At 43.1% G+C, this 63,311-nt stretch overlaps 13 protein-coding genes and 1 long non-coding RNA gene across 18 annotated transcripts; 9 read left to right on the plus strand and 5 right to left on the minus strand.

The window, feature by feature from the left end:
* Nucleotides 1-7,490: 7,490 nt before the first annotated feature.
* On the minus strand, nt 7,491-7,813 carry LOC120449261. Its single transcript, XM_039631644.2, has one exon. It carries the CDS (start codon nt 7,811-7,813, stop codon nt 7,589-7,591), a length of 225 nt encoding a protein of 74 aa, XP_039487578.1. The 3' UTR covers nt 7,491-7,588.
* A 115-nt stretch (nt 7,814-7,928) lies between these two features.
* Nucleotides 7,929-25,921, plus strand: LOC120449259 (beta-1-syntrophin). 2 transcript variants are annotated; one of them, XM_039631641.2, is made up of 8 exons: nt 7,929-8,057; nt 15,055-15,353; nt 15,765-16,246; nt 23,289-23,498; nt 23,611-23,909; nt 24,016-24,210; nt 24,276-24,644; nt 24,698-25,921. In XM_039631641.2, the coding sequence occupies exons 2-8, from the start codon at nt 15,112-15,114 to the stop codon at nt 24,779-24,781; spliced, it is 1,881 nt and encodes a 626-aa protein (XP_039487575.1). In that variant the 5' UTR covers nt 7,929-8,057; nt 15,055-15,111; the 3' UTR covers nt 24,782-25,921. The 2 variants fall into 2 exon arrangements, with proteins under 2 accessions (XP_039487575.1, XP_039487576.1); XM_039631642.2 differs by having other exon boundaries at nt 23,611-23,903.
* LOC120449260 lies at nt 18,465-19,436 on the minus strand. Its single transcript, XM_039631643.2, has one exon. The coding sequence runs from the start codon at nt 19,281-19,283 to the stop codon at nt 18,465-18,467; it is 819 nt and encodes a 272-aa protein (XP_039487577.2). The 5' UTR covers nt 19,284-19,436.
* Nucleotides 25,922-26,720: 799 nt separating the features above from the next.
* On the plus strand, nt 26,721-28,068 carry LOC120448562. Its single transcript, XM_039630618.1, has one exon. It carries the CDS (start codon nt 27,060-27,062, stop codon nt 27,879-27,881), a length of 822 nt encoding a protein of 273 aa, XP_039486552.1. The 5' UTR covers nt 26,721-27,059; the 3' UTR covers nt 27,882-28,068.
* Nucleotides 28,069-28,708: 640 nt separating this feature from the next.
* Nucleotides 28,709-29,802, minus strand: LOC120448776. The gene has a single exon (XM_039630963.2). It carries the CDS (start codon nt 29,510-29,512, stop codon nt 28,745-28,747), a length of 768 nt encoding a protein of 255 aa, XP_039486897.1. The 5' UTR covers nt 29,513-29,802; the 3' UTR covers nt 28,709-28,744.
* Nucleotides 29,803-31,559: 1,757 nt separating this feature from the next.
* LOC120448839 lies at nt 31,560-32,622 on the plus strand. The gene is made up of 2 exons (XM_039631041.2): nt 31,560-32,301; nt 32,472-32,622. Exon 1 carries the CDS (start codon nt 31,789-31,791, stop codon nt 32,287-32,289), a length of 501 nt encoding a protein of 166 aa, XP_039486975.1. The 5' UTR covers nt 31,560-31,788; the 3' UTR covers nt 32,290-32,301; nt 32,472-32,622.
* Nucleotides 32,623-33,957: 1,335 nt separating this feature from the next.
* On the plus strand, nt 33,958-35,564 carry LOC120448316. The gene has a single exon (XM_039630264.2). It carries the CDS (start codon nt 34,027-34,029, stop codon nt 34,606-34,608), a length of 582 nt encoding a protein of 193 aa, XP_039486198.1. The 5' UTR covers nt 33,958-34,026; the 3' UTR covers nt 34,609-35,564.
* Nucleotides 35,565-35,871: 307 nt separating this feature from the next.
* LOC120448581 (titin) lies at nt 35,872-36,463 on the minus strand. Its single transcript, XM_039630656.2, has one exon. It carries the CDS (start codon nt 36,458-36,460, stop codon nt 35,885-35,887), a length of 576 nt encoding a protein of 191 aa, XP_039486590.1. The 5' UTR covers nt 36,461-36,463; the 3' UTR covers nt 35,872-35,884.
* Nucleotides 36,464-37,196: 733 nt separating this feature from the next.
* LOC120448582 (proline-rich extensin-like protein EPR1) lies at nt 37,197-37,830 on the plus strand. Its single transcript, XM_039630657.2, has one exon. The coding sequence runs from the start codon at nt 37,209-37,211 to the stop codon at nt 37,722-37,724; it is 516 nt and encodes a 171-aa protein (XP_039486591.1). The 5' UTR covers nt 37,197-37,208; the 3' UTR covers nt 37,725-37,830.
* Nucleotides 37,831-39,203: 1,373 nt separating this feature from the next.
* On the plus strand, nt 39,204-39,925 carry LOC120449172 (receptor-transporting protein 3). The gene has a single exon (XM_039631514.1). It carries the CDS (start codon nt 39,204-39,206, stop codon nt 39,789-39,791), a length of 588 nt encoding a protein of 195 aa, XP_039487448.1. The 3' UTR covers nt 39,792-39,925.
* A 158-nt stretch (nt 39,926-40,083) lies between these two features.
* LOC120448701 (proline-rich extensin-like protein EPR1) lies at nt 40,084-40,915 on the plus strand. The gene has a single exon (XM_039630856.2). The coding sequence runs from the start codon at nt 40,241-40,243 to the stop codon at nt 40,901-40,903; it is 663 nt and encodes a 220-aa protein (XP_039486790.1). The 5' UTR covers nt 40,084-40,240; the 3' UTR covers nt 40,904-40,915.
* Nucleotides 40,916-40,949: 34 nt separating this feature from the next.
* Nucleotides 40,950-41,730, minus strand: LOC120448702 (DNA-directed RNA polymerases I, II, and III subunit RPABC3). The gene is made up of 2 exons (XM_039630857.2): nt 41,531-41,730; nt 40,950-41,457 (listed from the first exon to the last, which is right to left on the minus strand). Exon 2 carries the CDS (start codon nt 41,450-41,452, stop codon nt 41,003-41,005), a length of 450 nt encoding a protein of 149 aa, XP_039486791.1. The 5' UTR covers nt 41,453-41,457; nt 41,531-41,730; the 3' UTR covers nt 40,950-41,002.
* A 179-nt stretch (nt 41,731-41,909) lies between these two features.
* On the plus strand, nt 41,910-46,531 carry LOC120448700 (gastrula zinc finger protein XlCGF8.2DB). 4 transcript variants are annotated; one of them, XM_044006023.1, is made up of 5 exons: nt 41,910-42,024; nt 42,094-42,377; nt 43,729-44,498; nt 44,684-45,079; nt 45,139-46,531. In XM_044006023.1, the coding sequence occupies exons 3-5, from the start codon at nt 43,923-43,925 to the stop codon at nt 45,733-45,735; spliced, it is 1,569 nt and encodes a 522-aa protein (XP_043861958.1). In that variant the 5' UTR covers nt 41,910-42,024; nt 42,094-42,377; nt 43,729-43,922; the 3' UTR covers nt 45,736-46,531. The 4 variants fall into 4 exon arrangements, with proteins under 4 accessions (XP_043861958.1, XP_043861957.1, XP_043861959.1 ...); XM_044006022.1 differs by lacking the exon at nt 41,910-42,024 and having other exon boundaries at nt 42,036-42,377; XM_044006024.1 differs by lacking the exon at nt 41,910-42,024 and having other exon boundaries at nt 42,040-42,377; nt 44,684-45,074; nt 45,139-45,403.
* A 9,898-nt stretch (nt 46,532-56,429) lies between these two features.
* LOC120448823 lies at nt 56,430-59,487 on the plus strand. The gene is made up of 3 exons (XR_005616147.2): nt 56,430-56,550; nt 58,919-59,082; nt 59,140-59,487. It is a non-coding gene; the product is annotated as an uncharacterized LOC120448823 (long non-coding RNA).
* The last annotated feature ends 3,824 nt before the right edge of the window (nt 59,488-63,311 follow it).

Genomic DNA, 63,311 nt, shown 5'->3' on the forward strand with positions numbered 1-63,311 from the left:
TCTGATGATATTAGCTTGCTTAGATCTAGAATTTCCGATGAAAGTCGAATTCCAAATGACTCAATTCACCTTTTTACAAGTAATCAGGACACAAATCGGTACAATAGGGAGAAGCTTAACTCGATTCCCACTGCACAATTTCTCTCGGAAGCTTCGAAAAAAGAAGAAATACAGTTTAATCTGATTTAATTTTTTTATGACCGAATGCAGTAAGCATCAGCAAGTAATCCTAAGCACAAAGACGTTTAATTCCTTCACGAGCCAAGAGCGAAGTGAGCGAGCCAGGAAAGTGAGCGAGTGAGAAAAGTAAGGCAGTAATTCAAAAATACCAAAAATAATTCAATTATAAATACGGTATTTAGCAAGACTTATGCGATTTTCCAATCAAAATCAAATTTACAAAATACCAACATTTCACCCGAGTACTCTAATCATTTACTCTGCATTCACTCATTCTATCCATCAATCATTTCGCATTCAACAAAACCAACGCTTACCAATGCGCAATTCACTCTGTTGAAACCTTTTTGGCACGCCGAATTGCGACTTCGGCTTGTTACTATTTAAATAAACGAAAATTTTGAAAGTGTTCTTGCAGACCTCAAATGTGTGTACCAGAGAGCTGCAACGAGTCAAACATATTTGTTCATACTCGAGTACTGATTTTGATTCTCAGTGATTCTTTCGGTTTGATTCATGTATATGCCTTCGACCAGCAACATTCAACACACTTTAAGTATTTAACAATCACCTCATACTTGATTTGCTTTTGCACGTTCACTATTGTAGGATACAACCGAAAATGATTCGCTACTAGTTGTAAAGCTTAATACTGAATAAGTAATAAATCTAATGTTTACATATAATAAATATGTTAAAATTTTTGCTAAGCTTTGTTTAAAAGGCAGTGAAGACAAAAGACCGTTTACGATGAGTCCTTCGTTTTTTCGCTCTTCTGCTGACCCTCAACGAGCGAGCGTTCAGTTGGCTCGCTCTCTTGAGTGAGCATAACAAGAACCACGCGACTGAGAACAGTTGACCGAAAACCAAAACAAAGAGAAACGAAAAGTTCTGTTCAGAGCGAGAGCACACGCGCATCGTCTTTTGCAGACCGCAAAACGAAAATCGGTTGACAGTTATTTGCGAGCTATGATCTAAACTTAGGAATGTAGATAGACGAGGTTGTCGAACTGATAAGGTTTTCTTCAATTATAAGAAGTTGGCATTAATAAAAATTCAAAATAATATTTCAACTTGCTTACGTAAGCGGAGTGCCTCCAGTGCCATTACAGCTGCTAACGTCCTGAATGAAGATTTTATGGGCAACCTCATTTGTCATGATGAGGGATATAGGATCCTTAGGGATATTCGCACGTCTTCTGCTCACTGGGAAGATGAGAAGAAAAAGGTCAAGGCCATGATACGCCAATTTGGGCTGCCAACTTTTTTCATAACTTTATCGGCCGCTGAAACTAGGTGGCCAGAGCTGTTAGTACTGTTCAAGCGCAATGTAGATAGGATTAATATAAATGAAGAAGAAGCTTTAAACTTGCAGTTTAGGGAAAAGGCGCGCCTTATAAGAACAGACCCAGTGATTACAGATATAGAGAAGTTTTAAAACTTATGAAAAAGCTTGGGGGTGTCTTTGGAAGTAATTTCGTTACTACCTTTTATTGGCGAGTTGAGTTTCAACAGAGAGGTTCGCCTCATATTCACGGCATGTTTTGTCTGAAAGATGCCCCAAAAGTGGATTTAAACAATGAAGAGTCTATGCGTACTGTAGTAGCCTTCATTGATCAGTTTGTAACTGTGGATGCTACAAACCCAGATTTGGCTCCGTATATTGAATTCCAAAAACATAAGCACGGGCATTCGTGTCTTAAAAAAGTGCGGGGATAATCTATTTGTCGTTACGGTATTCCATACCCTCCAATGCCCGGACGGAAATATTAAATCCACTTCCCGAAGCAACTCAAAATTCTCTTCATCACGAAAACTTTAAAAAAATTCGAGATTTTCTACTTCGCAATCATGCAGATGACATGATTAGCCGTTTAAGCATATTTGAAAATTTTCTTTCTCACAACCATGTGAGCCTCAGTTACGAGGACTACATTTATGCTATTAGATCTAGTTTGAAAAAACCACAGATTTTTCTGAAGAGAACATTTGCAGAAATTCGAGTAAATGCTTATAATAAACACAATCCTTCTATGCAAAGGGCCAATTTTGGACCCTTTTGCTTGCTGTAGCTACATTATAAATTATATTAACAAGTCCCAACGGGGTATTTCGAAGTTAATGCGAGAAGCAGCTAATGACATTAGAAGAGGCAATTCAAGCATACCGGAAAGAAATAAAGCTAGTATTATTAGGTATAGGCCTTTTAATATTAATACAGATAGGATAAACTATTTTAGATCATTAGTAATGCTTTTTTCTCCTTGGCGAAACGAACAGGTAGATATAATTCAAAGAAATTGCGAGGAATTTTATAAGGAGAATTAGGAGGCTATTAAAGCCAACTTTAAAAAGTGTAATGCCATAGATAGTTTAGAAGACGCGCTTAGAAGGGCCATGAAAGTAGATAATAGGGAAGACAATGAAGAAGAGGAGACCGAACCTTATGAGGAGTTTAGGGCATTAGCTATTCCTGAAATATCTTCTCAAATTAATGTTTTAAACTTGAACAACAATTTGTTAGATGTTGATCCGGATAGCAATATCCGGGTAATAAAGCTTCCGCCACTTATATCCCCTTTAAACTTAGCAAATTTAGTTAGATCTCTAAATTTGGAGCAAAAAACTTTCCTTACACATGTTTTGCATAATGCAAGGATAAATCGAACCTTTTATAAGTTCGTAGGTGGCGGAGCAGGTGTCGGCAAAAGTAGACTAATATCAACCTTATTTCAGTCCCTATCCAAGGAGTATAATGGTAGAGTAGGATGCGACCCAACTTCTGTAAAAATTTTTCTGTGTGTGCTCCCACAGGCAAAGCTGCTTTCGGGATCGGAGGATCCACTCTTCATTCCATGTTCTCTCTTCCGGTAAATCAGGCTGGATACACTTCGTTCAAGACTTATTGATCTTAAAATTCTTTTAATAGACGAAATTTCTATGGTCGGTGCAACGATGTTTTCTAATTTGGACTCTCGCCTAAAGCCAATTTTTTCTAATGTTGAAACTCCTTTCGGAGGTATTTCGGTTATCGTGTTCGGCGATCTTAGACAATTGCGGCCGTTATTTCATCGTTGGATTTTTCAGGCCCCGTCACATGATCCATACAGTGCATTATTTGGATCGTATCTGTGGAGTCCTTTTAGATTTTTTGAACTCACAGAGATAATGCGACAGCGAGATGACCAACCGTTTGCAATTGCACTTAATAACATAGCATCCGGCCAAATGACGTCTGATGATATTAGCTTGCTTAGATCTAGAATTTCCGATGAAAGTCAAATTCCAAATGACTCAATTCACCTTTTTACAAGTATTCAGGACACAGATCGGTACAATAGGAAGAAGCTTAACTCGATTCCCACTGCACAATTTCTCTCGGAAGCTATAGACTCAGTTAAGTCCGCTCAAATAAGCTTAGAGCAGAGGAACAGATGTCTGGAACAAGCTAGGTCCCTAAAAACATCTGAGACACAAGGATTGTTTACCTCTTTAAAAACCACTGCCAAATATATGATGACGGTCAATGTAGACACATCAGATGGTCTCGTAAACGGAGCCACTGGTGTTTTTAGGGAGATAGTACGTTCAGTACGTCCAACATTCCAAACCTTCTTTGTATACAATTTTTAGATGCAAGCATAGGAGTAAATGTGCGTTCCAAGCGCAGACATTGTGAGGAGGCTCCATGGACGCCAATTTCGAAAATTATAAAAAGTTTTTAAATTAATTCTAATCAGGCAACTACAATAGACCGAAATCAGTTTCCAGTCGTTCCTGCAGGAGCAATTACTATTCATAAAAGTCAAGGAGCTACGTACAGTAAAGTGGTCGTTCACACTAACTCCAGCATGCAGAGAGCTGCGCTGTAGCCTGTAGTAGAGCCACAAGTGCGGCAGGTCTTTTCAATATTGGACCTTTTGTTCCCCCAAGATCCACTCAGGATTCAGGCTCAGAAGCAGAGCTTCGAGAAGCTACTGAATTACCCATTTCTATTTTTTAATCAATAGTCCGAACTTTTATATTTTTTCCATAATACGGAAAGTTTACACTGCCACATTAGCGATGTTTGTTCCGATCGTCTAATGCTTACGGGTTCTCTTTTGTGCTTCGTTGAAGCATCAACATACTGAAATGAAGTTTATGAAATTCCTGGCTTTACCACAGCAGTGAAATTAGATTAGATTAATTTCGTAATTTTACCGTAATACCGTTATTTCGTAATACCACGTGCTGCTGCTTTTCGAAGAAAGTTTGATTTAAAATGTATAATTTGTAATATAAAAACATTAATTGGCACATTGAAATTACCTTATGCCGAAAAGGATCCAACAATTTTAATGAAATGGGCGGACAAGTGCGAGCACTTCATCACTGTTTTTATGCCACGATCATTTCTTCCCAGATGATATTGGGGTAAAATATCTGAAGAAAGGAACAATTCCAGATCGAAACCATATGAAATATAATAGTTGCAATAATGATGAAATAAATTTTAATGCTGTAAGGTCGTCAGTGCCATAAAAACACGAAAACATTGTTTCCACAAATATATATATCTTATAAAAAAAAGTGATGAAAAACAAATTCGAATTAAAATGCTGAGGAAAGAAAACTCAAATTTAAAACGAAAGATAATAAGGTGTCCGAAAAAAACCAACATTCTCAAATTGATAAAATTAATTAAACGGGAAATGAAAAAATATTGGCGAAAATGCTTCTTAAAGAAAAAAAGTCACAAATACAAGATGGAATGATTCCGAAAAATTGTTTTCTTAGAGCATATATTGCAGGTCCACTGCAACATATGTTTTTAAGGGACTCTAATTATATTTTTCTAGTCCGTCGTCGTTACAAAACCATTAGGGAAATGAATGAATCTGATAACTTGTGACGAAGTAGCTATAATAAAACATAACGTATAATGTATCAGTTGATGGATGGATTTACTTGATTGCTTTAATAAAAGGGAAAGCCACATTTGCGTATCTGTTATTCGGGGTATTTTAAAGAAATGGAAATTTATATTTAACTATTTCGAGCACGAAACAAATATAAAAGGCGATTGCTTGACAAAGCTTTTTTATAAAAACATTAATATTGCTGAAAATATTGGGTTCAAAGTATGGGGTGTTGTTTATGATCAAGGAGGTATCATTACTTGAAGTCACCAATGAGAAAACTCACTTTACCTTAAATAGTAACAATTATTATATGTTTTATAACATTCCGCATCTTTTCAAGTCTATAAGAAATAATTCTCTTAAAGCTAATTTTGAAACCCCTGACGGACGAGTTGACTTTGATGTCATCCGAGAGGTTTACGAATTAGATCAGGGATCAGTAACGAGAATGACTAAATTAACAAGGAGTCTCCTTAATCCAACTAAATTTGAGCTAATGCGGGTAAGTTTGGCAACTCAGAAACTTAGTCACTCAGTTGCAGCGACAATTAAAACTTGTAACCAAAACAAGCAATTTCATCGAAATAGTCCCGAAGCTGCAGCCACTACTGCTGCTTTGTCTAAAAAGTTTATGATTACTTTAATTGCCTGAAAAGCAGAGTATTAACTGACAGAAACCCCATAAAATGCGCACATCAAGTAAACAGAACTTAATAATTTAAATTAATTACTTAATTATATGGAAAGGGTGGAAAATCAGAGAAAATTATAGCTACTGAATATAAATAAACTTTTAAGCCGATTACTCTTGAGCACTTAATTTAAATTAAATTTCAATTTTCTTCGAAGAAAAAAAGAAATACAGTTTAATCGGACTTAATTTTTTTATGACCGAATGCAGTAAGCATCAGCAAGTAACCCTAAGCACAAAGACGTTTAATTCCTTCACGAGCCAAAAGCGAAGTGAGCGAGTCAGGAAAGTGAGCGAGGTAGGGAAGTGAGCGAGTGAGAAAAGTAAGGCAGTAATTCAAAAATACCAAAAATAATTCAATTATTAAAACGGTATTCAGTAAGACTTATGCGAGTTTCCAATCAAAATCATGAAACGCAAATTAAGTGTTCACACTGCGGGAACTGGAGTTTGATCTGGAGTTTCGTTTCATCTGCTGTTACAGCAGTTTAATAATAAACAACAAGTTAACCGATTTCAAACTATCTGTGTTGGTATTGATTATAGTGGATTGATTTTCTTAATATTTTTATAGTCGTTACTCGTAGAGTAAAAGGAAATACTAGATTCGTTGAAAAGTATGTAACAGGCAGAAGGAAGTATATATTCTTGATCATGAACTGTATAAGGTAGAAAGTTGAGATTCATCATATATTCATATATTCATTCATTCATATAGGCAGCGCAAGTTTGTGGATTTAGTAACCACGCCCACAAACCGCCAAAAACTGCCACGCCCACACATCTAAAAAATGTTTTGATGTTTTTTAAGTTTATTATTAGTTTTGTGTATTGTTATCGATTTGCAAAAATAATCGAATCGCCCACAAACCGCCCAAGACTGCCACGCCACCACTTTTGAGAAATGTTTTCATGTTTTTTAATTTTATTATTAGTTTTGTGAATTTCTCTCGATTTGCCAAACAATATTGCAATTTCTTTTACTAGCTGAGTAACGGGTATGAAATAGTCGGGGAACTCGAATATAGCGTTCTCTTTTGTTGTTATATATATCACTTGTATCGACTTAACTGGAAAATACAACGAAAATATTTTGAAAATTACGCCAGCGCCATCTGCATCGATGGTGACGGTTGCGCACACGAGACCGACAGTCGGGCCAAAGACTTCAGAACATATTGCAAGGGGGTTCTTCTTTTAGATATTTACGATTTTATCCTTGTGCGAGCTTTTGCAAAACGAATATCTCAAACATCAAATAGATATCGATGACGGAAACCCTATTGCGTCTAAAACAGCGTCTCGACTACAAATACCCGTTACCCAGCTTGTAGGTATGCTAGAGAGAAATTCAAAATTCTTTTGGCATAATGATAGAATTAAGAAAAACAATAAAACCTAAAAATATTTTGAAATTGTGTAAAAGTTTTATTCGGTTAATGGTCATGGTTTTCGATAAAATGTGTGCTTGTTTTTAAATGTTATAAATAAATGGCAGAAACATTATAAACAAACTCTGTGTCTGCACCGTCTTTCTTGCAACTTTGTCTCAGCAACTTTGTCATTGTGAATTTGTCGCTGTAACAAAAGAGCCTAAGTTGCTAAACATAGCTTATCCGTCCCTTATTTTTTGTAAGAGAGGGAGCTTTTCGTGAGAGCCCAGTCTATTTAAGCTCTTGCGCGCATAAATTTCTTTTTATTCTGAATCTTAGCCGCGTTGCATTCGGTTCCCTTTACGAATATTTGTAAAATACAGCGTAAATCCTCGATATCCGATAAATCGCGGGGTAAAACAACACGCATCATATATTATTTACCAAAAAAGTGCATTTTCATAGGTTTTATTGCCTCGCGACTTTCCAACGCCAACGAACTCAGCATCGCGCTTTTCCAACGGCTTTTCACAAGCGCCGCCGTCTCCGCCGAACAAACAATAATAATGAAAAGCGACAGACAAAAAGCTAAGAGCTAACTGGCCGACCAATAGTGTAGTACGGCATTTTTTAATGTTAAGTGTTGACTTCGCTCGACGTCGCATCGCGTAATTGTTGGCATATCAAATGACCATGTTTTCTGGACTCTGAATAAAAAGGGAGCCGCCGATTAGTGTAATAAAATCAAAATAAGTTGAAAGCAAAAAATCCCTATACATACGCACACACTGGAGCTCGGGAGCGCCACAGTGTGTGTCAGAGTGTAGGTGTGTGTTCATGCGCAGGCGCCAATTCTAGTTCCTGAGCATTAATTGCTTTTCGCAAAGTACTTCGCAATACGATCGAATGGTAGGTGGTAACCGATTTTCTTCGCATTTTTCATGTCTATGAATATTTTTTTTAAATTTTCTTGGATATGTTTCCTTGTCAACAAAGAGTGTGCCCCCACGCAGCGATGGCCTATGCCGCACTCCTCCCCCAAAACACCACCCGCACATTTACTACGCGCGCTTTGCCGGAAAGCTCCGTCTCTGCGACGGCGTAAGCTTTTTCTTTCATTCAAGTCGCCGCTGCTGCAGTCGTTGCTGTTATGTTGCGTGAAAGTTAATTCCGTTTACTATCGGTATTCATCATCATCATCATCGCCACCCACCCACTCAAAGCAACCACACTCCCACTCCGCACCTTTTGCCGGCTTTTTGTGCTAAGCATTTAAGCGGTAATTGACATGCATTCGCCGATATGTGTTGACAGATAACCACTGCTATGATTTTTTGTTGCCATTTGCCCTTTTCCTTTCCCTTTGAAAGTGTGGGTAAGTTTCGGATGGGTGGGGATCAGTATTACGACGGGACTAGGGTAGTGAAAGTCATAAAAATTTTCATCATGAAATTGTATTTTAATACTGTGTTGTGTTTGGGTTTTAAATTGATATAATTTGTGCCTCGATTAAGACATATTTTTGCCATTTATGGCATTGAAATTGTCCTTACGTTTTCGCGTTAAATGTGTTAACTGCACTCATAAGGCCCATAATAATAAATCCACAAAGTGAAAACCTTATGTAAGACGGTCTCACAGGCACGTTTTTGATTAGAAGTATTGGATGCCAACACATAACGTGTTCTATAGTTAAAGATATAAGGTTGACACTGTACTGACCATCTACAAAAAATTCAAGTTTGCGAAAATTTTGATAAAAGTAAATGTGGGAAACTTTTACTGTATCGTCCACTTTTGTTATTTTCTGTAACCGTATATGGGTATTTGAAGCTAACAAAATGGATAAAAAATATATTAGAAAAGCGACCTAATTATAAGTGGTATCCTTTCCTGGATCACTTTCATATTGGGCATAGAAACTATGTTTTTAGAAAAGTGTAATCCGCTTTTTGGCTTAACATTCTGTTGCTTTCTCTCCCAGAAAAAAAAACCAAATCTCGCTAACTTAATCAGAGCGACGTGCAATTACGTGCATTAGAGCATTTCCACTTGGTCTGTTAGCCCCCGGCTCCCCAAATCCCCACTTCACCATCTTGTTGGCTGCTTAGTTCCTTTCTTGGCCCGGCTTTTGTTCCATTTGTTTCCGTTACCTTCTGGCATCCATTGCGCCTTTCAACAGCTCAGCGATGTGACTGAGAGGCGTCGGCGACGGTATCGTCGGGAAAATATCGCACTTAAATTGCTCTTAATGAAGCTGCATCATCACATTTTGCATTTCATGAAACAGTACACTGAGAAAAGGAGTAAAGAAGCTTAATGGAGCTTTGTTCATGGATATTGTTAGTCCTTTAAATGTTTCTGGATTGTTTTAGTGAAGTAACTTTTTTACTAAATTATTACAAGTACATTTATTCAGAAATTGAAATCGATAAAAGGTAATTTAACATAATGTTAACTATGACAGTGTTTGCAATTTTAATTTTTATCTTTTCTTTTCAATTAGCTTTTACGTTAATTTATGTTACTGTTATACGTTTTTCCACCATAAGGTTTTAAACTAAACTAAATTTGCTTCTGTGCTGGCGCAGAATGAAGTGGTTTCCATTGTCGTTTGTCGAAAGGTTTCAGTGCATTGCCATTTCCTTTCGTTTGTGAGGAGATCCCACTTGCAGTCAACAGACAAATGAGTGAAAATTATGCCAAGACACTGGCAATTAATAAGTGGAGAACGGCATTGTACGCATCCGCACTTCCCTTCTCCCTTCGTTTGTTGCTTGACTTTTGTCTCTGGCCACCTGCTGTTAGCCGCCTTCAGTGATTACAGACACTTCGCACACCTTGTAGCACAGCTCCACCCACCACCACCCACTTCACCTGCGATCCCCTTCAACCCGAACGTCTCATTTACATGCTCGCATTGGGGGTGTTGAGTGTTTGCCAACGGCGGTACATAATAATCCCCTGGTCGCTCTGCACTGCCAGAAATCAGTTGGTAGTATTTGGAACCCGCCTTTCTGTCGGATTGCCGTTGGGAATCTGGTGGATATCTTGATTTGTTTTTAATGGGGCTTCCCATTAGCGATAGCTTGGATTGATAGAATAATTATTATTATTTTAATCACAGATAAGCTGTAATATCCAAAAACTATTCCCAGCCAATACAGAAACCAGTTTGGATCAGTAATTCATATATTCAATAATGTTTAAGAAAGTTGTTCTTTATCTAAACTAATAACCATCAAAATTGAGCAGACATGAAGTGGTTCTGGGATTAAAATTGGGCAAGCACCATAGCTGTGGATATAAAACCATCGCCCAAAAAGTGGATGCCCACAAAACCCCTCCACACACACACACACACACACAGACATAATCCCCCGACCCCGCACAATACAATCGATATAAACGCATTTTCATAATTAATCAATGCTGAATAATTTGTCAGACGGAGTTGGGTTATGTGGTGGCACTGAGTGTGGTGAAGGGGGAGGGCCAGGCTGTGTGGGCGGTGTTGTATGTGCTAATAAGCAAATCTCGGAGGTTTGTTTTGGCTTTTATCGGTCGCAGCGGTGGCTTTGAGGACAGCACATGAAAAAACTGTCTATCCGATTCCCACACACATGAGTGGCGAAACGACAGCAGGAGGCTAGGTCAACTGTGTTGACGTTCACACTGGGACACCAATAAGCGGTAGTGAGGGACTATAAATAGGTGTGCAATTGGGGATTAAAAGAAAACGTACCATTCATTATGGAATGAGTTATATGTAAGATCTCTCTTTTGTCAAACTTACCAAAATAAATTTACTGTATTTATCAACTGTTGTAAACTCTATGCTTATATGCTCAGGCATTTTTTTCGCTGAGTTCTCACATTGGAAATATAACTAACAATACAAATGTCGGGTAACTAGGTAACAAAGTGGGTAAACCAACAGGGCATCCTCCCTTTTCGGTCCACAGTTCGAGTGTGTGAAGCTGTCCGTGTGTGCGGCATGTTCTGGGTATTATGTGTATTTAAAGATCATTAGTGCGCAATTTATATGTAGATATTCCGAGTATACGTACGTAAATGCGTATCGATTTTCACCAGTTGAGCGGCATGAGAGCTTAATGCCAGCCCAACGTGTGGCGGCATTGTTAAGAATGATTAAGAGGCTTCGATGGCATCAGTGGCCAGGAGGTGGAACAGGTCGTGGGGCGACGGGTTGTCGAGGTTGGCGAGGTCAAAAGGTCGGGTGGTAGGTGCTCTGTGGGCCGAAGGCTCAAGGCGGTGTCACGGCCAAGCGTCAAGTGTTCCCCATGTGGGTTCTACCTTAATCGATGCTTAGGTGGGAAGGTAATGAAAGGCAAGGAAGCCAATGTAGGGTCAAATGACGAAAAAAGGAGAGCGGCGAAAAACTGGACGATGAATTGGCTTAAATGACGTTAAATAACCATTAGAAAAGTCCTTTGTTCGGCTATGCACGACCCAGCAATTATATTCCATATTTTCTGAAGGTGAACGGTTTCTTGCATTAAATATCTAGATTATTCAAAGGTGCACTTGGTAGAAAAAATATATGGTAAAAATGTATCGTTGTGTCTACTTTGAAATTGATTTTTCCATTAACATTAAACGATTTTCAACTGGACTTTTCTGCCACCATTTTCCCAGGAGCCCCAAAGTATGCAATAAAAAGTCGACCATTCAGCATGGCCTTTCCTTCTCCGCCATCCATCCGCAATATATCGTTGTCAATTTGGCCGATAACGATCAAGATTCCATTAAACGTATAGGAGACCTTTCCGCCATCAACCGGCGCAGCATTTTTGCATACATTTACCATTAAATCACCGGAACCTGGATGGTTCAGATAAAAAGAATTAAATGCACGGTCGCGGCGGGAAAGGATGCGGATTAAATTAATGTGGGGAAACAATGTGAGGGCGCCAGTTGCCACTCTCTCTAATGAAGCAACATTTGCACACCGAACCCCACACCCACACCCACCAAGTGACACACACACCCACACATCTAGAGAGCGAAGCAAATAGCAAAAATTCCATGGAGTCTCTGCGGCGGGAAAAAGAAGCCAGAGCCGGCCATAAATATTTTTCGAAATAAATTCTCGTTTACAAATTATGATTTTATGACTTTTTGATGGCTCCGCCACAAGACCCACACTTCCCATTTACACACAAACAGGCACACACACACTTACGCAGAGTAATATTTTCCCGCTCGGACGGAAGGAGTGTGCGGGAGAGGCCGATGCGAAGGAAAAAAGCTTTACGTATTTATGGCAATTCCGCATTGGGGGGTGCTGCTGCATGCTGGTACTGCTGCTGCTTTATGTATCGATACAAAGGACCTCCTTTTTCGCCCATCACCAAGTTTGCATTACAAAAATTGGCACAAAAAACAAAGCGAACAAATCGGACGAAAGAGGCGAGCCTTAAAGCGGGGCCAAAAAAAAATTATTACACGAAAGCGCGAAAAAATTCTGTGCGAGTTGAATGCAACTTGCATGTGTATGTGCCTGGGTGGTATGTATATGTAAGGGTTGCAGCAGCTGCTGCCACTTCCCAGCATTTAAGTTCAATTTTTTTTGGACGATTTTCGCGCTGCCTACTTTTGGGCGCATAATTTATGACCGCCTGGCATTAAATTAGCTAAAGCAGAGCATGAAAAACGACAGAACGCTGGCGACAAGCGACGTCCGGCGCTTATTAGGCGATGACATGGGCTGGTGTTTAATGGTGCTAAGTGGCTAAAGGGGGGTCCGATTGCCGGGGTGGTACAAAGGGGGCGTGACCCACATCTACAAACAGTCTAATCTGCTTTGGGCCATGTCAGCGGGCTGTTACCAACGTTTCACATTTATTTTGGTCTACACACGGGCTATTTTGTTAAAGCTCTCACTGCCAGATTTTTTCGCAAATTCTCAAATATTTAATATACCCGTTACTTGTAGAGTAAAAGGGTATACTAGATTCGTTGAAAAGTATGTAACAGGCAGAAGGAAGCGTTTCCGACCATATAAAGTTTATATATTCTTGATCAGGATCAATAGCCGAGTCAATCTTGCCATGTCCGTCCGTCTGTCCGTCCGTATGAACGTCGAGATCTCAGAAACTATAAAAGCTAGAAGGTTGAGATTCACAGTTTCTCTCGATTTGCCAAAAATCTTATTGACACGCCCACAAACTGCCAAAACCTGTTAGTACTGAAATTTCTCCTTCGCACTTCCACTAGGTGAGTAACGCGTATCAGATAGTCTGGAAACTCGTCTGAATATGATTTTATTTAACTATTGTGTTTGCGGACGCTTCATTTTTATGCTCTTCTCGAGGGTATCTGGACAGTTGCAACCATTCGTCGCTTATATTAATAGAGTTTAACAATAGTTTTGGATATTTGTTCTTAGTTTTTCGAGGTCGCAGCAATATCGGGAGTATAACTTTTGGAAATTCATTTTGAATTGTTTTGGCATTAACTGATAACTTACTGAGAAGCGAATTGTTAAACCGCTTTGCATGTGCATTTCCTTCCCAATCTCAGAAGTCAGGCCTCGTGTATCCTAAAATGAATATATTCATGCACCCTCTGAACTTGTTTTGGTTTACAATTATGAGCGTGTTGGTGACAACGTTGCCAGCGCCCTCGTCCTTCATCTCAAGCAGTCACACACTTGGAAAGTTTTTTATAAATTTCGCCAAGTCTTCTGGGGGCCTTGAGCTGTGGCATTGCAATAATAATTACAAATGTTGCACAATAAATTGCAAAGTAAACAGACTTGGTGACGGCAGCACATTCGAGGAGCAGGGGCAAAATTACTTCCTGCTGAATCGTAACGGAAATGTACATACAAATGGCACTCACACGGGCGCAATCACAATCACAGAAACAGGATGTGTCTGACTGGAGCAGTCCTTTACCGGTTGAGAGCGTGAGCACGAAATCGATTTGGATGTGGATGCTGGTTGCTGGTTGCTCCCTGCAAACTGGGGGATTCCCCCCGGCGTGTCACGATGGGATCTCAGGCAGGTCTGCTGCTCCTCGGAGAGTGGCAACTTGTCAAATAGAAAATCATAGAAAAAAGTCCCGCGGCGGCGACAAGATGCGTAATTGCAGAGCTCCGAGCGGGGAACTGTTGCACTGCGGCTGCCAAGGATGTGAAAGGAGTGTGTGGAAGGATGTGGCCGGATGTCGAAGGATGTGTGCCCCAAATGCCACGGGTTTTTGCATTCCCCCACTGGTTTTGCCATCTCCACCCATGAATACTCCTATCTTCTTGACTTGTCGGAGAATGCAATAAATCCTGGTCTGGCAAAACAATGACAAATGTCCCTTCTTCCGCTACGCATTTCTGCCTTCGTGTGTGTCATCCACATGCCGGACATTTAATTTGATATCCGCTTATCGCCAGCAATTCCCTCCAGCCTCTGTCATCTGCATGTCAAGCTGAAGATAGGCTCATTGGCTCACCTGGTTACGGAATTGAGGTGTATTTCTATAATGGCACAAATTAAACTGGTCAATTTTCGTTGCATTCCTTTAACAACCACAGCAAAAATTTAATCGCTTATCTTCGCAATTAGTGTTATTTGACTTAGCATCCGTTCAACTGTCACATTGTTAATTATTGCTCAAATACCAATAAACTTGGCTAAGCTTTTATTTTATCGCACACAGCAAATTAATAAATTTCACATGCAGCAAGAAAGCACTTTAATGCTGGGCCATGCTAAATTTGTGCATGCAATTAATTGAAATGCCACAAATTACGGATTTATTAGTATGGGTCACAAAAAATATCAATTGTTTGGCTTTAACATGAATATTAACTTATAAATTTTAAAACTGCATGCCAAAGTGAAGCATTTAAAATAATATGTTTTTATTCTTTCTGCTCTTTTAGGCGACTACAATGTAGAATCACATATCAGCAGTTAGCATTTCAAGTCAGAGAGGAATCATGGTGGAATCCTCGAGTCTGGGGAGAACCCCGCCGGCGGCCCAGCAGCCCATTCCGCAGCAGCACTCCCCATCGCCCTCAGGACTGCGATGCGGCAACATGGAAACGCGAGTGCGCGGCGCGTGGTACCGCGTCCTGGTCACGTTGGAAACCGACTTCCTGGCCGTCAGTCTGGACGAGTCCTGTGAGGCGGCGCAGCCTTCGAACGATGGACAATCTACTACCCTAAATGGAACCATGGGGTGAGTTGTGGTCTATAAGGAACAAAAAAACATTGTTTCTTAAAACATATTTGAGGTTCTTGGGTCAAATGATTGTTTGTATGGCTTTTTGGACAAGAGGCTTTAATATAATTTAAGAACTTCTCGACTACCCGTAATTTAGCTAAAGGTAGTTCCGTCCATTTACCTTTTACATACATTTTCCAATTCTGGTATAGCCTGTTACTTAACGAGTACCGAGTATAATGCTTTTAATTTTGTTACGCTGTAGATTGTAGGCTTATATAAAAGATATTAGACATCAAGTGGTTTATCCTTAAGATTTTTAGGCGTTTAAGTCTGCTCAAGATCATTGATGCCTGCCTATTAACCATTACTTATAAAGGTAACCTGCGATTTGGCTAATGATGAACCCATCATTTTCTCCCACAGAAGCAATCACAGTGGCGGAGGAGGCGGTGGCGCAGGCGGTGGAGGAACAGGAGGAGGTGGCCAGAACGGCACCCTGCCAAGTTCCGCGTCGCTGCACGGTATGAATATCCAGGACACAGAGTTGGACGGCTCCGGCAGCATTGACAATGGGGACCGCGATTCTTGCCTGAACAACAACAATGCTGGCGACGGCGGCGGTATGGATATGTGCGACGTACCTGACCATGTGGCCAACCAGAAGCGTCATGTGCGGATCATAAAGTCGGACAACAACGGCCTGGGTATCTCCATCAAGGGCGGCCGGGAGAACCGCATGCCCATCCTCATCTCGAAGATCTTCCGGGGCATGGCCGCCGACCAGGCCAAAGGTCTCTATGTGGGCGACGCCATCCTGACCGTCAACGGGGAGGAGCTGCGGGACGCCACCCACGACGAGGCGGTGAGGGCCCTGAAGCGGTCCGGTCGAGTGGTGGATCTGGAAGGTGGGTACACAATGATGATACATTTGTTACTCCCCCTACCAGAATGTCAAATTGTTATTTGAGTAAAACATTTCGCACACACGAAAGGGGAAAGGTGGAGTGCCGAAAAAGGAGAGAGCTTAAAAAACGCGAGTCAAACTATGAAGTGAACTATGAGAGCCATCGCGAACAGTTGGGTACAGTGGGATAGATTGGCACAGAGAACACACATATGTAGAAATAAGCAATAGTTGCTTCATATCGCCATATTATTTGGACAACTTATAGCATATTGAAATACTTATTCGAGCTACATGGATTTTATTTGAGGTCCTCTTGCATAGCTGAGGCTAAGGCTATATCGCTGTCCGCAACTATTAACTAGAATCCAACTCGAAATGCAGATCCCCGCAGTAACAATAAATTTGAAGTATGTTTTGCCTGTGGCTTGTTTTTGTGATAAATTGCGTCTTTAATTTTCCCCGTTCCTATCCCCCAACCTCAATCCAGCACAGATAATCTTTTACAAACTTGTTCAACCGTGATTAATTGACCGACAGTGGGGATTCTTTTTTGTCCCGTTGTTGTGGCACCCGTCCCATGGTGGTGTAGCGAGCTGGAAAGGCGGAACAGAGGGTTTTAGTGCAAATACATACGTGGGATTACTCGGCAAAACATGCGAGTCACTGCCGCAGCCACTGCGACTGCTATTGCCACTGTTGCAGCTGGGTCCTGTTGTAAATCCCCCAGTATCCTGCCCCTCTTCTGCCGCGAATCCCCCCTTTTCCCACCACTCCACTCCACTTTTGTTGACTGTTAGCTGTTGACTGCCGCTAGTTGCGCTGGTTTGTCGGCTGGCTGGTTGGTTGGTTGGTTGGTTGGTTGGTTGGTTGGTGCGTTGCCTGGTTTGTTTGCTCCGTCTTGGCAATGAGTAATGAGAAAAGTTTTCTTTCCATTTGATCAAATGGCCCAAAAATACATAGCCGCCCCATGTGGGTGATACACCAACGCCCAGTGGCGTCGAATGGCAAAAAGCGAAAACGATTCATGTTGAGGCAGGTTGGGATGATGGGCAACAGGGATTATAGGATGCATTCTCAACTGTCTTAGTAGCTGACATGCCAGAGCTGGTAGATATAAAAATAGTAAGGGTTTTAGGTGATGAAAGCGGTTTGCAACAAATCGGAAGAAATTGGAAGCAATTATCAATGTTTGGTGGCAAAAATGTTATGAAACAAAACTTTCTTTTCAATCGGACTTAAAAACTGCTCAATTATTGGCTACCCTTTGATCTCAACTCTTGAACGTCTTAGCGAATCTCGCTTAACTGCACCACATGACACTAAAAAGGGACACAATAGACCCAGGCCAGAGCTAATAACAAGACAAGTACATAGTCACACCAGGACATCCTCATCGTAATCATAATCGCAGACAGAGGAAGGACAATACCTAATCAAAATGGTCAAGCGAAGTTGGTGCATCGTTTCCTGTTCATCTCCACTGAGTTGTGTATTGCTGGGCTCCACTCGGCTCCTGGTTCATAACACAATAAACAATAGTAAGCATCAATTAGGCGATGTATGGGTGGGATGTCCTTGCACACACATAAATACACACAGTGTCCCACAAAGCGGCAATCCCTGGCACACCCACTGGTGCATTCTGTGGGCGTGACCCAATCACATGCCGAACCAGTAGCATTAACAAGCCAATGAGCCGTGCACGAGAATTGTCCTGCAAAACTCTTCCTCTGCGAAATAATGGAGGAAAGGATTCAGTCGCTGCTGGAGTTGGAGTTCCAGTTGGGATTGTAGTGAGGACCCCCTTGGACACAGCCAATTCCTTTCCGACATATACATTTTTTGGGCAGCTTCTCCAGTGAAACAGTCGCCGTAATAAGTCCTTTCAAAAATTTATAAGATTTCCAGGTATATTCAACGAAAACTATTAAATTGGCTAAATAAGTACTTAATAAGACAGGCATTACTTTATAATCTAATACCCACTTTTAAATGGGTTAAGTACAGAAAAAACCTTTAAACATTAACCTACTAAGGTATTTTGACATTTAAAACTTTCTAGTGAGATAAAATTTCGTAATTTCTTAAGTAACCACTCTGTTGAGCGTTCTAATTACGAATAACAGAAAAAGTCCCAAATGAACACAGACAAATTCAGTAGAAACAAGTACGTATATTTTCCTTCAAATAATCCCCTTGAACAGGCAAGTGAATCCCTAAATCCTCCTCAGTCGTTCGCTCCTGAGGCGCAGACGTGGCTGCTCTACGGCAAGGATAAGGCGACCGAACTGGGATCCCCTGGCACCCAAGGGCAGCAGGATCAGGCGGCCACTGGTCAGTTCGTTGGTCAGCGCCTCCTCCGCCGCCGCCTCCTCTTCAACCAGCTCAACTTGCGACTCCTCCAGATCCAACTCGTTTTCGGTCTCGCTCAGCTCAGGCACTCCGTAGGTGCCGGCGGGTGGTCCATAGGTTCCAGCTGGGGTGACGGCCTTGACCTCCGGCTCATCGTTCTGCGACTCCGCTTGGCCCAGGGCAGGGACATCAGCAACAGGCTGCTCGCCATCAACAGCAGCAGCGCCATCGGCGGCAAAGTCCTCGACGACGTCCAGAGTGGGGGGCTGAAAGTCGCGGGCTGGCTCCTGGGCCACCACCTCTACGGTGTCCGGTTCTAGGGGATCCTGCTCTTCAGGGGCTCCGTAGGTGTTGGCAGGCGTGCGGATGGACACTTCCAAGTCCGCTTCCGTCTCCGCTTCCGGCTGCTGCTGCTCGGTGGTGCTAAGTGGTTCGGTATCCTCCAGGGTTTCCACTTCGTTCGCAGACGTGGTACTGCTGGTGGTCAGTGGTTCCGTCTCGAGCTTGGGCTGCACTTCACCGGGCAGATTAAACGGAATCATGGGACGGAAGCCAGCTGCCGGGTAGGGTGTGGATGAGTACTCCACCTGGCGTTGGCTCTTCGCACGACGCTGTGGCATGGCGGAAACGGTGGAGAGGGCCAGGAGGCACACAGCCAGAATCAGGATGGGTTGACTCTTCATGTTGATTGGTAGACGAGTGCTAACTGTTTGTGCCCGGCTGCTGTGGGTGCCGCCTATTTATGCGAGGAGTGCCACCGATGCTCCCATCAGAATTCAGTAACGGTCGCAAGGTCGCCTTCGCCTGGGGTTATGATAACTCACTCGATCCCAGATGCATAGTACGAATGCGAATTTGTGAAATAACTGACAAACTGACAATATTCATGCATTTAAAAACGTATCGTGGGCCATCAAAGCAGCCATCAAGCTCAATGTTAATGTCGCTTTAATATCAACAACCGACCTGCCCCATCCCGCACAACTTCAGTTCCATCTCGGCCTGAGCCCTCCAAGACTCACGTCATCGTCTCCAACGTGCCTCGCATGACACGCAGCCCACAGCTGAAGTATCTGTCCCAAAGTCTGACTCGCATTTAATTTTGGCCAGCTCATGTCCATGCTGAGCCGCCGGTGATCCATTTCGCCGCCTTTTCAGCACCGAAATATATTACAGCGAGCCAATTTTAGCGACTATTTTCGTAGAATTTCGGCAAAGCTACGAAGCTCCTTTACTCTGCTTAGAAGTTCAAGAACATTTATTTGTTGACTTTGTTTTGAAGAATTAATACAATAACACCATTAATAATTTATTTAGTTTTATATAAGAATCTAAATATAATTATTTCTTAATCAATTTGTACGCTCACTTTATTTAAGGTGATTTACATAATCACTTGTTTGTAGAACCCACATCCCTCTCGATAAACCAATCCAATCAATTAGCCAATTTACCCCGCTCCTTGGTGCCCAGAAATTTGCCTTCACCACTAGTTTTGCTATTGAGTGCGCATTTTGATTTTCGGCTTTCGGTTTGCGGTCGTTTTCATAATTTCGACGAAGTGCTCATTAAATTAAAGTGGCCCAGATCTATAGGCACGCAGAGTGGCGCAAATGTAATAACCATTTCTAAAGGGGCGGCGACAAATTCAGCAGCTCACAACTGTCCCGCCCCCTTTCCGCCCACCGACTTCGAACTTAAATTTACAAGTTGGCCAAGTTGTTCGCCAAGCTCCGCTGGCCGTTGGCCGCACAACTTTGGCCAAAAGAATTGGCGCACAGGCAGTCTTATTGTAATTTAAATAAGGAGCGGAACGGGTAGAAGTCGGGAGGACCAGCAACTGGGGAACTGGAATTGGATTCCAGCTCCGACTGCCAAATGTCAGCGAAGAATCCGACGGAGGAGGCGACGACAGTTGGCTTAGCTCGCCTTCGCCTCCCAGAAGTCCATTAGCAATGGTTTTTACAGCTTGGCACACATTTGCAGACTCACCAAGCAGCTCCAACAACCCACCACACAACCACCCAACCACAAACCCACCAGTTCCACCTCCAATCAAGTGCCCCCCACTTAAACAACCTGCCCACTTCCTCGCCAGGAACGCGTGAGATTTTACTCGCAAAAGTTTTGCGCAAAGTTTGTTTTAACGCACGATTTGCCGAATTCCGAATGCCTCCTGCTGTTGATATCATATTTCGACCGGCCACGCCCACTATACGCGTCGCCCCTTTGATTTATGCTTTTGGGTGGCAGCTCTGCCGGATTTTCAGGATATCCTTTTGTCGGCAAAGGTGTAAAAAGTTTTTTGCCCGGCTGTGAATTAAGTGGGATAATGTGGAAAGGGCAAAAACCGGAGAGCAGTTTTAAATGAATGCGTTCTGGCGTTCTGGGTAATATTATTATAGTTTGGATGACCACGGAAAGCAGTGTAAAACAAAACGCAAGGAGCTTAATGATATATGTTATCGCACTAAAAGAACTCTTTAAACGAATTTAAGTACTGAAGATGATTACCAAGCGTAATTCCCCAATCAAGAAGGAAGGCTGAAAGCTTACAAACAGTTTTAAGGTATATATTACCAGTTTTATTTTTGTCGATAAAATAATTTTTTCTATTTGTGCTAGAGACAAGAAAGTGGCAATGCAATAGATCAAAATGTTGGTATTTGTAAAACAAGTTTATGCTGTAATTTATGACAAATTTTAGAAGATAAAGATTATGTTATTGTAGCTGCATTAAGGGGCAATTTAAGCTTGCACTTTAATCTATTGAAAATAATAGTTGACTTTGCAAAAAACTAACACGAATTAAACAAGCACTTTTCCTGGGTATTTTCATGAATTTTCGTTTGCAATAAAAGCATCTCAAACATTCGTTTACTCGCCATTTCAAGTCATATAGACTTTACCCATATGCTAGAAGCACTGCGCAAATCCTTGACTTTAATCTTCAGTGGATTGTTTGTAAAACCCTATTTATTTGAAAAATGTTAACGAAAATATTCATACTTAGGCAGCTAACAACTGTGGCCTGCGGTGGTTTTCAGCCAACTTTTCCATAACTTGTTTGTTTTTATAGCAACACACACACTCTCAACTTTATTTACACTTAAATGCAAAAATTTGCAAAACTTATTACCGTGGTTATTGTTGTTTTTGCTGTTGCATCTAAACTTTTGCCGCTGGCAGTTAGGTTTTCGTTTGTCGTTTTTGGCATAGTTTGCTCTGCAGTCCACTCCAAAAAATCCAGTCCGGCCATCCGAAGCTCCCCTTTTTCCTCCAAAGCTTCATCACACTTTGCGCCTGTCGCTGCTCGTAGAGTAAAAAGGGTATGCTAGACTCGGCAGAAGAACGCGTTTCCGACCATATATATTATTGATCGGGATCAAATTAATCTGGCAATGTCAGTCCATCGTTCAGTCTTTAAATACGCATAAACGTCGAGATATCAGGAACTATCACGCAGGTTGCATAAACATAAACGCAGCGCACAGCCCACAATTTGATTTATATTTCCAATTTCTACCGGTTGATACTGTTGATATTTCTCGTTCGCCTATCCACTATCTACTAGCTGAGTAACGGGTATCTGATAATCGGGGAAGTCGAGTATAGCAATCTCTCTTGGCATATTTATTTTCTCCTCTTGTTTGTCGTCGGTCGCATATTTGTAAGTGCAAATGCTTTCGGGGGCTCCAGAAGGCTCGGGAGATGGGCACTCGGAGCTCCACCTTTCGGAGCACGTAAATGCCGAGCAATTAGCAAGTGGGGGTGGCCAGGACCCCCTCAATGGCACATTATGCATCCGTCGTGGTGCCGTCTGCTCTAATTAGTCGGGCTAAACACACGAATTGAGTCGGACGAACCGCCGCCAACCGTCGGCCGATGGCATTAAGTGTGAAAATTGAATTTCCAAATCACTCGAATGGCAACCGACGACTACAACAACAGTAACAACAGCAAAACAGGAACAGAACGACAACGGCAACGGCAACAGCAAACGGAAATTGTGCAAATGTTGTGGGCGGAATTCTGAGCATATCAAGTGGGTTGGGTGGGTGGCTATGGCATGGGACTTTTCCAGTTACCGCCAGAGCACCTGGCATCGTCAGCACCATTTGCATAGTAGTTGCACAGTGGTCTACTCTTTAATGAACAGAGTGATGTAGAACATATCCAATTATAATTCTAAGTTATTCACGAAATTTCAAAAATTAGCAAGGTTTTAAATGAAGTCTATGTCGATCTCCATGTTTTTCGTTTTTAATAGCTATTTTATAATAATATCAGTAATATCAGTAATATGTAAATGTTCTATTGATTGAAGTTTTTAGGGAACTCGCGGTAAAAATATGTGAAGAATAAACCATAACGATGTGCCCACTGTACCCAAGAGTTTTACGATAGTTGGGTGACTTTGGGTGTGCAAATCTAATAAAAATGGAGCGGAAACTCTAATGAATTTATGCCGCAGCGTTTGCCAAGACTTCCGCAGCAGCAACAGCAACAGCAACAAGGGCTGAAGCTCTAGCTGATGAAGAAGGCTCTAACTGCGGCTGATTGAATGCTGTGTGTTTTGTGAGTGTTTTGCTGATGACACTGGGCGCCACCTCAAACATCCCGTCCTGCATCCATATTCATGCGATACCGTTTGATTTGCACTGATGTTTCTCCTGTGTGCTTTGCAGTCAAATTCCTGCGCGAAGTGACGCCCTACTTTCGGAAGGCGAGCATCATCTCGGAAGTGGGCTGGGAGCTCCAGCGGGCCTTTCTCTGTCCGCTGGGACCAGGTGTGCCCACGTCGCCGCCCGCTCCCAAGACGGCACCCCGGGCGGATACGCGATACATCCCACTGCAGCTGACGCATCTGGCCAGGAATCTCAAATACATCGACCCGGGTAAGAATTTGCTTTGTTTTCGAAAACTGTATTTAGCTTTCGAATAATAATAATAATAATAAATATATTGAATACCCATACGTACTCAAAGCTAATGCTTTATCCCCGTTAGAAAATCGGTGCTTCGAGTTGCATTCGCCGGACGGAGTGCACTCCTGCATCCTGCGGGCCTCGGACTCGGCGGAGGCACTGGTCTGGTTCAACGCCCTCCACTCGGCGATGAGCACCAGCACGCAGCGGGCTCTGGCCGAGGCCAATCGGGCACTGACCAACCTCATCGGCGAACTGAAACATATTGGATGGCTGAGCAAGCGGATGAGCGGCGGGGGAAGTTCTGGGAGTGCCGGGGGCGGAGCGGCCAGCGGAGGCAGCGGCACCTCGAACAGCGGTGTAGCCGGCGAGTTGGTAAGTGTAAGTTGACCCAACACCCCAATAAAAGTACATAACCGATTTTACAAACCTTACACAGTATCAAGTTCATTTGAAACAAATATATATATATTTTTGCGATCAACAGCCCAGCGGTCGTTCCAGTTCGGAGAGCTCCGATGAGAGTGACAAGTGGCTGCCCATATTCGTGGCAGTTACGGAGCGTGAGTTCCGGATATACGAGAGTGCTCCCTGGTCGGTGGAGGCCTGGAGTCGCCCCCTGGAAATCTACGCCCTGGCCACGACGCGTCTGGCAGGAGCCGGTAACAATTCCTCCCTGAACGTGAGTACATAGCTGGCTGACTGCGAAACAGAAAACAAATATTATAGCAACTGGATCGGTTGCAGGGCCAGCAGACTACGGTGTTCTGCGTCCGATGCGGCACCGCCCGCGGGGTGCTCGTCTACTGGCTCCGCTCGGAGACGCATCGGGACATGGCCGCCTGGGCCAGGTCCCTCGTCCAGGGCTCCCATCAGGCGGTCAGCTACCAGAGGGAGTTCTCCTTCCGCTGCCTGTTTCAGGGCCGGCAGTGTCAATTGGTTGTGCACATAAATCGTGGCTTCTTTCTGTACGACTGTGGTGGATTCGCTCCAACCACTCCGACGGTGGCCACCGCGAAGACGCAGCTGTGGCAGTTCGCCTTCGACAAGCTGAAGGGTTCCGCGGATGACGGCACCAGGATGCTGTATCTGGACTTTGGCGAGGACGGAGAGATTGTGAGTGAGTCCAGAAAGTAGGACACTTTGAGTTAATTGCGATGTATTTGCAGGAACTGGACATGGAGTGCTGTCCAAAGCCGGTTGTTTTTGTCGTGCACAATTGCCTGTCGGCTAAAGTACACAACATCGCCTAGGACGAGGTGGGATTGGAAACCAGTCTGATAACTGCTGATGTTTTGGGTGTAATGGATGTTCATTTGCACTAGGTACAAAGCTACAGTGCATATTTTGTAGAAATATTCTTTAGTTATTAGATTGTTTAACGACAAATTATTATTACTTATTTTATGTGTTAAAGGTTTGTTCGTTTAGACACTTGACATATCTGAAGACATTTATTAAATGCAATAATTGTTATCTGTCAATTAATCCAGATTTAATCAAGAAATTCGCATTACGCGACATTTTGTAAACCTCATTTGTAGATCAGCCTAAAAGACGATCGTGAAATATAAAAATTCTGTTAGTATTGTAGCTTCCGTTTTGCCTAAAATATTAACATTTACAAGAGCAAGGCCTACCAAAATGATGACTTAGTTAATTTAGCAAAGAAAGTATTAGATAGTGGTAGATGAGTGAGCATTTCACGCTTCCTGGTGGGTTTGAAAATGGATTAGTTGGATTGGATTAACTGAAAGATGAATGCAGGAAAAGAAAAGTAGATTTTTGAAAAAAAACGCGAAGCACAAACCAAAAACCAAAAGTAAAGACAAGTAAGACAAAACAAAACCACTTTATATAACTTGTAAGTAGACGTAAATTCGTTTTATACGTGTGCCATTTACACCATCTAAAATGAAATTGAAAAACGAAATCTAATTCTATGAACTCCACAACATTTGCATAAACGTTGAACAATAAATATCGTAATTGTACTTAACTACTTGTATCTTGAATCTTGTATCTAAACGAAGCACACATATCTCGAGGCCTCGTCATTGGGGTCGATATCGTGGGTTAGGCTCCCAGTAAAACTAAATATAAAATCAGACAGTTACCTAAAAGATACGAGTATATCCTGGCCATTTCGCAATTTTCCCCACTCTTCATGTACAAGCCATCGATCATATGCAATTATTATACATTTATATCTAAATATAACACGACACATACTCATTTTATGAAATTAGAAATTTCGTTATTGACAAAAAAAAGACACAAAAGTAATACAAGTAATGACAGAAGTCAATAAGATAATAACAAAGTATAAGACGTACAATATTTTTAACGTAAGTAGTGTTGAATCTTCTACAATAAACTTATATATAAATACTATACCATCAACTATATCGGGTTTGAGTTTTAATTAATATGGGAGTGAATAACTCGAATGGGTTTTTTGATTATTTGGTGAATGCTTTAATTCTTGGTTTAAAGGGAACGAAAGTTACTTTTGTATCGAATAATATTCACTCAAAGTTAACAAAGTTAACATGTTGTGCATTCGATGCCTGCAAATATGTCTCTGGGTCAGCAGGCAATCAATGAACTTGTAGCCTGTTGCTGTTTTTGTTGTCCCAAGACACATTTATTTCCTCCTGTGAGCGTGTGTGTTTATATGAATTTATTTTCAATTTTATCATTTCCCATTTAGACGAAAACAAAGTCACCCGAAGAACGTGACCAGCATGGCCAACAGTGGACACGGTCAAGCCACTAACTTTGCTCATCACAAAGTTAAACCGACAAAACTACACAAGCTCACACAGAGATAGAAGGCATAGGCCTTCCTTACAGTTGCGGTCAACTTGCTAGATACAAGTTGTTTTCTGTACGTAAAATTAAGACCAATCCAAATTATCTGTTTTATTTATCCATTTTAAAGAAAACTTACGAAAATGTAATTATATATTTTAATTTTTAATTAATGTACTTAATTGTTTCTCGTAAGCAATTTATTTATCAAAAGTACTCTGAGGAAGATAAAAGTGGCATAAACTTAGGTATATAGCGAGGGTTTTCAGCATTCCAGGTTAGCTACCAAGACATTTATCTTCACTTTACAGTTAACTTTAGCCACTGACACTAGTATTTCAACCTCAGCTGTAAGCGATCTAGTATGCGTAACGAAGTTAAAGTCAAGAATGTAAAGTGACTTTTTGGGGTTGCCACCGTGGCCATCGTTGCGGTCAATGGGGCTGTGTGGGGCTTAAGGTGTAGAGACCCAGGGCTTTCTGGCCTCCTCCAATGCCGCCACAGACTCGCACAACACAACACCCTCTGGCAGACAGAAACTCACGCCCACAGACGGGGGCATTACATTTCCGGTTTGGGCCACTTGCGGAAGTCCGCCTTAAATTAAATGCTCAGGGCTGAAATTATGACAGTTCCCGAATGGGTGGGAACCATTTGTATAAATACGCTCGTCTGGAATGGAGTGCCATCAAATCGTCAGCAAATTGACCAGCGAACATGTGGAAAGGACTGCGTTGCACTCTACTGTGCCTGGCTGTGGTCCAGGCGGCTGTTATCCGTCCCGGAGGGGATTCGGAGGTTCCGGAAACCACAACTAGTGCGGTTATCCGGGATCAAGAGGGTGATGTCACCACTGAGGAGTCCACAACTTTGGCGGGTCCTGCTTTGAGTCGCGACGAGGAGGCCAGCATACTGATAGATCCTGCCCCGGGCTCTTTACATGAGGATGGCGGCATGGTGCCAGAGAAGTCCGGGAAGCTCCTGCTGCTCAGTACAACTCCCAAGCGACTCCGTGAAATTGAGCGCCAACTGGAGGAGCAGGACGACGAGGGGAAGGACGACAACAAGGCCGATGTGGAGGTAACTACAACTGAGCAGCCAAGGGAAGCCGCCGAGCAGAAGGAGGAGGAGGAGGAGGAGGAGGAGGTCGTCACCCCTGAAAGTTCAACCACAGAGAGCAGCACAACTGCGGACTCAACCAAACTGTTTGCAATCGATGCCACTCCGGCCGGAGTGGAATCCCCACCACCGAACCTGGCCATCTCCCTCTCCCAGGACAATGACAATGCAACTCTTTCGATTGCCGAGCAGCCGCAGGTGCCCGGCGACAATAATGCCGCCGTGGAGCTGGCCATCGTGGAGCCGGAGGCCGAGTACGTGCTGGTGGATGGCGGCCCCGATGACCTGGACCTCCAGCTGGCCAGCTTCACGCACATCGACAGCGATGTCCACTTGCAGCCGGTTGTGCACTCCATCGAAATCGTGCCCACCAGCTTCGATGATCCTTTGATTGTCAATTACGTGCACAATTTGCGCTGACTTTCCCAAGGAGGCGTGCCAGGACGAATCAATTAACCCGGTGCGGTGGCCACGCTGACTCTGTTAAAGTTTCTTAACTCGTTATTGATGACTTTTGTTACCTCTTGAATTTGCTTATCGAATGGCCTTCTGAATGGCCTGTTACGAAATAAATAAGCCCATATATTAAAGGGCATCGGATTCCTTACATATTTACAAATCTGTTCATTTATATGGTACCTTGTATCCAAATTTATTGGATACAATAAAGCTGTCGCTCCAATAGAATGCCGTGGCAAATTCACGAAATTCTCACATAAAATATTCAAAAATATCGCCATAGATGTCTTATGACATGAGCTCCACCTCCTCCTCCAAAGTAGTCGAACGCCTTTCCGGATGCCACGCACGTTCCACGGTTAAAACTTCGCACATCCGCACATCAAACTTAATACGGATGTCGGGATGCCCGGATGTTGGGATGAAGAATTCTCCGGCTGACTCTAGACGAAGGCTGTCACCATTTGATAGAAAACACTCCTTCTTCAATTGCGAACAAAAACAACATTTAACAAAACATTCAGTGACGTTAGAGAAATAAAGTTTGGAACGTGCTACAACTTCCAGCCGATGAAGAATGATACGTTATAATTTGTATTAAACTTCCAGAATCTTTGCTGTCAAGTTAAGAAAAACAACTCGAGTTGCTTGAAGGGAAAAACAAGTAGTTTATAAATTAAATTGATTTTCACCCAATTGCTGTATAAGTAAATACCAAGAGGCTTAAAGGTAAATAACAATAGAAAAATTTATTTATTCATACACAAAAGTAACTTTAAATACTGAGCTGTTAACAATGATTATGATTACCTCCCGTCCCATCATCACCGCTGCTCCACACGCGTGGTGTAGACAAATCCCCGCGATCTGGGAGCCCGGATCAGTGGCTGCGATCGCAAGGGAATAGCCACCGGGATGGAGGAGGGTGCTCTAGCCACCACCACAGCGGGTCCCACATTGGCAGTAAAGACCACACTCTCCGAGTCGGGCTCATTCTTGGATCCTGGCTCCGGAGTGGGTTTCAGGGGATTAGTGCTGACACCGCAGATCGGGTGATCGGCGTTACTGTCGGTGGAGTTGCTGGAGAAGGTCTGCTGCTCCTCCTCGGCATTCTGCTCTGTGGGCAGGCGGAAGGCGCGACTCGGTCGGTAACCAGCTGGTGGATAAGGGGCATTCATAAATGCTCGACTGGAACGCGATTCCGCAGCTGGGGGAGCTGTGGTAGTGTCCACGAAATCCCCATTGGTGGTCGTGCTCCAGTCTCCGGTTGAATCTGTAGTACTGTTTAACAAATCCTCGAGAGACAGCTCGGTTGTAGTAGTCTGCTGATCCGCGCCCAAACCAGAGCCTTCCTGAACCTCCACTTCCACAGCACCTTGCCCTTCTTGAACCTCTACTTCCACTTCGCCTGGCAGCCAGAAGGAGCGACCTTGTGGTCTATAGCCCGCCGCCGGATAGGGAGCATCCTTAGCCTCAGACGGCTGATCCTCCTGCACACTGACCGCATAACGGTTGATCCTGACCTGACGCGCTTCGATCTCGACAGGATTAAGGACCCAAAGGCAAAGGATAACTGGTAGAACACACTGCATGCTGGCGTTTCGATCTCGGCCCGAATTTAGACCCAACTGATCCAGGTATGATTGCGGGCGATACTTTTATACAGAGTTCTCAATCCCGGAGAATATTGACATGAGGCTTCTATATCGACACGACATCGATTAGGCGCACACTTAATGATTTATTTTGCATAGCTTTTTGTTTGTTTCTGGTCTCCGCCGACAAAACCACGTCCGCTGCCAGCTCATATCTCCACCATATCGCCCACATTATCACCGGTCTCCTACTGCCAACTGGCGTCCGATGTCCACGTCCGATTCGCCATGTTCTTTGAAAATTAAATGCGTTTCGTACGTGACACGAAACTCAATCCACAGTCAATTGAAAGCGAAAAGAGGGAGCGAAGTCGAAATCGTCCACTGTTGTCAATTGCATTATGCTGAATTTGTTAGCTTGAGTGTTAGAATTTTTGATTAAACACTTATAATCAATATTTATGCGATCAACGATTTGGCGTTGAGGTGACCGTCAAGGTCACCTATCCCATTCCCTCAATCGATTGTTTTATGTCACGTCCTGAACTATCACTACATGAAATAAAGTGAGGATGACTAAATATAGGGTGTTTTTTTTAGAGGTATAGAACTTTAAATTGCAATAAAACAACGATGGATTATTCGATTGACATGAATTTTATTGACATGAAAGATAATCTTGTGGCATTACATTTTAAATATGATTTCTGGCATATGACCGCCACGGCTGGCTCGGATGTAGTCCAATCTGGACGTCCAATTTGCAATGACTTTTTCCAACATTTGGCCGTATATCGGCAATAACACGGCGAATGTTGTCTTCCAAATGGTTAGCGTTTGTGGCTTATCCGCATAGACCAATGACTTTACATAGCCCACAAAAAGTAGTCTAGCGGTGTTAAATCACAAGATCTTGGAGGCTTATGAAAAATCGGGAACAACAGCAATCTCGTTTTGGGCCATTCGACGAATCTACGCCTTGCTTGATGATCGTTTGGTTTCAATTCTTGCACGAGTTGGATTTTGTAAGCACGCATGACGAATTGCCAAACCAAACTGAGAATAAATCACTTGACAGCTGTTAAATCGGTCGCCATCTTGAACAGTAATGCCAACTTAAAGTTCTATACCTCTAAAAAAAACACCCGTTACAAATAATAGGTGTACGCAAACGAAAATTTATAAAACATTATAAACCATATTCAATATTAACTTGTAATTAAATGAAATAACTTTTAGCACTTAAGGATGTATAAGTTGGAATATAGTTACAAATACGTTTTACTTTATACAAATTTTATAGTATATTCCGCAAGGCATCAAGCTATTTTACTTTCTTAAATTATTATTATTTTTAAATATAAAAAGTAAAAGGGTGTACTAGATTTGTTGAAAACACATAACAGGCAGAAGGAAGCGTTTCCGATCACATAAACTATATATGTATATTCTTAATTATCTTAATTAGGATCAATAGCCAAGTCGATCTGGCCATGTCCTTCTGTCCGTCTGTCTGTCCGTATGAACGCCGAGATCTCAGGAACTATAAAAGCTAGAAAGTTGAGATTAGGCGTGCAGACTCCAGAGACATAGACATAGACCCATGTCGCCACGCCCACTCTAACGCCCACAAACCGCCCAAAACTGCCACGCCCAGTGTTGAAGTCTCTCCATCCTCTTTCACTAGCTGAGTAACGGGTAAAAGTTTTTTTTTAACTCAGCATGCTCTTTAAATTAGGATGAGTATGATTCTAACTATAAAATATATATTAGTTATATTAATTCTGTACAATAAAAATTTAAAATATTTCAAGGCTACGTGCCTTGGACTAAAATAGATTTCTGTCTGTTTCCATTTTACCAATATCCTTTAACTTCGCCCCAAATTTACGACTAGCCGTTAATTCACCTTCTGTCACATTAAGAGCGTTTTAATGTTGAGTGATTGGTTTAATCGCGCTAGAGACACTTTCAGATATTGGACTGATTTCTGTCGGAACCTCGGACCTCTACATCTGCTTCCCATTTCTGGTCACGTCGTGGGCTCATAAAGACGCCGCAGACACCGGCGATCGTGGGTAACCAAGACCATAGTAGTGTGCCGACGTCAGACCATAGGTCCAAAAAAGGATGCCCACGCTGGGTCCATGCGTCGCACATTAAACAGGTGCCCATCCAAGTCCTAGCTATAAAAGCGCCCAAGTAGGCTCTTCCAGTCATCAGTCGTTGGCTCAGCCTTCCCGCAGATACACTTCAATCCATCCATCTCCAGCATGGCAAAGTTCCAGGTTATCCTTTTGGCTGCAGCCCTTAGCTTGTTGGCCGTTTCCCAAGCCCAGCAGCAGCGCTATTCGCAGCGGCTCAGCCGCGGACGTTCGAGGTACTCCGCTCGCCAAGAGCTGGCTCCTGCCGACGCAGCTGATCCGGATGCCGTCACGCCCTATCCCTCGGCGGATGAACTGAAGCCGGAAGTGCCCTTTGACGAGGCTGCTGCTCCCTCGGCCGCTGAACCCACTCCGGATGCCGTTTACGGACCACCCGATGCTGCGCCTAACAGCGTTCCCGACGAGGTGTACGGCCCACCCGACGTAACCGGAAACGACCTGCCCGCCGCCGCTGACATTCCGGCGGAGCAGCAGGCCCGTTTGGTAGCTGCGAGGAGGGCCGCCAACTACCGGAGAGTAGCCAGGCCTGTGGCCTATCGTCGTCCACTTTCCGGCGCAGCTCGTCCTGCAAAATTGAGTGCCGCCCGGTCCACCTTGAGACGCTTTTAAATGGAATTCCACGTAAGGAGTTAACTCATCAAGAATAACTTTTATATCCTAACTCCAATCCAAAAAATAATTCATAGCCAATTCCGTATGGAGATATATATACCTCTAGGAATTTATACATATATATTTTTAATGACTAAATCTAGAATATCTTTAAAAAGTTCTTTATTTGTTGCTTGCAGTTCCCAGCAGACAACTCAAAACAAAAACCCATGACGATCCAACCAGCCACGATGACGACAAAAACACACACAGGAACACTTTTTCACCTGATCCCGCACTCATACACAGGAAACACACATCCGATTATAATATAATGCAAATAAATCTGGTTTCGAGATAGAACGTTCTTTTTTTCTGGCAGACCCACCAGTGAATCACTTCGGCACAGAGGGGAAGAAACTTAGCTAGACGCGTCCAAAAACCAATTTTCTGCCAACTTAATTAAGAAGTTATTGATCATCGGGAGAGTGGTTGAAGAGGAAGACCTGGAACCGGTTTGGGAACGCACGCTTCGCAAACTGGTGACGAATTGGGGATTGCCCCGACCGCAAAAAAACAAGAAATACGCCAGTCTTCTAGTGAAAAATTAATACTCTAATCTTGAATTCGACTCAGGTCAGTCTAGGTAATCAGTGTGGGAAAATAGTGCAGATGATCAAGACGAAAAATAATGAAAATGATTTATTATCATAAAGAAAGAAAACAAATGCTAATGTATGTATGTGATGTTATTTTTAATAACAGCACAATAATTAAACCATTATACATGAGTTTTATTTATGGATCCATTATCACAAATGGAACAATATTAATAATTATTATTAAAAATGCTGTGTAAATAAGAGAGAAGTGCTCTAGGAACTATCCGGAAGAATAAAACAATCCCAACACACATAATTACCAGATTAAATGACTCAATTAATTGCATTTAAACATTTTAAATTTCGAAGGACTGTCAAGGGCCAATGTAAGAGTATTTTTAGCCATTAAGGTAAAAACATTACACATCACAAAGTAAGGAAGTTAAGAAATTGTTCCCTTCGACTACAAATAATCTACACACACTTTAAGAAACAACGATTAAAAATTTCCCATCAAAATAGAGAGAGTATAAATTACGTATATCACGGGGAATTAAATATTTAATTAGTCGCGTTAAGACTCATTACAGTAGTAAACATCGAAACAAAACGAAAGCAATAAGAAATAAGAACGTTTTATTACAACAATTAATATAAAAAAATTAATTAATTAATACAAAAAAATTAAATTCATATTTAGCTTACATACTTTTCAACACATTTAATTATAATGACGATGTCTCATACACTTTTTTTTCTGTGCAACTTGTTTGAAAAAAAAGTTCGTTAAGAACCAGTACAGTAGTATAACCCGAAACCAAACGATGCAATATCTATTAAGAACGTTTTATTACAACTATTAATATAAAAATATAAAAAATGAATTAATTAATACAAAAATGAAAATCGTATTTGGCTTCTATACTTTTTATAATAATTATTATATTTTTTTATAATGACGATGTCTTATACACTTTTCTTTCTGTGCAACTCGTTTGATTTGAAGAAAAGCTGCTTTCGAGCAGAGAATCGAAGCTTATTTAAATGATCTTTCGAGTCGCCTGTACTCAGTTGTCGGAGAAGATCAGGCCAGATTACTTCGCGTGAAGCTGCCGGAGAAACTCGTGCAAAAAGTGAAATTTTCATTGTAACAATGTTGAAACGAATGTTTGCCGTGGCTATCATCACCATGACTCTGTTGGAAACTATAAGAGCCCAACGGCCCGCCTTTGCGGGATTGAGGCCACCAGGTGGACTAAGTCAGAAGGACAAGTACCACGCAACCCAAAACACAGCCGTGGAGAATATCACCGGAGTGGACATAGCTACGAGATTTGGAGAGCCATCCAGTTCGCAGAAGCCAGATCTAATCAATCTACCCTTCGGAGCCTCCCAGAGGCCGCCCGTTGGAGTTCCCCTAGTACTGCCAATAAGTGGGTCTGCTCCGGAGGCGGTTCCCACTGTGGCCAACCGATTTGGAGCAGAGGACAACCCAGAATCCACAACGCAGTCCACTAGTTCCACAGCCGGCAGTCCCGCAACCTCCGTGAGCCCGGTTCTTAGCCAGCTGCCCATCGATGCCCATGGTGATCAGGAGTGGGTCAACCACTTGAGTCAGCTGCCCGTGGAACAGCAGCCCTTTTGGTTCATTAATTACCAGGCAATCGAGGCTCATCGGAACAGCTCGAGACGTGAAGTGGGCGCTCTGGAAACGCGGGGATCTTTCCGCGGTTAACAATCTAATTTAATAACAACAATGAGATTTAAAAAGCTTTCGTTTTACTAACTCAAATATGTGCGAATTTACATATAGAATTACTTATTTATTTTATATAAAGAAAAAAATGCGTATTTATAGGTGGCGATAATGGAATCAACTCAAAGCTGATAAGATAGATGCCATGTCCGAGCACATCAATATACCCGTTACTCGTAGAGTCGTGATGATAACCCTGAATCGTATTTTAATTGACTCGATGTACACTTCATAGGTATATATTAAGCTTTCAAACACTTTATTCTATTTAGGAAACAGTTACAGGCCAAGCTAAGGACAGAACATATAAGTACCTTTGGTTGTTTGACTTTTTGAAAAATACTTTTTCTATAATTTGAACCCCTAAATTTAGAGACTTATTACACAAGGCAGTTGTAACAGAAATTTTGTGTGTTGAAGGTTCCATTTTCTCATACGGACGAGCAAACAGTCGGACAGGGCCAGATCAACTTGACTATTGATCCTAATCAAGAATTTACATATATACTTCATATGTTCTGCATGTTACATACTTTTCAACAAATCTAGAATACCCTTTTGCTCTACAAGTAATTGGTACAAAAAGAGCTCCGCAAGCCATTACACTTGTGAGCCAGCCCCTGCAGCTAGAATAAAACAATGCATTATATATGCATTGGAAATGGGAAACCATTCACAAAAGACCATAAAATTCCGCTAAAAGTATGCGAAGGGAACAAGGAACCCTTTAAACGTTTACCTGGCAACTCACATGTCAAGGGGATATGCTAAGCATTCTGAACAGAAGCACGTTCAGAAGAGGTCTATCTTAAAGGCGAATGACTTGCTATGTTATTTGAAAATAAAGATCTTTGAGCGCTGTGTAATGAATGCAAACCAAATTTCATCCTTTTTAAAATTTCTTTATTTTATTAACAGTTAAAGTCATTATTTCGCGTGCAAAATGAAAGAATACGTATTAATCTCCTTCATTATAAATGTATAATAATAAAAAAGGGAGACAGTTCTCGCAGATTGTAGACGCTGTGAAGGCTTAACTCATACTTCACACCACCTATAGTTCACGGCGGGATGACAGACACGTGTAGACGAGCATGGCAAGATGCAGCAATGCATCAGCATCAGCCCTTAAAGTTCTAAGATTACTTAAAAAGTAAGCAAAACAAGCAGACACTTTATACAAATTGCGAAAATATATTTTTAACAGCAAAATTAAATCGAAACCGAACAAATTTAGTGAAGAAAACTAGCGTTACTACCAGCCCACTTGCTGGGGGGCAGCGTTGTAGGCTGCCAGGTAGTACGGTTGCTGGGCACCCACATAGTAAAACTGGGGCGTGGCCAATGCTGGTGCCTGAGCAACTGGAACCACCGGAGCCACCGGAGCCACTTCTTCATTCACGGGCAGCTCCTCCAGGCGAGCTATGCGTTGGCGGAGACGCTTGGGCTTGGACAGCTGCAACTTGGCCAGTCTCTGGCGGCTGCGTAGGCGGGCCGGAGCGGAGGAGGGTGTGGTGGCCTCAAGGGAGCTCTCCTCGGTGTCCACCTCCTCGTTTTCTGGGGTAGGCTCGAAAGTGTCCACTGGTAGCTCCTGTTCCGACGGCAAGGCATCTGTATCCACATCCTCGGGAGGTCCGTAGGTCAGTGCGGGCTGTTCGGCGGCGGGTTTCAGCTCAGCAGCCGAGGGATAGGGCGTGGGAGCCACCTCCTGCCGGGCGAACGCCACCGGACGCAGACGCAGAGTACGCCGAAGTGGTGCCTGTGCCGCACAATTCACGGCGCAGATGGCCAGCAGGAGAAGGAGCGAACTGAGGAACTGATAACGTGCCATGATCGTGGAACTTGCAGTGGAGCTGTGTTGGCTGTCGTATATGGAGCTTTAACTTTTATACCTCCAAATGCCGCAGCGGTGGCCGGTGGCCCTGCTGATCGGTGGTCACTGGACAACGATTCTAGCCCAGCCAACAACGCCGTGCATTTTAAGCAGAGCGCCGCGATTTGAAATCCATCAATGCGAATGCGTATGTCAAGCAGGCGCCGCACAGTGGAGCGGAATTTAAAGTGCTGGCAGATCTATAGCCCTAGTAGTCCATGTGAAGCATAGGCTATATACTTAGTGTCATTCTCAGCACATTAAAATGGGAAGTAGGTTGTGCAAGAAACCCAGTAGCTCAGCTAAAGTGCGACAAATTGCTATTATTTCTTGCAATGTTGATTTGGTATGGACACAAATTTTAAAAGAAATATCTTTAACCTATTTATAAAATTAAAAAAAAACGATTTATTTTAGTTAGCTCTCCTATTTTTTCGTTACTACCTTGACTTCTATTTGCAACCCATTGCTCATAGCCAGTGAAGCCACGGTATATGAAAAAGTTAAATGCCCGCGGGTTATAATTAACGGCCAATGGTTATGGCTTAGACATGGGCCCTTGACTAAATATTGTCACGTCCATAGGCCATCGAAAGGGTGTCCCTCGATGTGCCAAATAAAAGTGGCCGAAAACTTCAGTTTGTATAAAAGGCGCCCCACTTCCAGCTATTGACAACATTCTAAGCCAACTCAGCAGCAACTCAACATGGCTCACAAGTTCCTCTGCTCCCTGCTCCTGATCGCAGCCATGTCTGCCGTTTCTCTGGCGGAGCCTACTAGGTTCCGTGGCCGATCAGCACGCCTGCAGTTTGCCCGTCAGGAGCAGGCTCCAGAGGATCAGGCTGCTCCGGTCGACCCCGCCGTGGATATTGTACCCACTCCAGCCTCGGCCCCTTATCCGCCATCAGGAGTTACACCGGAGGTGCCCTTCGACCTGCCCACGGAAACCGAAGCGCAGCCTGATCTAACCTACGGACCACCAGCTCAGCCCGACAACACCTACGGACCTCCGGATAATACCTATGGACCTCCTGCCGAGCCGGAAAACACCTATGGACCTCCAGCCGATGGCCCATCGGACCAGCCCCCTGTTGCGGATCCCGTGCCCGCCGGTTTGATCCAGCCTCGTAACGAACGCCTCCGCAGCCGTCGACCAACCTCGCAGAAGCTTCGATCCGCTCAGACCATCCGCTCTGGATCAGTGCTGGTGTACACCATCTGAAATGGGTCAACCCTGATTTGCTAGAAATTAAATGGTATCGACACATTAGGATACGCATTTAATACTTTGTTGCTAAATAAGTTGTTGTTGAATATTTTCATTTAAATAAGTGAATAATTGACCAAATATATAAGTTAACCCAAACCTTTTTACAATTTGTCTATTACAAAAGTTTTTTGTCTGGTTTTTAGTGGCGCAAAACTATATTCATTTATTTGATTAAGCTAACAGATATATGAACACAATTGCTCTTTCATTAATATTTTACATTTTTGACCAGGATCGCTCATGGCGAAAACTTATTATTTAAAGACAAAAGGGAGTCGAGTGTCTGAACTACCAGGTACCCAGGATGCATAGCTAATTTTACCAAAATAAGTAAGATAATATTCTACAACACTATCCTCATTTCCAAATTAAATATATGATCTATTGGGAATTATGTAAAGTAATAAGTAAGCTATCATAAACCTTCGGGTTCCCAACAAAAGTGACCTGCCTTAACAAACATTAAATGAATATCGTACGTAGCAGTTTGGTTTCCAAAGTTTTATTGGTCATTTCGGAGGCGGTAAAGGCGTCACTCCTAGTCGCACGCATAATGTATAGTGAGTCCATGCAAATACATTAGAATATTTATTTAATGTATTTCGTGCAAGTGTTTCCAATGCGGGGTGTGCAAACATTAAGTGCATATCTTACCTATGACTTTGGCGACACAAAACTTTAAATATATGTACAAGTTCTTTCTAAGTTGTTGACCCATCAATAGTACTTAGTATGCATGTACTAAGTAATTAAATTATCAAAAATCAGAAACGTAAAAGTCAGAAGGTAAATTGTTAATCCAAAAACTAAACAAATCATAAATTTTTTCATTTCCATTTTCATTGACCCTGTTAAAAACTAAAAATAGGATTTAATTTTTATATATTTTAATATGACTGAATTATTAAAAATCAGAAAAGGTATATTGTTCCATAAGCTAAACTAATAATAACCAATTCTTTTTCTTATATTCGATTTTCATTGACCTTGATAAAAACGGTCTAAATGGGACGTGCATTTAAAAGTGCGTCTTTGATGGATTTTTTTACAGCCTAATTTGTTTTGCATGAATACAAAGTTTATCAAATAAAATTATGAACTGCCAAGAACCCAAAGCCGAACAAGCTCAAATGTTCACAGCGACGCCAAAGCCCGCGCTAAGTGTTAATGAATGATTCCAAGGAGGGGAAACGGACGCGTATTCCAAATCATAGCATTGGCCAATGAATTTCGAAAAAGAGTCACGTATCGGGTATTAAGCTGAAGCTACATCGTCGCCGATCGCAACATAATCAAAGCTTAACCGGGAATAAGAGCCTAAAACTGAAAGCAACGAGCATAAATTAAGGCAGAACCCAATCTGGTGGCTTCGGGCTATAAATAAGTCGACTCGGATTGAGAAATCAGAACAGAAGCCCTTCAACCGCGAAAATGAGTAAACCGACTGGCGCACCAATTGCTATTCTTGTCCTCAGCCTGTTGGCACTGAGTTCCGCGGAACCAATCTCCCGGAGATTCCCGGTGCGCCAGGTGGAGGGTATACCCAGTCCTTCGCCCACTGGATATCCGGAGGCTGGCATCACTCCGAGTGTCCCCTTCGATTTGCCCAGTTCGACAATCAAGCCGGAGAACTCTTATCTGCCACCTGATAACACCTATGGACCTCCGGACAACACATATGGGCCACCAGATAACACTTACGGACCTCCAGAGGCCGACTCCGTGCCGGTTATTGCTCCCGAGGCTGATGCGCAGCCAGAGAATCCCATCGAGACTGATGATATTCCAGAAACTGACGAAGCATCGGTGGATGGTGCCAAGCTGCAGCCCGCTGATGAGGACGCCGAGGAGGATGAACCACAGTTGGAAGTCACTGAGGATGGCACTGTGATCGTTGTAGCCAGCAGTCTTGACCAGCCTCAGCCCGTTCAGTCCGCACGACTCTACCAACGATTTCCTCAAGGACGGCGTTTTCAGAAGCCCGTTCCTCAGCGTCTAATCCTGCGTCGCAGTTGGTAGGCTCAACAACTTTGGCGTAAGATTTACTGCATCAGACTTTATCAATCACTTAATAACCACTGCATCAAAAACTTTGATGTTAGATCTTTTTTTGTGATATCATTCGGGCACCGTACACCAAAAAATGTATTCACATATTATTACTTACAAAATTCAGTTTAAAAATAAATCGACAATAAAACTAATTAGAAAGCGTTGCACTTAATTTAGAGATGATTGTACTTTTTCATTTATTTATTTCTTGTTTTTGTGTAAAAACAATATACTAGTATTTTCAAGCTAGCCAGTACTTACATCGATGGGCACGTATCGTTGGACCTGCCATATAAGCCATTGGCCTCGATGTTTCTTCAGGTGTTTGGATTGGGCAGTCCCCAAGGGCATCCCCAGTGGGTACTTATAGGCGCCACTTAGCCGCCCCATGCAGTAGTTCATGTCAGCACACCACAATGTCCGGTTATCCAACTGCTTCTCTGGCCACCTTTGCGCTTTGTTCCATTCTTTGCCTGAATGGAATGGAAGGCAGTCATCTGAGGTTCCCAGGACCCGCGGCGGGTATGTTTCTGCAAAGACAGGAACAAGCGCCATATCCACCAGCAGGCCTGGTCCCCAATCCGCCATTCGACCTGCCAACGGAGGAGGAGGTTGTATTTCTTCAACCAGAGGAGACATATGGTCCTCCAGCTGAAACATACGGGCCGCCAACAGTAGTGGAAACTCCAGCTGAGACCTACGGCCCACCGGATCAAGTTTATGGACCGCCCGATCAGACCTACGGACCTCCAGACCAGCCAGCCAACGATGTCAGCTCCAACCCCTTACCACAAAGCGCAGCTATAATTAATTTGGCCAGTTTGCCGCTGCCACCCCAAGCTCAGTATGTTCTTCCGCTATTGAACCGCCTGGCTGCCTTCCGCCCGCAGCGTCGGCCTGCTAAGCTTACGGCTCATGCTCTACCCAATTCGGCCAAGATTGTGAATGCTATTAGGCCCACTCCAGTGTTCCCATCGACTCCACAGGCATTGCCCTTCGTAGATCGCCGCATTCCTTTCCGCCCACGGCCTTCACGACTGATTATAAACGCGCCTTTCAGACGCCCATCCAGGCAATAGACTACATCTTTCAGCACTCCAACCAATGTTATGAACGCACTGTAAATAAAGTTTGTTGTTTATGTCTAATTTGCGAACGAATATAAGTAGGTAGAAATTTTAGAAGGCCAGCCGCTTCATTAGTAGGTACATGTGCTGGTCCACCTCGAAGCCGTGAAGATTGTTGGCGTCACCCTGCAGCCGCATCAGCAGGCCCCCGAAGGACACGTAAGCGGAGAGCCGGGAGGCCTCGTTGTGTGCCTCGTCACCCTCGATCCTGTAGATTTTGCCGTACATCACGTACTCAAAGCTGTCCGCCCGCGTGCCCTCGTGCTCCATTGGATTGTACTCTCCGCTGTCCGGGCAACCATCTTCGCGCAGCGTGGTGGCCAGTACCAGGCGGAACTTGTCACCCAGCTCCATGGGGTACAGCCACGAGTTGATGTCCAGGATCAGGTCCATCTTAAAAGACTCGGACTCGCAGTGCAGGCGGGACACACGGTCGAACTTCTTGCCCTCCGGATCCATGTCCTTCACGTTGAAGATGTCCTCAAAGAGTACTCCAGCCATGTTAGCTGGAAATTTGATAAGTAATTTAGTTAATGCTTTGAAGTCACATCAGCGGAGCGCCAAAAACGCACGCTTTACCTTGTGTCGGGTGATTGGAGCTTATATGTATGAAATCCTTTCAGCAGAGGTAGTGGCGTGGTTTTTATTGAAAGGGGTTTATTTCAGCAGAATAATATAATATTTACACTATTGTTAGCTACTGATTTCCATTTCTTAAATATTTTGCTTGCGCGTGTTTAAGAACCAGCGTTGCCAGACCTTTTTGGCGGATTCGGGCGTTGCCACACTACTGCGGTTTCAGTGTGGAAAGTGGTCGCGTTCAGCAGTCTGTGATTTCAGTGTGCAAAAGAAGTCACGTTCGCTTGGCTGTTATTAAAATTTCCATAAATATTGCCAGACATAATTTAAGGTGAATTTTAATTTTTTTTGTAGATAAAATGGGTTTCTAAATTATAACCAACCCGTTATTGTATTTTATAAAACTTGCAAAATTGTATTTCTCTGAAAAGTGGCTCTGAATCACGCTCCCATCTGTAGACGTGCAGACATAGTCCCTGTGTGACCGTAAATCGGTAAGTGCACATCACCAAGATTAAGAACAACATCGAAAAACCACCGAAAACTGTTATTTATTTTGATAGATTGCAAATTGGTATTGGCTTAGAGCAGGCAAACCTCCATAGTACTCAGGCTAAGCCGCAGGCTGCACGATGGATACACCTTGAAAAGCCAGCCGGACTGCCAGCTAGCGGATTGCAAAAAGTATGTACACACAGCTCGGGGCGTCAAAATTATAAACAAAAAAGAAGCGAACTCCTAGTCGGACGCGGAATGTATAAGAAGTCAAGGTGTGTCCCATTAGGAGTGACGATGTGTTCCTGCGGATCGAGGGCTCTTAACTTAGCGATTCCCGCTTACTGCGAGGGTAAGTCCGCGCCTAATGGCGCTGCGGTGTTGGTGTTAAATGTGGAACCCCTGGGCCAAATGTGTAGCATATGTGTAGAATGGTCTGATTTACGTATATGACTCTTGTGGTGCTGGTGCATTTATAACAATTACTAACAATCGGTTGCAAGACCCCGAAAACTTTGGAGTCGTCGAGTTTTGTGCCCCAAATACGAAAGACTTCAACGGCTCCTCCCCCTCCCCCTCGCTTAACCCTTACCCACCCCCATAACCCTGCCTATTTAGCATTACAAAACTGCTGTTATGTATTCACTTCTTTATTTTCGCTTTTTGTGTGTGATTTTCGCTGTCGTTCGTGCTTTTTGCCCCGTTCTCTTTCAGTTTCGATTCCCGGCTCCGGATTCTAGCTTTAATTCGCTTTTTCAACAGTTTGGTCGAGGGCCGTTGTGCAGTTAAAGTGAGTTAGTTTTCAGCTTCTGCGGGTGCGGCTCTAATGAACCATTAACCCTCCGCAGGGGCAGGGGGTTGGTCGGGCCGGGATCGGCGCTGGTATCGGAATCGGAATCGGAGGGTTCCCAATCTGTTTGCCAGATGTTCGTCGCAGTCCAGGGTCATCGTCGTCGCTCTCTTCCAGTTGCATTTTCTCTGTGCTCGCTTTTCATTGGAAATTCCGCTGCCTCGGAGAACAGACGCCGCGGGATCGAAAACGGGCAGGTTGTACAGCTTTATCTCGATATCTATCATGGCTATATTGTGATTTTAGTGAGTGTGTTGGATTGCTTATCAGTTGTTGCCTTCCTCGGGATCTTATCAGTCGGTTTCGTCCATCTCGCTCCCTCCCAAACAAAAGATTAAGGCAACAAACTGGGATATTTTTGTGGAAGCTTACGTTCGCTGGAAATGTCAAATGATAACGCGATCCACTTCGAGACTATGGAGCTCCTATCTCTCTACACCGCGAAAAACTGTGCATTTGTATAGTTCAGAACATACACGGCTATTTCCAAATTGGATAGCCAATGTATTGAATATAATTCATTAAGTATTGGGTATAACTCCGAAGTGATTCTGACAACACTGCCAAAATAATAAGAACTATTGTAGTAAACACATCAAAAAGTATAAAAGTGTCGTGCCCTTTCAAGCACCTAAATATGCAAATCTCTCAATTTTGGTAATATTTTTCCTGTGCATAGGTCTTATCACTATTGACACAGCTGGAGGTTCTGTTCCGTTGCTGTTTCTTTTCTTGTTTCTGTTTCGGCCTCACATACGGTTACTATTTCTGTCTGTGTTTTTGATTCTCCCTCTGCTTCGGAACGTGGCGCACGGTGAATGGAGAATTAAAACAGTTCTTAACTTTTTTGCAGCTCATCTAAACTAATCCAAACCAATGGTGTATGGGACTATCCTAGAAGTAGCAAATTGAAACGAAAAATACGAATCCCTAATTACATACGTAGAAAATTAACTTTAGAAGTAAAGCTAAACAGCTGGTGCCGGTGTTTCCCAGGAAGCGGTCCTCAAAAATTTAGTTACGAATCGAAATAATAAAAGCAAACAAATGGTACGCAGCCGTCGCAGTGTGTCCAAGGAGGATACCGTCTCTCTGCTCACAGACAGCGGCATATCGTTGTCCTCGCCGCCGGCGGCGAGGGAATCCTCACCAGGCCACACACTTTCGATCAAGAGGAGGAAGAGCAGCTTGGCAAGTCTGCGGGACGCATGTGTGGAGGAGGAAGAGGACGACGGCGGAGAGCAGGACTCAAGGGATGACGACTACGTGCAGCCGCAGCTGAAGAAGTCTGCCCGAAAGGTCGAACCGGTGAAACGCAAGCACCATGTCTGCAGCCAATGCTCCAAGGAGTTCGGCGGCAAGACGGATCTGCAGCGCCATATGCTTATCCACTCGGACGAGCGACCGCACAAGTGCAAGGATTGTGGCAAGAGCTACCGCCAGGCGGTCAATCTGAAGAACCATATTACCACCGCCCACGAGCATCGGAAGCAGTTCGTCTGTTCCCAGTGCCCAAAATCATTCGCACTAAAGGAGCGCCTGCGACTCCACATGCGCCTCCACTCTGGCGAGAAGCCCTATCCTTGCGCCCTCTGTGACAAAAAATTCGCCCGAGGAGGTCAGGTGAGTAATACGACATTAAATTTCGATTTAACGATTGATTATATACTTTTCTAAAACCCCAAAAAGTTATTTGTTTTTTTTTATAAGCTTAAATTTACATATATGTTTATAAATTTCTGGTTAGGCTTTTGTTTTAATAGTTTTAGCAACCGTGTTACCAATTTATATTATTATCTATATTGCAGCTTCAACAGCACATGGTTTCTCACCACAAGACGAGTATCCAGCAGTTCAACTGCACAAAGTGTTCGGCCAGCTTCTCAACCAACGCCAATTTGCGGGTGCACATGGAGCGACACGAACAGGGCATGGAACACCGGTGCAGCATCTGTGAAAGCCAATTCGCCAATGAGCTGGCCCTGCGAGCCCACATAAACCAGGAGCACCACAAGCTGACGCAATTTGAGTGCGAGATATGCCACAAAATGATCGAGCCGGACGAGGATCTGGCCACTCACATGCAGAGACACGCCGCTGTTAAGACACACGTGTGCGAGGTGTGCAACACATATTTCACCCAGAAGAGCCAGTACAATGTCCACATGCGGATGCATACAGGAGAGCGCCCATACCAATGTAGGGTAAGTTGAAAGGGTCTTAGCCTGCATGTAGCCCTAACTTATATTTCAACTCCCATCAGATCTGCCACCAGACCTTTGCCCATTCAAGCGTACTAAAACTGCACATCCGGAAGCACACGGGAGAAAAACCCTTTCGCTGCCAGCTGTGCGAGGACGAAGTAGCTTTCTCTCAGCTGGCACACCTTAAGAACCATATGAAGAAGATACACAAACAGCAAAAGCCCTACATGTGCGAAGGCTGCAACGAGTTCTTTAAGATCAAGGTGGAGCTGCAGTCGCATGTTGAGCAGTGCGATAAGTGTCCTGTTGGCGGAGACCAATCCAGTGGCAGTCAGTCTGAAGATGCGCAAATCCTCTCTGTGTTAAGATTCAACATGGCAGTGGTACTGAAAAAAATTAGCTCCGCTCAGAAGCTACGCCAATTGGGTTACGAGAAGCGTCTGATCGATAACGTTATCATTGCATCCTTAAAGCTGGCTCAGCGACAATCCCATGACGACGCCACGATGACACCATTGGCCAGACTCCGTCTAAATGTGGAGGAATTTCTAAAGTGGATTGTGCCAGCCCCCACAATGCAGAAATTCAGCGACGAATTGTTATCTATCGACACAATTCTTGAGAAAATTGCTACCATGTATATGAAGCAGAAGTAGAATCCAGGAGTTGCTAGCCAACGCCAAATGCGAGTGTGCCATAGAAGAAGGATTTGTAGAAATAGTTCTTGCCATTTAGTTTAGTGTCTAGTAACCCAAAGTTGCAGAATGAAACCCAACCAAATAATTTATCCCAAAGATGTATACTTTGTACTAGAGATCATTTTTATGAATTACTATCCCTTACCCCCAATTTTGCTGCTACCAAAAAGTATAATTTGAAAAATGTATGAGTTAGTGTGGTCATAATCATTTTCCTATAAAAAGGAAATTAGTTTAAGAACGAATTTCGATGCAATAATTTATATAATAATAAGTTTAACACGATTGAAACCTCAAATATTTTGTATTCTTAGTCTTGCCAGAGAAACAGATTGTCCCAAAGTGAATCTATAACAGCTCAAGTACAACACAACTCTTTGTGGCCATGCTTGTAAAACGAATAAGCTTAATGCATTTAGTTGCCATTGTCTAAAGAATGCAAAATCGGAAGTATACAACTGAAATGCAAATCAAAATACGCAAGTGAAGTAATGAAATGAATAATAAATATTGTTTGTGATTACAACCCAATACCAAATACTGGAAATTCGTTTTCTGATCTTTCAAAAACTGTAAACATGAAACTATTGGCAACTAGTATTAGGTTTCCTTATTTTGGAAGTTCTTTAGTTATGTCTTTTCTTTCGCAATTGAAAAGAGTCAAAGGATGTTCTTTAACAAAACTACTTAAGAAGAGATTGAGAGGATCTGTCAAATTGAATGATTAAATAAAATAATAATCTTTTTAAGTCTATTTGACGACTCATTAGTTTCACTATTCATTTAATATTTAACATTTTTTATGTCAATTGCTAATTTCTATATATGCATATTGCAAAGAATTTTGGCCGCGTCGACTCCACCGTCCAAAAATAACAAAGCGGCTTCTTTTTACGCAGGACACATTATTTCAATCAACTTTCGAACTTGCATATGCATCAATGCATTATCCTACTATTTGTTACTAGTACGTATATTTTTGGCCGTTTAAGTTGTATGTTTGTTTGTTTTAACAATTTATTTCGGTCGCATCTAATAGCAATAGCAATAGGGATGTGAATACACTTGAATCAATCAATTTTATTCATCTGGCAGCCGTGGTTCTGACCTTTGAGGCTAATCTATGGGATTTTAGGCCATGTCCGGCTGGAAGCTGCATTCCATATTTGAATGCAGCCTAAAAAAGCATCGAGCCACACAGAAACACCCAGGCACACCCAACCAGGATGGCATCTAACCACATAAACAGTTAGGTACAAGTGCCCCATGGGTCCCTGCCCGATGGCCATAAATGGCTTGGGCTTGTGCACAAATTTATAAGCCACTTACATTAAGGTGGCCAATATTTTTTATGGCACATACCGCACTGGAAGCGAACTGAGCTCTGAGCAGCGGTGGCATCTGTGACATCTGCAAGCGTTGTGGCACCTGCCCGCGCCACTTCCTCCGCTCCACCAACTTCCACCCACCCAAAGCAATTAATGAATTTGCACGGCAAATTTATTGACGCGACCGTTAGTGTCAACCCAAAGGAATCGCCTGGTGGGGGTGCCATTTGCTTAGATGTATGTACAATTTTATGTGTCAAATATAGTTACGATTTTATGATAGCCAGGTCCAGCCTGGGATTTGCCTCCGGACAAACCATTGCGTGTCTGTCACCTGAAGCTGCTGATGTAATCTCCGCCAGTCTTTCATGCCATCCCATTCCGTTTCCGCTCCCGCCCCGCCCCGATCTCAATTGCTGGTGCCGGGGAGCAGCTTAATGTCTACATTTGTTCTGGCCGTTGCGTGTTCACTGGTTGCCCTTTTTGCAATCTCAGCTAACTCGGTTACTCCTGCTCCCACCGCCCACCGCCCACTGCCACCTCCATGTCCTCCTGCTTCTCCACGGCCGTTGCAACTGCAAGTCAGGCACTCCAGCTCCTTCCGCTTCTTCCACAGATTTAGTCTCGCCATTTTCAGCAGCTGCCGCTGCCATGGCGCATTAGAACAAATTGCTCTTGTTGCGATAGGAAGGATGGACATGCCTTTTGCCATGTTTGGGCCGACGGACAGAATGCCTCTGCTGGTTAGAGAGCAGTCACACTCGATCTAGCGGCTATATGTGAAAACTTGTTCAGTTAGTTACAGGATGTCGTTCACAACTTACAACTCACATTTAATATGTCGGGACAAATATATACAAAATATACAAATTTTGTACTTGGTAGTGAGAGGTGGAAACTGTACCCCTCCCAAGTAAATTAATATATTCTTTACAACATTCCAACGGATAAGAAGAGTATATGAAGTTCCACAAACGCAACTTAAATCCGCTTGTTTATTTTCCAAGTAAAATGCGCCGCGAATTCGTGAAACAAATAGTCACAGACGTATGTAAGTACGCATGTTTCGCCTGTTGGCCAGGGCTCGTTGCTGGCTCAGCCTAATCTGCATACCTGTATTTGACCGGGACAATGTTAATGATGAGAACGCGGAGGAGCAGCCTGTCTCGAGAGCCTCCGAGAGCAGGTCCCATTTTCGTTTATCTTTCGGGACCTGGACTGAAGCAAATTGATTCGACTTTAGCCCATGCTTGGTCGGTATCATTTGCGTTAGCTTGTTTGTCATTATGTAATGCATAATTCTTTTGTTGTCTGCGGCTTATTAGCGAATTTACCCTGGCATTGGGCTAATGTCATACCACTTGGAGACAAACTCGTTAATATGAATCTAAGCCCAAGAGAAGTTTGAGTGGAGTTCTCCACTGACATCATATTTGAGACGAAGGCGGGAAACTTGCTAGCTAAATTGCAGTAGCCCACGTCATCGGCAAGGGCTAAAGTAGGAGAAATCCATAATTGCCTGGGAATGCCCAAGTGAAACCAAGTTCACAGAGCATTTGAATTTAACTTGGGCCGACATATTGGGCTCCAAAGTTGAGTTTTCAAGAAATTATAAGTTCTGTAAATGTGGGAATTGTAGTAATACTTTTTTTTATAAATAACTATATACATCTTTACTTTATTTAAGCATTTAAATTAATTGTGACATTCACCAATTTGTGAAGATGATTTCATTGAAATGTTGTTTCAACACGCTATAAATACATATATAGCTTTTGAAGATAAAGGGAGACAAGTCTTTGAGGTCATTCAACTTAGGCTAGCCAGGGCGATTTAGGAGGCAAGTCAAAGTCAAGTCAAAAGTCATAAAAGTATGCAGGCCTGCGCAGTCGGATTGCCTCAGCAAAAGTACGAGTCTACAGATGGTTTGTATAGCCAAAGCTCTGGGCTTGGGTACGGGATTGAGCTGGGGTTGGGGCTTAAGAATGACTGTCTGCATGCGTTTGAGTATGGGTGTATGCCTGTATGGGTACGGCATGGGGAAGTGCGTTGCAGTGGTAATCCTTGGCCATGTCTGCGCTGCCCTTATTGCAACAAAAACTGCAAAAGAGCATAAGAAACAACAATTACAAATGGACGACTTCTTTGTTCTGTCAGCAAGGCCTGCTGCAGTCCAACAGCCCTGAATCAGCATCAGCACCAGCACCAGCACCAGCACCAGCAACAAATCCAGTTGGATCTGAAGCCCAAGTTTTGGGCCCAGTTAAGGCCAAAAGAGCTGCAGTCCGAGTTTTGCGGTAGCAACCCAAAAGAGGGGGCGTTGTCAGAGTCGTCTCCATCTCCATCTATGCGGCAGCTGCTACGCATAAAGCATACGATCGACACTTCGAGAAAAAAGTCGGAAAAAAGTGTATATTTTTTCTTTATAAGTTTTCATAGAGTTAAGAATCTATACAAGGTATTTCAGATAAATCGCATATTTAGATTGAAAAATTTCTAAAAACTGGTTACAAAAATGTTTCGTTTTCATAAAATGTTTCGTTAATCGGACGACTGATAAATATTAAAATTTGATGACCTTTTTTTTAAGTGCTCACTGCGGATGCTGATCGTTTTTACTGGCCAAAACAAAAATGAAGAGCTGCATTCAGCAGCAGCGTCTCTTTTTGTTTGGAAGACGGAGGAGTCAGAAATGTGCAACGTTATCATAACTAAGTTCTTGTGGATGCGTTTGCTTGTGATTTTCCCGAAACGAAACGAAACGAAACAAAACCAAAAGAAGGAAACCGTCTGCATATGCATAATTCATGCTATTGAACCTTCTGCGGTTATGACTGGACATGGACATGGGGCCCTGTACTTGAACCTACCAATCCTCGAAGGTGGGCCAGAGGGACGGGACTGGGAGCAGGGGCGGGAATAGGAATGGGCATGGGACCTCAGCCAGGCAACTAGAAAAATTATAATTTCACAAGTCATAATAGGATTTGCAATTCAAATGCGAGAAGGCAACGCAGACACTAAAAGCAGACTCAAGTCCGCTGGGTTTCTTTGAGATTGTTCCTGTTGTTGTTGTTGCTATTTTTGTTGTTGCCATTTCCTTTTTGTGAAAATGCCTGTGGAAGGAGCAAACAACAATAAGAGGCTTCTCGGCCAGGGCCCAGACTTATGGCCAAGGCCCCGCCAATATGTCAAAAATATTAAGAGACATGGCCAATGGGCCCGGGATCGAGAATAGGATCGAGAATCGGCAACAGAATCGGTTTTGGGTTTGTGGTGTGGGGATTGGCCTGGCTATCGGACGAGAATCATGCATATATATGCAAAGGATAGAAGCTCTCCTCTATAAAGTTGTAAAATTGACAAGCGTTGCAATGCCAAACTCTCAAATAAAGCAATAAAATGCACTAAAACATCGCCAGCCAGGGATCGCAACTCCAAGCCGATCGGTAGCCATCGACCAAATGCAGAAATTAGAAATGAAAGCCAGCGGGTCGCAGCAACAGATCCTCCTGCTCCTTCACCACCAGCACCTCCTAGCCTGCTTGCCCAGAATTTATGCCATTCTGGCTGGCACTTCGCGGGGGAATGGGAAAGATCCGATGGAAAGATGAGCGCGGAAGCATCATCGTTTGTCACTGGCGCATGCATAGGCTATGGGCTCAATTCATGATTCTGCATCGATATCGCGAAGGAAGTCCGCCTCGAGTGACAGCAGGCAGCGCATAAAGATAACAAATAGTATTGCAGTGGGTTGCATCGTAATCATGTCAAGCTGCAAATACCGGTAGCCCCAGAAGGGTAGCCCACAACTTACGACTCACTTAGGGCTTCCTACTTCATGCGAAATCGAGCACAAAGCTCAATTCCAGGAAATTCAAAGAGATGAAGTCGATATAAATTAAGAGAACGAATTTTCGGAATTTGGTTTTTGGCTTTTAGTTCGTCTCGAAGAAAATAACAAAAGACTCAGGCCACGAACTAGACAGTTTTTCCAGCTAAGTACGCAAGCGAATTGTGCAGATTTAATTAGGGATTAGTGTCTGGCCTTGCTCAGCCGTGGCATCATAAATATTTAATGATATTGTCAGCTCCGCGGAAAGAGAGCATACGTATGGCTCTGATATTGACTTCGGACCAGGCTTTTTCCCCGGCTTTGGCTTCAATTTAAATCAAACGTCGCAACGTTGCTGTCGACACGAGACTTGTTTTTGGCCTGGGTTTGAGTTTTGTTTTGGCCCAGCGCGGTTTGGCTGGCCATGGCCTTTTATTTTTAGCATATAGCAACCATATGATCGACACTCGAACTCACTGAGTGTGTGCTAGTTCTATTTTTAGTGGTGCATTTAAGTGGCGACCGCGGCCTGAACTCTCTAGAAAAATGTGTCCCGCTGTGAATTATGTGCCTACATAAATTACCCGGTCAGGAATTAATCATGTTTTATGCAGGACTGCGGCAAAACCTGGCTTAAGCCAGCACGGCAACGAAGGCATGGCCTGTTTTTTTTTCGTTGTTGTGTTGCTTGCCCATTAGGTTTAGTTCTCTGGCCTGGCTTGGTGTGGATCTGGGTTTGAGTGCCTCCAGGGGCACTTGGAGTCGGTCCGAATTTTTGTCTCTGTCCCAGAAATTGGAGTTGAAATGGCGCAGGATGCTGTATTGGCGCCTTCTCTATTTTTCAGAATAGCCAATGTAATTGGAAGAAGCAGTCAAATGTCTATGCCGCATGAGATTAAATTTGTTTTTTTTTCTTGCGTGGGCCAGGCTGTAATGTCATATTATGAACTATTTTGCGACATTTATTTAAAAATGCAGTAGAACGATATTCATTTAAATTATTTTAACACTACGAACTAGTTCCATTTATTTTGATTGGTGTATTCGTATATTTAATGAATCGTAAAATATTATGGAGAAGATAAAAAACTGAACAAATTAAAAAAAAGGCTTAGGTGTCAACTTTGCAGACTCCAAATAAATATTATTGGGTTGAATCCAAAATTTTTCAGGTATAACGTTTTTTTGATCCACCAAAAACTGTATGTATCTTATGTACTAGACTTAACATAAATTTGCTCAGATAACTTTTTTTCGGCCCTATAAGTTATAGTATATATGTTCTTGACCAGGAGCAGAGTCAATAGCAGAGTTGATTTGGCTATGTCCATCCGTCTGTCCGTTTGTATAAACGTCGAGATCTCAGAAGATATAAAATAGAATGTTAAGATTAAATATGCAGATTCTAGAGACATAGACGCATTTTCTTGATACTGTCAAGCCCATAAACCGCCCAAAACGGCCATGCCCACACGTTAGAAAAGTACTTTTTACTATTTGTTTTCTATCGATGCTCCAAAAAGCATTTTAAATGTTTGAGTAACGAGTATCTGATAGTCGAGGAACCCGACTTTAGCGTTCTTTCTTGTTTTATATTTTATTGAAGGAGATTTCTAGGACACCCCTAACCCCCTAACCACCTAACCCCCAAGGCTTCCCTCAAACTTTACCCGCCTCTAAAACTTTAGTGTCGTTGTCCATGGCGAATATGTTGTAGTGGCTGCTGAGACCGGTGTAGTTATTGTTGTTAGCATGTAGCCCTCTATAATTGATACGTGCTGCACTTGCGCGCAAAGACAAAATCTGCCCGCTGGCTATTTGCTTTGGTCAGGCATGTGGAAGAGGGGCAATCCGGGAGGTGACGGCGGGGAGGGGTGTTCATCCTGGACGCCAGTGCAACACAGGTGGGGCGTGGCAGCAGCAGAGGAGGATGCTGGAGGAAGCGGTTGGGGAGCAGGGTCGCCGCCCTGTTTGGCGTCTTCCGTTGTATTGTATTAAATGTCGGGAAAATCGCACGTCCACCCTCGTTTGTTGGCTGTCCTTGCGTCTGGAACTTAGCAATTTCTTAGCAGTGTGGGCACTGGAGGGTTGAGAGTAGAAGGATACTCCTGGCCACCGCCCCACTTGCATGGCATTTTATAATTTAATTTTCATATGTGGCAGCGGCCGACGAATGTCGGGGCCCAGTTCGTTTATCTCCCACTCCAAGTGGGTGTTGCTATCGATTATTATCGATTATTCAGCAGTCCCGGCAACCATAAATCAGTGCCCCCCACTCCCTGCTGGGCTTTCATCAGCTCATTTATCACTTGGGTAAACAGCAGAGGGTACAGCTGCATGAAAAAAAAAAAGGGAAATGAAACAGAAACAAAAGACTCAGGCAACGAACTAAGTGCTGTTGCCATCTTGTGTCGGCGCTGGGATTTTCTACTGATCCTTCGCAGAAATAGGAGGCAAAAGAACTCGCAGCTACCAGCAACAAAAGTGATAATTAATGTGTAAGCCGATCGCCCCGATCCCCAATCTCCTGCCCCGAGAAAATTGTCATCGGCCGGGCAGCGAGGCGCTAGAGCTCCACATGCTAACCGGGGTGCTGACACAAAGCACTTGTCACCCAGCCCGCAGCAAGAGCCAGGAGTCCGATGCCACATATGCCAGTGCTTGCCAGTGATGGTGGCCCGCGCGAAAATTAATCAGTGAATCGCAGCGAAAATCACATGAATAAGCCTTCCCCACAAGATTATAAACTCTTGGCTGAAACTATAGTACTATAGTACACTTTGACCAACACCAAAATTATTGCAATTTTTATTAGTTCTAAGTTAATCAAATGCCCTTAAACGCATTGCTGTTTTTAATTAAGTTAATTTAAGTTAATCTTAAGTGAATAATTAAAAGTGTTGCCCACGATTGTTTATATGTTCGGCTTTATGATATTTACTTAAATAAATATTACTTACTTAAATGAACTTACAGCTCTGTTTAAGCGCTACGTGACCAATGCCAGTGACTGTGGAGCATTCACAGTGATCCCGAGGCCTGCTCATCTTAATCTGGCCATGCGTGTGTTTCCACCGACTCCAACTTCCCCCGCCGGTGTCCGAAACGGAGACATGTCTCCACTGCAGCTGGACAAATTGCATTTGTCGTCGTTGTCGTTTGGTGGATGCTGCCTTCTTTTTTCAGACAAATGTGTGCGGATATATAAGAAAGGCCTTTCGCAGCCTGGGTCGTTGTTATGTGCGTAGTTATGCAAACAGTGGCGGCCAGAACATGTTGTGGCTGCCGTTGGCTGTCGTAATTAAAGGTCAACATTTGCGCAAGTTGTCAATGGCCTGACCATGCAAGGGGTGACCCAAGATTGGAGAGGGTCTGAGAACCAGGACCAGCTAAATAAGTTCCGCACATGAGATGTTATAGGTGGGGGGAGCTGACCGCTGTTAAAAGCGCTTAGAACGTAAAGCAAGAGGATCATACAACTGAATTAGTTTACATTATGGGGGCTTTAGGAATGTCGTCAAAGTTATGATCACGATGGTCAGATTTCTGATTTGTCTCAGTCTTTGGAAACGAATTTCAAATGATATTCGATGACTTCTTAGGTTATCTACAGAAATTTTCTTAGACTCAGATCGGCATCCAAAAAGATCCGCTAGAGAGGAAGTATTTACCGTCTGAAAGACTTTTACCTAGGTTTCGACTCCGGCCTTAGGCTCATTTGCAATTTAGACAAAAGCTAAAATTTCCAAAGATGATTGCTGCTGCTACCTAAGCCTTTCTTTGAGGCTGCGGGAAATTTCACTTTTTCTTTTACGGTTTTGTATTTCAGCTCGGCACTCTGCGTTGCACTTTACATTATTACTATTGTTATTCAACCCAAAATATTTTTAATGAAACTGGCCGAGTTGCTGCTCCATTGCTCGCACAAATTGCAGTCTATTCTGCGGCAAGTGCAAGCTCGCGAAAATAAAGACTACCACTTGGCCATTAAACACTGAGAGAATAAAGCTCTTTGTTCATTCCCACAGTATTAAAATATATATACCTATTGAAATAAAAGTAGATTTTAGTCTTTAGTATACCAAGCCAACACCCAACTTGGGCTTATATTAATAGTTTTAGGATATGGAGTCGAGTTTCCTCAACTCAAATGAGAGCTTAACACTTTTTCCAATTATTTGTTTCCCATTACCTGTTACTCGTAAAGTATTTGTTGAAAAGTATTTTGAACTATTAGGGCTATAACGAGGAGATAAAGTTGTTACATGCACAATTTGGAAAAATGTTTATATTTTTTTGTAACGCGTATCTAAAAGTCGAGGAGTTCGACACTAGCGATCTCCTTGTTCTTTCCCGTTCATATTTGTATTTTGAAAACTAACATTTAGCTATTCTTTTGATTAATGCATAAAACTAGGAAGTAGTTATAACATCATTTTTTAATCTCTGGCAAAAGTCATAGCAGCTATGGCTGGTAGCTTAGTTTTATAATAATTAAAAATCTATGCGATATAAACAAATAGAAAAAATGGATTCTGTTATTACATCTAAATACTTTTCGCCCTTTAAATTAATATAACTTATGGCTCAGTGTAGTCTCATTGCCTCGTCATGCTTTCTTTGCTTTTTCCTCGAGCAATGTGCATTGTGTGATATTTGATGATGTTGTTGCTGCGCTTTTTCCCTGCGCTAATTACGAACTGAGCGGGCTTTTTGTGATTTATTGCAGAGTGCAGCTGAAGGAACTGCGAGGAGGAGGTTGTTGCATCTGCAGTTGCACTTGCTGCAGTGGCTGTTGCTGTTGTTGTTGTTGGTCCCATGAAGCGTGGCACGTGTTGCGTTTAATGTGCAGTTTCTATTACTCTCGCCGGGCTGCGGCAATTGAAAGTGAAACTCAATTTTATGAGGCAGATAGATAAGTCATCTCGAAGGAAGACCGCCGAAAGGGGGTACCAGTACCTCGGAGCTGGCGAACAACTTGCACTTTTGGTTGATAATTGACCTCATTTAAGATGCGGCCGCTGCGATAAAGCTGATAGGAATTAAAAGCGGCATTCATTAATTTAGCCGGACTCCCAGCGGAAGGATGGGCATATTCTATGGGAGATGGAGATGGAGATGGAGACGGAGAGCCCCGGCCTGACTATGATCCTTATCAATCGGCCCTTAGGACTAGACCAAAAGAGAAGTTGACTCGAATATAGTTGCTGCCTATCCGGCTGCTCCTGCTCTTGGTCATTGGCTGTTGCCAATTTCCAATCGCAGCCAGCAATCGCGCCACGCTAACGAGACGACGACAACAACGTGCTGCAGGCACTGCCAGCGAGGGGAGATTTGTAAATATGACATGACTTATTTCAACTAATTTACATAACGTTTTTTTTATGATTTAGCATGGTGCTAGTAGGCTTTGCATTTCTTTTCGCTTACAAATATTAGCCCAAAAACCATTAAGGGTGCGTTCTCACTTTTCATAACTCAGCAATTGTAGAGTATAGTATTTACCAGAAAAAAAAAATTTTAGTTTAATTTTTAGTATTTTCATGTGATGGCAAATTTACGACATTTGCTTTGTGTGCTACTCAATCAAGATCGCGCGAAATTGGCAAAGTAAGAAACAGTAATAATTCCAATTGCTTTGAGTAGAAAAAATGTTAGTCGTATTAAAAATACGACCATATATATAGAACCTCAATAATTTGGTTTTGTTTAGTTCTCCACTGTTTTATTGACATTGACTCGTTACCTTGATCATAACTCGAACTTAAGGGATCGTTCAGTGCCATGTAAAAATTTTAGATTGTAATCTGCCAAAAAAGCTAGAATTGGGACAAACTCTTTGGGCACAAAACTTCAGTCGCTCAATTTGACTATTCATGAACCGAAATTAACATTCAAAAGATCTTCGGCCAATTCAGACAATATTATATTCAGATATATTTTTAATAGAGATATTATTCCTGGCAAAACTCAGTGAGCCACCCACGAATGAGAAACGCGAACTAAGCCCGGGACGCGCCTTGCAGTGGTTGCCGCTGCATAGGCATCTGTAACTTTTCGCGCTTATCTAAGCCATAAATCTCCGATGGCGGTAGGCAAGTCCACAAGGCTCCTAGTCAAAGACCAAGTCCAAGTCCAATCCAAGTCCAAGTTTAAGCCCAAGAGCAACTCAAGTACGAGTGGAAGTCGTGCGGGCGTTGGTTTGGTAATCGGCGTGGTATATTTCGCAGTGGCTACTTGATATCAAGTGACTAACTTTGAGACTGGCGAGCTGAATCCGAGACTGACTGGCAATCAAAGGCGATGTGCGATCCCCGATTTTCGATTTTCGATTCCCGATCCTCGATCCCAGATTCCCAGCCGCGAATTCGCGGTTTCCTATTTCCAGCGCTCCATCATCATCCTCGGCCGTCTCTAATGGGCTAACGTCACACTTCTTATCTAACAATAAGTCTCGGCCCAGTGGAAGGACCGGTAGTAGTAAGTGCGACCCACATACGCGACCAGTTGGCTTGACCAAAAATAAACACAAAAGCAGCAGCACCATTCTTTGCGTTGCCCTGCCCTGGCCTGGCCCCAAATCTCGCCAATTCGATGGAGGAGGCCAGAGTCCAGGGAGCAGGGAGCAGGGAGCAGGGAGCACGGAGCAGGGACCAAAGACCCCAGACGGGATTTCCAGTGGCTCAGTGGCAATAAATTTCAATTTGCTGGCTGCTCGCAGCCAGCTGAGCTCCTACTCCAACTCAAAACTGCAAGCTGCCTGGCAACAATGCAATGCGGAGGTAAAATGATAAAAATTCGATTACATTCAGGTGTGAAACTCACTTGTACTGCAGCGTTTTACTTGTTTTTGTCCTCTACGATCTGGTAATTAAGTATCTGGGGTACCGGGCACGGATAGATATCTATCTGACGTTATAAATATTTCCTCTCGAAATTCGGTGTGTGGAATCATTTTAAGTTTGAGTCTAGACTTCGCATTTCAGGCTAAGTGTCAGGATTTTTTACGTTTCTTATGTTTTATTTTTTACCAATTTCTAAAAAAATATTTTAAATTGCTTGCAAATAAGTTTAGTGAGAAAGGTTTGGCAGTTGAATACTTTTAAAATACTAACAATACTAACATGGTTCTATTTACCCACTGAAGTAGGACTTGCCGTAGCTCTTACTACGATTGGCTTACATTGCGCTGACTTTGTTTGGGATTCTTTGGGCCAAGACTAGTATGGAACTCAAGTCTTGGACTAAAATATGCTGGGAGTCAAGCTCCGTTGGCATCCTTATTCCACCATTGGATTCGTAACAACTTTGCTCTAAGGCCCTTGTTGGTCATTAATCATGCGCTGTAAACGACAAGCGTATAAGTTACTACGCGATTGGCCCCGAAAAAGGCCATCGGAATTGGGCTCAGCGAGGGCCCAGAGCAACCAGGAATGGCTTAGAAGAAAGCCTTCGTCTGGGCCTCCGCCTAATTGGATGCAGATGGGCATTACGAACCCGACCCCAAAGACCCGAATCAGCGATGCGGACAACAGCAAGTTTTGGTGATTGGCTGCTCGCCGATTCCTGATTGTTGATCGTTATGATCAGATTCGGTAGCCAAGGCGTTGTTGTCCAATTGTTTGTATCGATGCTGGCCAGAACCTATGTATCTATGTTCTAAGGGAACTTTGGAAATGGTAGTAGAAATGGTATTTATTGAATAAGTAACGTTCTGGAAGCTTTAAAATAGAATATTTTGTATTAGTCAATGGAATTATTCAATGTGATATTTTATAAAACAATTAATATAAGCCATCAAAATCAAAGCAATTAGGCAGATTTTAAGGGGCCTCAAATAATTAAAGAATTCACAAACCACAAAACCTTAGCTAAATTCCCTTTGGTACTAAGTTGCAGAGGGTAATACTTCGGTTTTGTAAAAAATATTTTAATATTTAAAAACATGCGGTATCCAGTATATGCATTTATCTATTAGAAAGTACACCCCTTTGAAAAGTTGGCCACGACTGCGTTAACTGGGTTTTGCAGGTTTTTGGATATCTAATGTTGAATTGGATTTGGCTCGGCATGCGATGGATTTGTGTCATAATTGAATTGCCCCGCTTGCAGATCTACACGCGATATTCGCCGCCCAAGCGGGTAAGTAATTAAAACTGGTTTTCACTTTTTGCCCAACGGAAATCGCTTGCATCGCAGTGTAGAGGACTGGAAAACTAATTTGGCCGCGGCAGATGGAAACCCTTTGCGTCATGTGGACGTCGTCCGAGGAATGTTCCTTTGGGGCAACACCCACAATGGACGCTGGAAGCCGTCAACAGCCATTAGCACTTTGGCACATAATTGATACGTGGCTGGACCATAAAGCAAAATGCATAGACATCTACCTGGACAGACCCGGGCCCACGAACGCGACTCGCCGCGCACAAAGCGACGTTGTAGGAAAAGGAATTCCTTTCGTTGTGTCCATTCCCGCCATGTTCCTCAGATTTTTCCGCACAACACCTTCGGGGGCGTTGTGCCATATGACACCATCACCATACCGAACCGCAGCACAGCACTCTTGCCACAGAATCTGACGTAGGAGAAGGGCTTTGCTTTGGCTTTGGGTTTGGGCTTGGGCTTGGAGTCTGGGACGGGCTCATCCCTTCGGTTCGGTTCCGTTCCGTTCCGGAACGTAACTAACAATTTATTTAATACGCTGTACGTGCGCTTTAATAAAAGGCTCAATCAATCTGGGAAGCTAAGAACTAAGAACCAGCCTGAAGACTGCTTTCGGCCGAAAATGTGACCGAATTGGGGGTACACTTATAAAAGTGCTCAATGCAAAATGAACTAAGTTAAATAGAAGAATGACCGACTTTGCAATCTAATCAAATAAAAATGTTTTTAAATCTGTATTACTAAATTGGCAATGAAAGAAATGATGAATTGTATTTAAGTTGTGTTTGTTAAACCATTGTTTCTAATCACTTTAAGTTAGATACTAGCAGAAAATAGATTAGACATATGTACATATGTCATGAACTTGGACTCAAAATCCCTCTATTTGGAAGCATTGCAATGCATTGTACTCAACCAAGCTTCACAGACCCGAATCGAAGCGACCCGAGCTGAACCCCTTTGAAGTGTGCATACAAAGTCCCGCGGGCTCAGGGCCTCGAGAATGAGGAGCGACTCTCCGTAGTGACAGATAGATAGACAACGCAGTCTTGGCGACGAAGACGAAGAGGATGACGCTTTGATGACTATGTCGATGCCGATCCTTTTGGCGCTAATGCAGACAGCGTGTCGAATGGCTTTTTTGTGGAGTCGGAGCTGGGGGCTCCGAGAGGTTTTCGCTAATGAAGCCGTAAAGATATGTATTATTCCATACATTTAACAAAGCCCGCCTTTGACACCCACACACATGGCACACACAGGGCAAAAGAACCTCTGACGTCCTGATAATCTCAACCAACTATATGCATTTGACGACGAGAAATGCACTTAATTTTAACCACAATTAGCAACGCAAAAGGGCAACTCGAATGCCAATGCGAATGGGAGTTGTGCGAAGGGAAGGTGCGATCGGCGGGCGTTCCCGGTGGAGATTATGGCCAAGAAGAGTTCTTTTCCTTATTGCAGTCCCTCGGCAATCCAGGCTTCGGCTCCGGCTGTCTCTCAAACGCCTAACAAGGTGTCAATATCTTAAAAATGTTATCTTTCTGCACATAAAACTCAAGCGGATCATAGTAAATCAGCCTTTGGTCAGGCGGACCACTGCGGCCTGGCACCTTAGAGCCGAGTTAGCCACCATCTGAAGGCCTTATGCTTGGCTCGACCAAGTTCGCCATCGGGGCTGACCCCACCACTACCCACTCCCCACAGCACAATTGACTCCCCCTGCCCTGCTCCCCCTTCCTAGCCAGCCCCAATGGGCCGAGCTATGTGCCTTTTATACGCCGGATTTACGAGCAAACTCTCCACGTCGTCCACGTCGTCATCGCCGTCGGAGCGTCGTGGCCAAAGAAATATTCGATGGCCAGGCAACGATTAAAACGGACGCTTCACGCATGCGTGCTCGCACACAACACTCCCGTACTAACTCCGATACTTGCACTTGCATTTATATGCATTCTGCATAATGGAACTAAACAAAAAGTGGGAAGCACAGAGGAGGTCAGCGCAGTAGAGAAAGAAATTTGTGTGTTTGTTATAGTAAACGAACTATCACCCAAATTACAGAATGATGCGTATATATGCATATGATGCATATAGCATATATGTATAATGTAAAAACGGAAATGGTAATCAAAATGATTAATACTTAAATAAGAATTCTTCGAAACTGGCACGATAGGAAAAACTCCTTGCCTTGTTATGAGTATAAAATACTTAAATGCCAGAGACAATCCTGATTAAAATATAATATAAATGTGGCTCACAAATGCATTTATCATCATGCTAACCTTTCTAGATTTCATATTCACCATATTTATTATTTTGCTCGTGTGTAAAAAGCAGTACCTAATCACCTGCACACCACTGTGTTACAGCTCACAGCGAACTCCTCTGTTGAGCAATGTTCACTGGGTGTTTGGCCTGCCAGCACTTGCAACACCAGTAACAGCAAAGTCCAGGGCGGCATCCCAGCATCGTCAAGAGCATCGGAGGGGTCGAGATCGCTTCTGGGTTAGGATGGGATGGGATGGGATCGGGGACCAGGGACCAGGGCTCGCACAGGGGGATTCGGATTGGGGCGCATCGTCATGTGCGCATTGCACGCACGTGATTAAAGCGCAGCCCCGCCGCGAACGAGGGGTTCTTGTGGGGGGATGAAGGGGGAAAGACGGGCATTTGGCCAAGACCCGCTTATAAATCAGAATTCGCTCTTTTAGGGACGACAATGAACCCGGCTAAAATGTTGGCGAACGAAATGGAGGGAAGGGCTGGGAAGCGCACTACATATTGATAAATAAATAAGATCGCCAAAAGGCTTTTGTCTCTGAATATTTTTCATCGAGTCCCGCTCATTCCGATGGTGGCAGGTTCAATGAACTGGCCCAACTGGTTTCAATTTAAATTAAATATGCAACCCTCAAGATTTACGGGCGGCACGTCTTAGCTTGGTCCAAAAATTCAATGATCGAAATGTCCAAAAATTAATTGCACCATAGAATTATGAGCGGAAACATTTGTAAATCGTAAGCCGATTGACACTTGACCCAGACGGCCCTGTCTTGTCTTTTGGCATATAAATTATGGCGCCTTTGCCGCAAGCAAAGGACCGGCCCGATTATTGGACCCATTTTGTTGGCCAAGCCAACTGGCGGCACTTCCTTATCCTCTAGAAGTTTTTGCAGTTCCAGGTCTAGGTACAGGTCCGGGGTAGAGGTTGTCCAGGTCTCGGGCCAGACATTCAAATCACCCGGAATCAATCAACTTCGGGATGGATTCGAAATCTTTGGCGCCGGCGGTCTACTCGGCCAAAGTAATATTAGCCCATCTAGGCGGCGAGGTCACAGTCAGGTTACTTTTTCCTGCGAAATCGTGCAAATATTCTGGATTCATCGAGTAATTTGAATACATTTTAAACATGAAGAAAGTTGATGCACAAATCGTTTAATGAGAGCGCTACGGCCGCACGAAAAGGATAATTTATGATATGGAATACAGAGGTTGTCTACTTGAATTTTACTTAAGTCTCTAACTTAGACTTTTGAAATATATTTGTATACTCGTTTTATTGATATTTCAGTCAGTTTGCAATGCAGTGTGAATGAGATATATATTCTTGAACAGTATAAACAGTATAATGTGCGAGCTAGCCTCTCAATTTAGAAGTTATTTAAACGAAACTTTCCCAAAATCGGGCGATTATATCATAAAGCTGCCATAGGAACATTTAAGAGATTAATGGAATATAATAAAAAGAAAGAGTAATTTCGCTGCTTTTGTTCGTAAATTTTCTTAAGTATTAAGCTTCAGTTTGGCAAAGTCTGCTTTCTTTCTTGTTTGGTATTGTTTTAAATGGTCCAACATATGCAGGAATTTATAGTACTGCTGCCAGGTATGAATCAAAGTGAATCTTGGAAATACATTAATATAAGAGATATTGCTGATTCTGAGAGACCAATTGACCAATTTTTTGGTCAAGGTGTGGGCCAATTGACTTTTGGCCTGCCCACGAGCCACAGTGCCGCCTTCATCTTGTGCTCAGTCAGGGGTTATTAACGCAATGTGTCTCGGATCTCGGGTATGTCGTGAAACGTGATCTGGCGGTCGGGAGAAAGGCGAAACGTAACATTAGAATGCCTTTTAATTAGCTAAGATGGCTCTAAGACCGCGTGATTACATAAAGCAATGTTACTGTTGCCAAGGGAAGCTAG

The sequence above is a fragment of the Drosophila santomea genome, chromosome 3L (genome assembly GCF_016746245.2).
Source record: "Drosophila santomea strain STO CAGO 1482 chromosome 3L, Prin_Dsan_1.1, whole genome shotgun sequence".
In the NCBI taxonomy this organism is placed as follows: domain Eukaryota; kingdom Metazoa; phylum Arthropoda; class Insecta; order Diptera; family Drosophilidae; genus Drosophila; species Drosophila santomea.

Coding starts and splice junctions, on each gene's coding strand:
- LOC120449261 (XM_039631644.2), bottom strand. CDS start 7,813: ATGCGACGTCGAGCGAAGTCAACACTTAACATTAAAAAATGCCGTACT.
- LOC120449259 (XM_039631641.2), top strand. CDS start 15,112: ATGGTGGAATCCTCGAGTCTGGGGAGAACCCCGCCGGCGGCCCAGCAG. Junction 15,354..15,764: donor ACCCTAAATGGAACCATGGG/GTGAGTTGTGGT, acceptor TTTCTCCCACAG/AAGCAATCACAGTGGCGGAG. Junction 24,645..24,697: donor TTGGCGAGGACGGAGAGATT/GTGAGTGAGTCC, acceptor ATGTATTTGCAG/GAACTGGACATGGAGTGCTG.
- LOC120449260 (XM_039631643.2), bottom strand. CDS start 19,283: ATGAAGAGTCAACCCATCCTGATTCTGGCTGTGTGCCTCCTGGCCCTC.
- LOC120448562 (XM_039630618.1), top strand. CDS start 27,060: ATGTGGAAAGGACTGCGTTGCACTCTACTGTGCCTGGCTGTGGTCCAG.
- LOC120448776 (XM_039630963.2), bottom strand. CDS start 29,512: ATGCAGTGTGTTCTACCAGTTATCCTTTGCCTTTGGGTCCTTAATCCT.
- LOC120448839 (XM_039631041.2), top strand. CDS start 31,789: ATGGCAAAGTTCCAGGTTATCCTTTTGGCTGCAGCCCTTAGCTTGTTG.
- LOC120448316 (XM_039630264.2), top strand. CDS start 34,027: ATGTTGAAACGAATGTTTGCCGTGGCTATCATCACCATGACTCTGTTG.
- LOC120448581 (XM_039630656.2), bottom strand. CDS start 36,460: ATGGCACGTTATCAGTTCCTCAGTTCGCTCCTTCTCCTGCTGGCCATC.
- LOC120448582 (XM_039630657.2), top strand. CDS start 37,209: ATGGCTCACAAGTTCCTCTGCTCCCTGCTCCTGATCGCAGCCATGTCT.
- LOC120449172 (XM_039631514.1), top strand. CDS start 39,204: ATGAGTAAACCGACTGGCGCACCAATTGCTATTCTTGTCCTCAGCCTG.
- LOC120448701 (XM_039630856.2), top strand. CDS start 40,241: ATGTCCGGTTATCCAACTGCTTCTCTGGCCACCTTTGCGCTTTGTTCC.
- LOC120448702 (XM_039630857.2), bottom strand. CDS start 41,452: ATGGCTGGAGTACTCTTTGAGGACATCTTCAACGTGAAGGACATGGAT.
- LOC120448700 (XM_044006023.1), top strand. CDS start 43,923: ATGGTACGCAGCCGTCGCAGTGTGTCCAAGGAGGATACCGTCTCTCTG. Junction 44,499..44,683: donor AATTCGCCCGAGGAGGTCAG/GTGAGTAATACG, acceptor TCTATATTGCAG/CTTCAACAGCACATGGTTTC. Junction 45,080..45,138: donor AGCGCCCATACCAATGTAGG/GTAAGTTGAAAG, acceptor AACTCCCATCAG/ATCTGCCACCAGACCTTTGC.